Source organism: Lupinus angustifolius, chromosome LG11 (genome assembly GCF_001865875.1).
Source record: "Lupinus angustifolius cultivar Tanjil chromosome LG11, LupAngTanjil_v1.0, whole genome shotgun sequence".
In the NCBI taxonomy this organism is placed as follows: Eukaryota; Viridiplantae; Streptophyta; class Magnoliopsida; order Fabales; family Fabaceae; genus Lupinus; species Lupinus angustifolius.
In genome coordinates, this window is record NC_032019.1 from 35,246,301 (window position 1) to 35,308,392 (window position 62,092).

Genomic DNA, 62,092 nt, shown 5'->3' on the forward strand with positions numbered 1-62,092 from the left:
TTAAATAAAGTATTGAGTTCGAGTTTTGTGGATGAAAAAATACCTGCTGGGAGTGTTAGCCCCACATATCTATAGATGTTCCTAACTCGGACATGATTGACTCTAATGCGAGAATACCTGTGAGAAGCAAAAAAAAACTTTTGTATACCAACAATGTCTTAGTCCAATGGTATAGGACCATGCTAAATCTTCTGGATGACCAAACAGTTAAGAGTTCGATTCCTGGGAGCCACACTTGTTGAGAGGAGCAGTAATGAACCCCGAAAGGATTAGTTCTTTACCCAAAAAAAACTGAGGAATACCATTGGTAGTAAAAAAAAACTATTTTGCCTTGATCAATAATGTGTTATTATAATAGTATAAGATTCTTTTATATTCTCATAAAGATAAAAAATGAACAATTCGATTCCTAATAGCAACAATTGTTAGAATAAGTAGTCATATACTTTAAAATTGATTAATTCGATTAATCATCCCATCAAGAAATTAAGAACCTTCTTACACCTTTTTGTAATGCACTTTAAAGACTATTCTACACTTATATTAAATTTAATAATATTTTTGAAATTTGGAGATTGTATTTGAAGAAATCTATTTTTTAGATTTCCCCCTTAACCTTATTTTCCTCATTTTATGTTTTCTTGAAATCCTAAATTATTTTGTATATCAATATTATAAAAGAACTAATCCTTTTAGAATATATGGTTACTCATTTCAACAACTATTTATTATAAGAAATTAAACTTTTAATCTTACCCTAATATGATACATATGAATTATGTGAAACCTGACATCATTAAATCAACCCCTGTTTGATCACGATCCTCAAGATTTGGTTTTGAAAGGAAATAGATAGAAATCGAAGACCTAATAATGGTAGAGTTTTTTTATGATATGATTTAGCTTAAAACTCGACTATCGAAATTTTTTGTGTAAAAAAATATATGTATTAATATTATAAAAGTTTTTATACTAAATTATATAAAAAATAATACAAATAAATTGTGAACATCATAAATCTTTACGCTGGAATGTAGATATTACATTTTTTTTGTTTGCTAGATTGTTTTTTTCAGCACTAATTAAATTATCCTTTAATCCATTCTCTTCCCTTTTGCAAAAATCCAACAATTACAACTAATTCTCTTTCATTGAAGCTCTGATTCTTACTTAGTTATCAAATCTCTTTCCTTTTTCCCTATACAGCTTCATTCTTCTGCAAATGGATCCAGCAACATTGTTTAGCACCCTCAAGGTTCGTTATTCTTCACAGATCTAAGCTTCTAAACTAAATTTTTTTTGTGGGTCATTGTAAAAATGTGTTTTTTATATATAACTAATGATGGGTTGTGTTACTATGATTGTGATCAGGGTGCAGAACCGTTCTTCCTGTTAGCGGGTCCAAATGTGATTGAATCTGAGGAACACATTATGCGCATGGCTAAGCACATTAAGACTATTGCATCTAAGTAACTATTTATCTTTATTTTCTATTATTTTAAATTGCACTACACAATTGCAGCCGCAATATTACGGTTTTTGGAGTCTCCGTAATGGCATCGTGACCCCAAGATGCGGTCGCATTGGCCGCATTTTCGTGTCGTTGCGATAAAGGCAACTTAACAGCATCCGCAATTTAAAACACTGTATTATCTGATAATGCCATTTGTTGTTGTTAATGGGGAAATTAAGGTGGTTCAATGAATGAGCTTAATTTTGATGGTAAAGTTTTATACACTATCAAATATCACTTATACGCTCTCATATCATCGAAAAGTTACGATTTTTTTGAAGTAGTTGTCACCGGCGGACTAAATACTTCTTAATTGTCTTATAATAATGAACTTCGATGTAGATAAAAAATTGTCATATGATTTATAGGATCAAATCTTGAGATATAAACATCATCTAATTTGAATGGTGATTTTTTTTCTTCTCCTGTCAATAGAACCATGCCTATGTTATGGTTTTTGTGTTATATATAATCAGTCCTAAGCTTAAATAAAATGCGACGGTTGTGCTAGACAGTTGACAACTAGCGGAAAACTTTGTCGCATCTTAATGATATGGATCGATGTCCTAAGCCATATCTGCAGGAAATATGAAAATGGAGGTGGTTCAATGAGTGATTTAAGTTCTGATCGTGAAGTTTCGTACACTATCACTTTACCCTTCATTGTGAAATCATTGGAAGTTTTTGAAGTAGTTGTTGTGTGATGAAAACCTCCTATCTCGAAGTAGTTTTCAACAGAGGGGTTTAGGATAGAAATCTGCTACATGGCAGATTTGTAGGAGCAAATAGTAAGGTCAAATCAGTATGAAAAATTATTTAGGATCAGTTATGTGGCAGTTATTATATATTTTCATTTTTAATATATTGCGTGATTGTAGACATGTATTCGGCGTGTATTTGGTAGTTTTCTTTGCAGAGATGTTCTCTGTAGGAGTTCCTGGAACTCTGAGACCGCAAGCCATTGTTGTGTTGTGTTGTAGTAGGAGACTTTGGTCTTTAGGACATTAAGTTTATTGTCTGTAATTCCCGTGTTTATTAATAAAATTCTTCAGTTTATGTCTCCTTCTATCGTTGTGGCTGTCCAACTTTTTGACGACGTGACTACTTGTGATTGAGTGATAGTATAAAAACTTTTACATTGATGATCCATAAAAAATAAATCCGTAATGGAAATGCATTTGAAATCAACTTCTTTGTAGGCTTTATGTGAAGATGAATATTCCCCCTTCCTAATATGAAGTTAATAAAGGGATTGATTTTCATCCACTGTTAATGTAAAAGTTATTTTAAACACATCATTTTAAAAGTTTGGTTACCTTAACAACTACTTGGAAAGTCAAACTCTTTTATTGACATGACGAACAAACAATGGATCAAAATTAAACCTGTAATAGATACATTATTTGACTTTATCTTTATTGATAGTTAACATGGTTTTGAACGTGTATCTTTCAGAGTTGGAATACCATTGGTTTTCAAGTCAAGCTTTGATAAAGCTAACCGAACATCATCAAAATCATTCCGTGGCCCGGGGATGGCCGAGGGATTGAAGGTTCAGATTTCTAATACTTTGTTGTAATACTTCACTTTCATGGGTTGCATCTTGATATATGGCTATAATAGTTTTGTGTAGAATCTTCATGACTTCTTTTATATATGTTAAAATAATATCGTCCTTGATATTTATCCTGGTTCCATCGGTAATTGGAGGTTTTGGAGTCAAAATTTCCGTACATCCTTATGCTAGGTTATGCATTAGGAATGCTTCTATGGTTCAAATGTCGCCTCTTACTGTGTAACCAATATTCTAGCTAAATGAAAAATATACTACACTAACTGTAGTTAAACTTCAACTCATCTTTGCTGCATGTGGAAATTACAACAGAAGTCTTACATACAAAGCAACTATGACCTTAATAGTGGTTAGCACAAGTGTTGTTAGCAATCGTTTAGTATGTTTTTTTTGACACGTGGGTTGCATCATAATAATTTTTATGTGTGAATCACAGAATTTTGTATCGGATAAAGCTACTTTTTGTAGTTGAATGCTTTTCCTTCTTTAACCTTGCTATTTTTTATTATCAGATACTTGAGAAGGTTAAAATAGCTTACGACATCCCTATAGTGACCGATGTGCACGAGAGCATCCAGGTAAAATATTTTTATTTTGCCAAAACATAAGCTTGTTGGTTTCATATATATACATATACATACATATATATATATATATCTGTGGTTGTGTTGTATAGATTCATATTTTCAACGCCTTGTTGCTTGGGTCAGATTCATGTATAGCAGTAACCATTATTTGGAATACAACCCAAGTTTAATTCTGATTATATGTTCTGAAGGGATGTCATTACTTTTCTTCTGTGTTAAAGGAAAATAAATAGCACAAGGTTTTCTACATGTGATGCCCGAAACAGTGGAAGTGCTACTTTATATAACCAATATCATGAATTAGTTTTTACCCAGATGAAATTCAAATATGTCTCTTCGCTCCTCTCATCTAATAATACTTTTGTTAAAGGGTGACCGAATGCACGATGTTCCTGGGGAGGGTAAACGGAAAGATAATTTCTATATGTTCTCCTGTTGCATGTTTGTATAGATGACCAAAGGAATTGGCTATATAGGGACAGTAATTAAAAACACATATTGCTTGTAAATCCTAGTTGACTCTCCTATCTTCCTTCATATTTCGCTCAACAATTTCATGCTATATTATCATACAAACAATAATTGAATTGATCCTTCCGACATATGCTTGCAAGGGGAGCGTGATAATGATATTTTTAGATTTCTGACTCTATCTGGATTTAAGACATGGCTCTTTCTTTTGCAGTGTGAACCTGTCGGCAAGGTTGCAGATATTATTCAGATTCCAGCATTCTTGTGTCGCCAAGTAAATAATTTTCTATCAAATTTCAAAACCCATTATAATTAGCTTGATATTAAATTTAATAGTTCGGCCAACATCAATTGTTTCATTCATTTTGCCTCCGGTGACAGACAGATCTTCTAGTTGCAGCAGCCAAAACTGGGAAAATTATCAACATCAAGAAAGGCCAGTTCTGTGCTCCTTCTGTGAGTATATCATCCCACATTATAAGTTACATTTTTAATAGTTAACAGTGACTTAGGCTTCAGTGTGAAGAATGTTCCTGTTTGTAGTATTGTTCATATGTTTCATTACGTTATGGGTATAGGTCATGGCAAATTCAGCAGAAAAGGTTCGGTTGGCTGGAAATCCTAATGTCATGGTCTGTGAAAGAGGAACTATGTTTGGATACAGTGAGTTAATAACATCTATTTTGTGGTCTTCTATATGTTTTTTTATAATGTTATCTTATAATAATCATTCAATATCGGTAATTGCTTCTACGGATCAAGTGTGGCTGCACTTATTTCAACGTGCCCATCTTTCTAGTTTCATTGTAGCCCTGTGTTCTTTTTACCTATTTAAAGTTGAAATCTCATTTTTATTTTAAGTAATATGTTTCCCACTCTCTCCTTTAATAAAAAAACTTAGCGTGTATTTGATGTTTAAGTTTACCTTAAATAAGTGAGCAGTGAAATCAACTGTCCTTTATCTTTCTGTTTTTAAAACCCGTAACTAAGTCCTTTGCCTTTTTATGTAGATGACTTGATTGTTGATCCACGTAACCTGGAGTGGTTGAGAGAAGCGAATTGTCCGGTTGTAAGTAAATACTTTCTTCTTCTTCTTCTTCTTCTTCTTCCACAAAAGCTCACAATTCTTCCCGCTCTGTAACTTAGGAGAAGGCTGATTCAATAGTCCTATAAAATGTTTTTCTTCACCTCAATATATTATCTAATTGTTTGTTGCTGGTTTACCAATGACTCTTATCAATAGTCTTATGTAGTATTCTTCAGCAAGAGTATTTTACTTTGAGTTCAGTATACAAAGAATTGATTCTTATCGGTTCAGAGGGCCTATTTCATCATTTTCGTCTTTTGACCAAATAGTATATAACATTTTCTCTTCTCGTGATCCAAAATTAATATAATAGTTATTTGCTCAATTTACGAATTCAGTAAGAAGAGAACCAGAGTGCATTTAGTTGCCTATTTGTGTGAATGAGATTGAACTTCATCTTTCCTATGCCCTTATTGTAGAAAAGTCAAATATTTGATTATATCTTTACCTCAGGTAGCTGATATAACACACTCGCTACAACAGCCAGCTGGAAAGAAGGTGAGTTTAATGTTAATTCCGACATTTGTTTAATATAGTATGGTTTTGCAACCATTCCTGAACTATATATTTCATGTAAAATTATTTTAGACTATAATGCTTTTGAAAATCATGAAGGGAGGCATAAACCTATATTTCTTGAGTGTTGGTGATCTGTTAGAATATTTGGTTTTTGTGTTTTTTGGGTACTGCCAAAGGTATCCCCCCTCACCTTTTTGGGTAAGGAACTAATTCCTTACGGGGTGCATGACTGCTCCTCCCAGGAATCAAACCCTTAACTTTTTGGTCTTTTTGGAGATCGAGCGGGGCCTTATACCACTAGACCAACGCCTTATTATTATGTTACTCTTAGTCCCCTTGGACCATGCTTGTACTGTAGTTGGTACTTGGTAGAACTCGGCGTAGATTATTAGTATAGGTTGGAATTTTTAGTGGTTTGTATTTAACAACCACTAGTTTCCTCCTACTCTCCATAATTTCACTAGTTTCAAATTGTACATTTCCATTGGCCATGTATATATGTGAATACCTTATAGGCAAAAGTGTCTATTGTTTAATTTCAATAGGAGAATTAGAGTATAATTTTATTTTAGGATTCATGATTCCATAAGTTTGAGTTTAGCTTTTATTGTTTGATGATTCATGAGCATCATTCAGAATCTTCAAGTATTGTTTTTGTAAACATGCTTCTATGCTATGTTCCATTAATATTATTTCATTGTTTCTTTGCACATTGTAATATATCGAAATCTTTATGTATATTTACTTTGAAGTTTGAATCCAACCATCAGATAATTTTCTCGATCAAGCTTTTCAATTGGTCTGATTAATGTTTTACTTCCATGTAAAGTTGGATGGCGGCGGTGTTGCAAGTGGAGGTCTTCGAGAACTAATACCTTGTATTGCAAGGACAGCAGTAGCCGTTGGGGTAGACGGGATCTTCATGGAGGTAGCTGAAGCCATTTACATTTTATTAGTATTATTGAAAAAGAAAGTAATTTTGGTAAAGTTTCCGGTATATATATTTATAATACCCATGATTCCAAGATTTGAATCTTTATCTATTTAGTGTTCTATCAATGAGCTTCTAAAATACTTATTGGATATTCAGGTGCACGACGATCCACTGAATGCGCCGGTCGATGGTCCAACACAGTGGGTAAGTTGCCCCCTTATTATAACTATTCAGATTCATAAACATCATTCCTTGCAACATTTATTTTCCTTTGGTTGCTATGTATATTCTTTTGATCAAATAGAACAACATTTAATGAACTGCTTACAAAATCCCTTATTTTTGCAGCCTCTGCGCCATTTCGAGGAGCTACTTGAAGAGCTTGTAGCTATTTCTGTAAGTCTGTTGCTTGAAATTCATGATCCTAGAGTATTGATAACCCTGAATTAGCATCTGATTTTTATATTGTGTTTTGCTTTGTTTTTCACATCGTTGTCCTATATCGCAGAGATTCGATAAAGTTTTTTATTGGCCTTCGACTGCCTGATATAACCTTTACCTTTTATCCGACTTCGGACCCTCTATGTATATCATCAATCGCTTAGAGGCCTAGAAAAACTATTGGCGAAATGAGTATGAAAGATTTAGAAATCAATGCTTCGTTAACAAACATAGTTTATGATATAGCATGACCCCATTTAGTTGTATTAAGACTTGGTTGTTGTTGTTTTGCTTTGCTTTTTTGAACCAATGTATTTTATCGACATATTGTAGAGGGTAAGCAAAGGGAAGCAACAATTCAACATTGATCTCACACCATTTCGCGAATAGTAAGATCGGTAAGCAAAGCTTCTTATTGTCATTTTATTTTCATAAATATTTCATTTTCTCAATAGTCTTCTTCCTCGTGCACTAGGTCGCATTTTTTTTAATAAATTACAATCCTACTTCTTCGTCGATAATGGGCTAAAGTTGCAGACTATATGCTATAAAAAGCATTTCATTGTCTTTCAGAAACCCATAACAATGATTTAAAAGCAAAGATTTCACCTGCTATATATGAAATATCCTTCAAAAGATCATGTAAATCAATATACCATTGATTTATAAGACTTAAAAATCAAAACTTGGAACTGAAGTAATCTTAAAAGTCATATAACATAAGTATGACATTGACCAATCTATAAGTTATAAACAAACTTGATGTAAAGTTTTAAACTTGTAGCACAAGGCATGACCATTTGTTATTTGAGTGGAATCAGAAATGTTTTTTTTCTTCCTATTTTAAAGTGTAAATGCATACACATTTGGTTTAATGTAAATTTTGATGCAGGTGATGAATTTGAGCTATGTTGCATGTAATTCCAAGCATTGGTTTCATAGGATATGAAGGCAAAACATTCTTAAATTCTGTACTGCTTTATTAGTAGGATTTATACTGAAAACCATTATTCTATGATCCATGTTTTGGTGACTGATTTTGGTCCTAGATTCTTGTACCATTTAATCATGTCAGATACTAAAGTCATGCCATGTGGATGTAAGAACTGTTCAATGCATATTTTCCTAGTTTTAGGATATGCTTACCGCAAAGACTTGCGTGAAGACGAAACCATATAAAAACAACTAATAAGATCTTGACAACATATTAATATTTTAATTTTAATTAAACTTAATCTTAAATTATAGCATCAAACATCATAAAATGTATTTATCTTCAAATATGATGTGTTACATGCGTCTCTATACAAGTTTTTCTCCCACAAAGTTTATGATAAATAAGTAGAAATTTTGGTTCAAGATCAAGAAGTTTAATTTCAAGATGCCCAATCATATATGGTGTTAATGTTTGTGAACTCAAATGCACTTTAAATGTTACTCACTTAAATACAGGAGTATAAAATTTATGCACCGACAATATAAATATTTATACACAAAGTGTATTATCCATCTTTCATTTAGATTATTTTTTTAAAGAGTCAATAATGATTGAAAATGAATAAAGAATGATGCAGTGATAGTTTGAAAAACTATTACACTATTAGTATATATATCTTTTTCTATATATATATATATTGTAACTACAATCACCTCAACTAGTTAAGGTCAAAATATATGTAAAGTGTGATTTCTAAGATTGAAATCCCAAATTTTAAGGGTATGTTTATAAGATAAGATATCATATGAAATGCTTGAAAACTATAAATAATTTATGAAATGACTTTAATTATTACCTTACATTTTTTTTCTTCTCCAAAACAAACTCACAAACTTTATTAATAAAAAAACTAATGTTTTAATTCATTGTTTTCAAGCAAATGAGAAAATAAATTAGGATAATAATAAATGAGAGTTGAACTTAAAACCTTGATAGAATTTGATGGAGTGGCTTCATAATTTTTGATGGTGTTACATGAAAACTTATGGAAGATGAATAAGTTTCATAAGTAAAAGTTACCGAACAAAAATAGTCAACGTAAGAGGTGAAAATATCAAAAGATTGTTTTTACATTATGTATAAATATTTTAAACCCTTTACTTATGGATTCTCGTAAAGAATACACTAATTTGTAAGGTTATTAGGACCGGACCAAACTATCACTCGCTTAAATAGACCGTCACGTACACCATAAAAATTGGAAACCCTTTCCAAGCCATTTTGGGCCATCGGAAAACCGGTCCAACCGGGTTAGACCGGGTAAAATCGGAATAACCCCGTTGGTTAAACTGACTGACTATAAGAAATTAAAAAAAAAAAACACAATGCAGTAAAAAATGTAACTGTACAGTACACAATAATTCTTCTTGCATTATGCAAAACATGATATTGATAAGTATGTTATTCACGTATTTTAATTAATTATATAATATATGTATATATATGATATTATAATATTGCCCGGTCGGACCGGACGACCTAACCAGTTAGAACCTATACTTAACTTCTTCCAGTTTGATGTTCGGCTCTATGAATTTAAAGTTTAAATCAAAGGTCAAATTACCCGCTATCATAATTTTATATATAATGCTTATATTTTAACTAACTTTATGTTTTATTTTTTTAGTGCTCTTCCATTGATAAAGAAAATTAATGTCTTTCCAAATATATGACAAGCTTAAACAACACAATCAAATAGATGATATTTTATATTGTTTAAGATATACTCTATATCCATATAAAAGTTATATTAAATCTTAAATAATTATTGATCCAAGAAAAGTATATGTAACTTTCCTTCTTGCCAAATTTTATATTTCTAATTTTATTTTTATTTAACTCGATTAGTTTTTGTATGAGAGGCAAAAGTAGCCAAAAATGTATAAATATGATGATAAAGATACAAAATAACCCTAATAAAAATATCATAATTAATGGAGAGAATAGTGATAGGAAGAACAAAGTCGACTAATGAAGGATTAGTGTTAACATCTAAACATATGAGGAGAACTCAACCCAAAAGACCGATCTATTAGTTGAGAAAACTTCATGGCTTAAGTACCACATTGAGTTTATTACTCTACTCAATGTGAGACTCCTAACAATTAGTCTTCTACCTTATGATAATACGGTATGACGATATCTCGTTAAAAAGAGGAGAGACACTTACTCCAAGAATAAGTTTTTTAAACATGCTTCTCATCATAACTCGCAATTTTAGGTAAATCTAATTGATTTTTAAACTTAATTTTATAATAATTATAATTAACTTTTTGATATATTAATTATAATTTTATTCCATTTTTTTATTGCAAGAAATATGATAATTAATTAAACTTTTGATATCTTCTAAATATAATTCTCATCCTTTTCAAAAGGTTGGGCTTAATACCAACGGAAGTGGTACATGCTTGATTTCACAGTTCAGATACGATTGCATCGTGTGTGAGGATAAAGAAAAAAAAAGCTCCCCTTAATACTCTATACTAATACATAACCAAATTAAAATATGACATAGATTCCCCTATCGTATTCAAATTAGGGTTTAAGTTAGGGTTCTTTGATCTGCATAATCTTTTTGCGATTCATTGGGAATTTCATTTCTTCTGATTGCGTAGGTAAAGAAAGTTGCGAAGAATGCCTCCAAGAGTGGTGAAGAGAGGTGCCGCAAGGAGAATGTTAATAGCAGCGAAGGAATCTTCCAACGCTACAATTCAGAATCAGAAGAAGAATCATGAAGCAGATGAGGAGTTTTTGAATCATGAACAAAGCCCTGTTGTTGAGGAAGAGAAGGATAAGAATTCTGTTGTTGCTGTTGAAGATAAAATCATTGATGTGAAAAGTAAATCCCTTCTCTTTAATATAAATTATATATGAAATGCTTATTATGATAGTTATTTGATATGGGGTTTGTGAAAATATCAAATTTTTGGTTTTGTTGGCTTTAAATTTGGTCATCAATATTTTTTTGGTTTCTGTATTATTATGGAAGGTTTCTGTTGTTTTTGAATTTTTGGTTCTATTGTAATATCCTAATTTGATTGTTTTAGGATTTTTCTAGTGAAATTATAGTTTGATCATGTAGTGAGGGAAATCTGGAAATTGGGAATCTGATTATCATGTAAGTGTAATTTGAACCGAGAATGATGAAGATTGATTTATTGAGTATGGATTAGCATAATTTAATAAATAATATGATATTGGAAAGATTGTGTAGTTTTGACTGGGATGATTTTAAATATTTATTTTATGGCAGACGATGTAGAGAAAGTTAACGAGTCCATAGATGAATATGAAAAAGATGAGCAATTAGATTTGGAGGATAATTATCCTGAGTATGAAAACGAGGAGGATGGTGGAGTCGATTATGATGAGAAGGGAATTGAGGAAGATGATGGTCAGGAGGTGGGATATGAAGTAGAGGAAGACCCTGAAGAGGATGTGGGTGAAGGAGAGAGTGATACGGGTGACGAAGAAGTTGAATATGTTTATGAAGAAGTTGAAGAAGATGATGATGATGGTGAGCATGATGAGCATGCAGGTGAGGAGCATGAGCCTGAAAAGACGGCTGATGCGGATGAAGTGGTACACCATGAACTTGTGACTGAGAGGAGGAAGCAGAGGGAATTTGAAGTATTCGTCGGGGGCTTAGATAAGGATGCTACTGAGGATGATCTAAGGAAGGTTTTCAGTGAAGTTGGGGTGGTTATTGAAGTCAGGCTGGTGATGAACCCTCACACTAAAAAGAACAAGGGATTTGCATTCTTGCGTTTTGAAACTGTTGAACAAGCTAAAAGAGCAATAGCAGATCTGAAAAATCCAGTGGTAATCATTGATCTTCTCCGTGGTTAGAACAGATTTAAATTGTTAGCGTATTGAATCATGTTTTCATCACTGCAATTTCAGATTAATGGCAAACAATGTGGTGTTGCTCCATGTCAGGACAATGATACCCTCCATTTGGGTAATATATGCAAGAGATGGACAAAAGAAGCTGTAAGTTCCTTTCTTGGTCTATTTCTTGTCACATACAAGGCCTGAGTTATGCTTACCAGTGATCTATCAAGCATGGGCATGGCTGAAAGCCATCCATATCCCTACAGGATAAGTATATGGTACGGTTATGTGTACGATACGACATATTCTTGCCCAGTACACCTTTGTACTACTTCGAAGAAAAACAATAAGCTGAGTATGGTTTGGATATCACCCTGTTCAGTTTGCTTCAAACCTGTACTGCTTGGTTCAAAATCTTTAATTTCATAGTCGACAAATCTTCAGTTTCCTAATCTTGTTTGAAGATAAGTTCCCTACCATAATCCTATTTGAAGGATGGAACTCTAAACGAAATCTGTTTCTCATTCTCAGACCATGATGTGAGCATTCTCCCATTCCTTGTAAAATAACATAAAAAGTGACAAACCGCGTACCCGGTAACTACGGTTGTGCCGCTGAGAATTTATATTTTTTCTCTAAACGGAGGATTCTATCCTACTTCTATACAGAAGCATTTACAAAGTAATAGCACTAAAGATGTTTCTCTTGTCTCTTTTATATACTTCACTTTTTTCTTATATTTTTGAGTGAGTACTATTATTATGTGATTTAAGATTTGTATTACACTCTTCCGTACCTGTATACAAGCAACCTAGGTAGCAACTATGAAGTTTTTAACTTTTCATGCAACTTCTGGTTCCAGTTAAAGGAGAAGTTGAAACATTATGGAGTTGAGAATGTTGATGAATTGACTTTAGTAGAAGATAGTAACAATGAGGGAATGAACCGCGGATTTGCATTTTTGGACTTTTCATCTCATTCAGATGCTAAGGTAGCCTATAAGCGACTGCAGAAGAGAGATGTTATGTTTGGAGTTGATAAGCCTGCAAAGGTTTCCTTTGCAGACTCCTTTACTGAGCTGGGTGATGGAATTGTGAGAGAGGTATTTTTCTGAATCTGAATTCTATTTTAACAGCAAGGATAATAATATAGAACATGTGTAGTGCTTTGCTCAACCTTATTGAATCATTTGGACTTTCTATAATCATCTATTTTGGCTTGCGACACCTGTAGTGGTTATTTATTTCATAGATTGCTTTTGGATGTGTTAAGATTCCATCTCAAAACCAATTGGCAATGAGAGGAGTAGCCTAACATGTATTTAAACTATTCTAGGAGAAATAGGTAGACAATGTGGGACTAACTTCCCAACATGCCCCTCCATAGAAGTCTGATGAACCAGGTGAAGGGTTACCTTTGACCCATGATTAAAGGACATCTTTTGGCCCATGACAACCGGAAAGAAGTTGGGTTTTGGGTTTGATACCATGTTAATGTTCCATATCTCAAAACCAATTAGCAATGAGAGGAGTAGCCCAATAAGTATTTAAACCATGTCTCGGATAGGCGGTGTGGGACTTACTTCCCAACAAGATGTTGTAACTTTATTTTCTACTTATTATTTTTTAAAATACTGTGGGCTTATTTTTTAGGGTTGATTGTTAAATTTCTACAAATATAGCCTAGATTAATTTTGAGGGTGGACAGAATGAAGCCTTATTAGTTTTGTTGTGAGGACAAGCAAGCAATTTGATGTTTAATGTGTTGCTATTAGCGGAGCTGTAATTTTTTCTATGAAGCTGATCAAGTGCATTCAAATTGCAGGCTAAAACTGTGTTTATTGATCCACTGCCTCCTTCATGGGATGAAGAATATGTCCGCAATCATCTTAAGAAATATGGGGAGATTGAAAAGATTGAGCTTGCAAGGAACATGCCAGCTTCCCGCAGGAAGAACTATGGATATGTGACGTTTGGTACACATGCTGCTGCTGTGGAATGTGTTGATAGCATTGCCAGTGAAGGGTTAGGTGAAGGTGACAAGGTCTGTTTTGGCTTTAATACACTTTTTATGTTAAACAGCTAAATGTAGCATTTATAATACTTATAGCTTATTTCAGGTGAAAGTTAGGGCCAAATTGTCAAGACCACTTCGGAGACGCCGTGGAAAACATGTCAGTCATGGGCCCCACACTTCTGGTCGCAAACCTAAAAAAACGGCAAGGCCTTCATGGAGTCAACCTGCACCAATTAGTCGACCTGCACCACGTAGTCGACCACCACGTACCAAACCTGCTCGTGTGGTAAGAGGAATTGGAAGCCGTGTTTCGCCAGTTAGACCAGTTAGAGTGAGAGACAGACACCCGGTTATGTCCATGCCAGTTAGAGCTAGGCCAGTGGCTCCTCCAACTAGATCCTACAATAGGAGACCAGCTGGTATGGATTATAATTTTTGTCCTAACTTTTTTTCTATTGTTAAATTTCTTTTTGAATAATACACCCTATTGTCTTGTTAGCTCCTGCATATCCAAAACATAGCACGGAGGTAGATTATGGTCGACGTGAGGATCTGCCACCTCCAAGTAGAGCTTCTATGGATTACAACTATCGGGTGTCCTCCCAAAGACAGCCATCTTATAGGGATTATCCACCCCGCAGCCCTGGTTACTATGAGCTCCCTAGAAGCACATCTCATGCTGCACCAAGGAGAGGGTATGTGGATGACAGCTATGGACAAAGGTTTGAGAGGCCTTCTCCTCCTCCTCCCTCCCATCTAAGTTATCGTGAAGGGCACCACCATGATCATGACACATTACCTGAGTTGAAACGTCCTTACAGTGCCGTAGTAAGTACTATTTCTGCACATTTACTTCAATGGTACTGTTTTGAATCTCATTAAAGTCTTGTATTTAGTAAATCATTCTTTTATTAATTTCTCATCAGGGTGATGTTCCTCCACGGTATGTGGATACTGGTGTTCGCCACTCAAGAGCACGTTTGGACTATGACTATGCAGGTAGTGCTCCACAGTATGGCGATGCTTATGGGGACAGGTTAGTTTCCTCTAAATTCGGGGGATCTTGCTTTTATCCCACCTCAACGCTTTTTTTTCTTACTTGTAACTCGTTCTTACATTACGGTTGTTAGATTCGGAAGGTCTAGTCGGGGATATAATGGTAGCAGAGGTTCTATTTCTTCACAAGACACACATGGGATGTATAGCAGTCGGCAGGGCGTGAATAATGGTGAAGGTGGAGTCTGTTGCAAATAACCTGATATGTTATTTGGAACATCAAAATTTATTTATGTAGTCCTTATATCTTTATTGTGCGTTGCTTGTCAGGTTCTTTTGGTACTACGCACTCGTCAGGTTATGGCAATGATGATTATATGTCTCGCGAAAGTGATGTAATGTTACTGGCTTTTCTCAATTTGAACTATTGTTATACATGGTTGTCTGTTACTTGCGTTCTTATATTCTTTTGTTTTGGTCCTGTAGGTTGGTGGCAGTTCCTATTCATCGATTTATTCCCGTCGGGATCTGGGTGGTAGCAGCAGTTACATGAGTGGTGGTGGATCTCGGTCTTATTATTGAGGTATGTACATCTTACAACTCCTCATCATTGCATGTTGTGACTAACTGAGGAAGCACCTTATGCAAGTACATTTCTTAAGAGAGATTTATCCATCTTGGAGTGATGGTGAGTCTCGGTGCAATAGTAAGGTCTCTTCTACCTTGTGACCCGGAGGTTACGGTTCAAATCTTGGAAATAGTCTATTTTCTTATATAAGAATGTGTATATCTAACCTCCCTGGACATCACTAGGTGGCCTTGTACGTTGTGCTGCCGGTTATTTTTGCTTAAGGGATATGAGTGGTGAAGATTGCACACTGTGATAACTAATGAATTTGTTATGAACAGATCTAATGTGATAAAAGAAGCTGCTATATACAGTAAAAGCTATCTTGGGCATTCTGTGGATGGATGCATTTAAAGTTACTTGGTTTGTGCTGTAAATTGCTGAAGTGTAATTAAACCTTAGTTTTATAAGAATGGGTGGAAAATAGGAAAAACTATAGTAAACCTAAACCTCTTTTCATTAAGGGTGTTTGGAATTTTTTCCTGCTGAATTTGTCAATGTTTTTTCTTTTATAGTCCCAAAAGGAATGTATAGCCACTTTGAATTGCATATTTTTTATTTTTCAGTGCTGTGATATTGGACAGGAATAAACCACCCACAATTTGTTGCGCGATCATTCATAGTAGCCGTGTTATGAAACCCGAGTCGAATATCAAACCGGGAAAAGGCCCAGTTATCTGCTTAACTAAATACCCAGCCCAACATTTATTAAAAAACCTAAACCTAATGCTATAGTAATCAGCCGCAACAATAATTTTATTCTTCCTTGTTTGGGTAGTGACTCTTCTTCTTCTTCTTATGCTTCTTCTTCTATTCGGGCAGATCCAAATTCCTATACAACCTGTCTTACCGACCACCACATTCTTCTCCTTTTGGGAACTGTATTTTTATTTATTGAAATTGCCCGATTTAGTGATCCGAGTTATTTCGAGTTACCTCGGGTTAACTCAGTTGAGTCGGAATTTGAATGGTCTGAAATAGCTTAAAAGTCATTCGGTTAACTGTGTGAACCAGGGTTACTTCTAAGGTTGGTCAACGGTCGGATCAGCTGGTCCGGCTTGCATATCATTGCATAGTAGTAAAAATGAGCACTCGATAAAGATATTAGTTTCCAAATATTTATATGATATAGTGTGAAGCTAAAAAGCTTGATGCACTGATAATATTTGTTGGAGTGCTTTCATAATTAAAATATCTTCAAAGTTCTCCTTCATTAGTAGCCTCAGTTCTTTCCTTAACATGGTTACATAATTTTCTCATTTATCATATGTACTATGTACAGAATTTACTGTATCTTATACCACATGTCGATTAGGTTCACCATAAAAAATATCTTATAAAATTAGTGTAACAAAAATGATAGACAAGGTAATAAGTGAACCATGTAGCCATACCACATTTTAGTTAACTATGTTGCTTCAATTTCTGCATAGCTACAATCTGATCACACCAGAATTGATAATTGACATGTGACACGAAATTATAATGATGTAGCTGCATTGAGTTGTAATGCAATTATATTAAACCTCTTTGGATGGTACTAAATTACATCAAATTCAAAAATATTTTATATTCATAGAAAAATCAGACCACAACTGCAATAACCACAATTGCAACTGATAACACAATTTAAAACACTGAAAAATACCCTTTCACCATCATCATGCTTATTATTAAATTTCATATTAATAATAAACTTTGCTAGCCTTTATCATTTCATAAAATAATAACAAAAATAAGTAATTACAATTAAAGTTTGATATATGTATGTGATATTTATGTTGAATGCTTTATTGGGTTAACCAAACCATAGTCAATAGTGAAACCATTGCAGGAAAGAGTTTCAGTAGATTGAGCTAATAATAAGAGAAGTGGAAGGAAATAGAGATATTTGCTAACCGAAAAAGAGGAACAACGATCATCTCCATTAATGAAGAGACAAATACTTAATTTTATATGTGTTTTCAATAACAAAAGTATTATTATATTATTGTTTCCTTTGTTTTTTATAGTACCTGACTCTCCATCAATAAAGAAGAAACTTCTCGAAAAAGAGAGGTGAACATAACTTTTCCTTTTTACTATTAATGTTTGGGTCATAATTAAAGTCACCGAAATTCAATGCTTGAGAAATGAGAATCTTGCGTTGATGAATATTTTGCAATTTGCATATGTATATGTCTTAACGTGCACTCAACATACAATAAATGTGATTTTTTGTACAAACATTAAATAAGAATCATGAACTATTTTGTACGAACATTAAAGAGCATAATAATTCCTTCATGTTTATAATGAAAATATATGATATAATCAAACAGAGACATCGTTAAATAAGAATATGCATGTAACAAATTATGCTATAATAGTATTCATACGAGAGACCATAAACATTATTAATTAATAATTCACAAAAATCCTTTGTTGTGAATTTGACAACAATTTTTTATTGATCTATTGATAATTTAATATTCTCTTCATACATATAAAGGAATAAAGGATAACTTTACCAGCAACGGATGTTGATTCAACTGATATATATTTGATTCCTTTCAAGCAAAGTCTTAAATTTGAGTTTTGTGGATATAAAAATGTCTACTGGGAGAGTTAGTCCCACGTACATGTATGTTCCTAGTTCAGACAAAATTATTCCCAATGCAAAGATACATTTGAGAAACAAAAAAATGACAATTTTACCAACTCATAAGAAATTAGAGAGAAAAATAATTCTAAATTTGTATGTTTTTTTGCAACAATTGGCAGCAATTTATAAAACATAAATAATGTAGAAAATATGTAATACATCAAGATTCATATCGATCAATGAAGATACAAGTAATTGTTTTTACCCATGTTTTTAACGACAAAATTATAATTTCATAACAATAAAAAAATAAAAATATCATTACATATTATTTTTGATAGGTTATTGTGTGACACTTGTGGACTTTTCGTTATTCTTATTAAGGAAAACATAGCTATGGCCACCTTTGTCTTTGTTGCAACTTCATCATGAAAACCTTGAAACATTGTTTGTTGTTTATTTTGTACCAAAACTCACAGGAAGAAAAGGATCAAACCCACCCCATTTCATTACAACATTGGTCCATAATCTGAAATGGGTCGTCATCAAAATGACTCAGATTTCAAAAGTTATGCACTTTTCATCCTCTTCTTCATTGCTGCAATCTCATGTATCTTTTTCCTCACCACTACACCTGTGTCCCTTTCTTCTTATTCAAGGCAAGATTTTGAATATGAAAATGGTGTTGTTAGTGTTGAGGAAGAAGAAGGAGAACAATGTTGTAGAGGGGTTCAACATTTGGAGCTTTGGGGTGATGCTGTGAAATGGGGTGCTGAGTTTAAGGTTAATTCTTCTGAGGATTGTTGTATGGCTTGTAAGAGAATGTGTAGGGGTGATGGTGAACCTTGTTTGTGTAATTCTTGGGTGTTTTGTGGAGATAGAGATGCATGTGGTTCTAGATTTGGTGAGGTATTGTTATTTTTATTGCTCTTATATGCATTAATCACTTTTTTGGTTTTTTTATCATTATTTGGAATTTGATTTGGGATTCTGGGTTTTGAGTTACTTTTTGAGTCTTGTAATTACAATGTTGAACTTTTTCTTGGAGATCATCAATTGGGATGAAAAATGAGTTGTCTTGTCCTAGAAGGCAAGTGTTTTTGGATAAGGAACTAATCACTTTCGGGGTTTGTGGTTGTCGCTCCCAGGAATCGAATCTTTGACCTTTTAGTCATCCTGTGAATCTTGCGCGGCCTTACACCACTAGACCAACACCTTGTTGGTATCCTAGAAGGCAAGTGTACAATTGCATAAGGCTATAACAAGAATATTCTTGTGTTTTTTGGTAGCATTTGGTGCACATTACATGGTTCAGGTTCACCGTATCGTTACACCACTGCGCCGAACCTGGTTCCATGCGTTTGGTCATTTTTTATGTTATTATTACAAGACTTCTTTTATAAGGAATGTGTTAGTATGCTATGTAGGCTAAATGAGGGAACCGTATAATTACGGTTTGGTAGGCGGATAAAAGAAATATTGCAGTAGATCCTCTCAATTGCTTTTTATTGTGTAGTCTAGTGGAGGAATGAGATTAACATAAAGACTACAAAGAAATTTCAATATTCTTGACTAAACTCACTAAAAATGTCTTTGGATCGATCTTACTCCACTTGATCTCTTAGCATGAAAAAATATACAATTCAGAGGATCCTTCCTATACAATTTGAAATGCATTTCATCATCATGTTACATTATTAATATTACAAACTCTTGTTTCAGTGTTGGTTAAAAAGACAGAAGGATGCTTTAAATCCTGATCGACAAGACTCGGGAGATCATGTAATGTGGACTTCTGGATTTGTCTTTGATAAGGGAGAGGTAGGAATAATATATTAACGTTTTTGGTTTTCTCATTGATCATACAATGCACATACTAATTTGAGAGATGTATCTATATCTCTATATCAGACATTAGCATATCAGCTTCGATTTAGTTTTTGTTTCCCCGAAGAGCTAAAGTGATTTTTCATTGTTGATGTGCTTGATTTGGGGTACTACATTTGTTTATGATTCTAACTGTGTCTGCACTCATGATGTTTTATGCAAGCTGCAACACCAATCCTTAACACAACCTTCAAATCCTTAACTCATAGTGATGTGTCTGAATATGTATTTATTTTGTGTTCTTATGATCTTTATGTTCATTAAGATTTATGTCATATGCGTCCAACAATGTATTTAATGTGTAAACTATGTTCATGATAATGTGTTCAAGATATATTTTTAATATTTTGTTTTTTTGCCTCAACTTTAAGCTTTGTGATTGTTGTATATGTATTTTTTTATTTCAACTATATATATTTATGGTTTTCCTAAATATTTATAATTTTAGGGAATTGTTGGTATGGAAACTGACTACGGAATTCTTCGTATAAAAGTAAGTATTTCTCTTCGTGTAAACTATATTATATGTTTCGAAATTCACTCCTCTCTAGCACCTGTGATGAAATAAATCCGATGTGTTTGCAAAACTTGTTTAAAAAGCATACAATTATTAGTGTATTGCTTATTTTCCTCTCAATATATGTGTGCATATATGTTCAAAGGAAAAGGATAACTCCCAACATGCCTTGATAATGAGGAACTTCGATGCGGTTTGTTGAATACTTACGTTTGGTTGATAAGCTTTCTACTTTTGATGTGCTAGCATTAAGTCATTCTAGAAATGACCATAGAATTTTCATTCACAGTCCCTAGTAGGAATTTGTTGATACGATTGTCTGTGTGCAGCTGTGTCGAAGGGGGCGTTAGGATTTGAAATCCGCTTCTAGTTTTGCCCTTGTGAGATCTAGACTCCGTCTTCTCTAAGCTTTAATCATACTCAAGGCGATTTGCAATATTATGTTTTGAAGAGACAACGCTTTGGAGGTCAATACTTTGTTAATGAACATGATTTATGACAGAGTATTACGATGTCATTTGATCCATGTATCTGACCCCACCTAGTGAGATTAAGGTTTGTTTGCTATTGTTGTTGATGATGTTGTGAATGATCACAAGTTGTCTGTGATCAATATTTGGATATAATGTCTCGGATTCTTACTGATATATGATTTTGGATAGTCTAATGTTTTTCTAGCTTTCGATCTAGTTTTGCTCGAGTCAAACATGGATATTTACAAACCCTTTAATGAACCTCCAATTCTACAGCTTTTGCCAGGTTGTGCTCCACAATCTGTTTCATACATTCTTGAGCTACTGGCATTGCCTCATTGTATTGGTTGCCAGATTTATCGTGCTGAAAGCCGAGGAAGCTTTTGGAATTCTGAAGGAAACCACCTGAAAAAGGTAAGGTCTATTATGTCAATAATTTACAAACTTGGGCATGTATGTTGCAAATTTTAATTTTCTGTAATCATATTCTTTCAATTTCTTTGTGAGTGGATTAGTTTTGAATAATAGCTGATAGGAACTTCTGTGTCTGAAACACACTGAGTCACTAGCACAATGAGACACCGGGAGGGGACAGGGTGAGCCTTGAAACATGTACACATGCCGGGGTAAGGTCAATTAGGCCAACATTTAATGATATCCTGTGCATAGCACAAGATTGCCCCCACCGAGCCTTCCCGGCTTGGTACTACTAGTTTCATCCTCTACCAGCATTTGCTTCACCTCCATCCTGGCTTTCTTGTTGCGAAACTATCGCCTCTATGTTCACGGAGGAAACATATCCGGTGGTAGCTAAAACAGTTCGCAAATTGTGTAAATGCCATTTGTCAATGATATCAGTAATTACAGCTGTATATATACATACATACATCAATAATCATGAAGCAACTAGCTAGCTCGACTTCGTGCCAAAAATGACTAACTACCTAACTTTCAATGCTGACTTAACATCGAGAATTTCTCTAAAATACGATACAGCTGAGTAACTCTAATCCAATACCCTTCATTAGTAGCTTCCTTATTCTTATATTTAGCTTTTGTATAACTTACAACCAAAAGTATTGTAGGCTCCATTTGGTCCTCCTTTTGCACTAATTCAAGGAACATTGGCTTACCATGGGTCTACACTCACCGACATTCCGAAAGAACACTGTCCTACTATAAGAAGAGGATCTGTTGCATGGGTTGGTTCTGGTCCAGAATTCTTCATCAGCCTGGCTAATCACAAAGAATGGAGAAATGCATACACTGTTTTTGGCTATGTCATATCTGAAGATATGAAGATTTTAGAGAAAATTGCTCAGCTTCCGACAAAATCGGATATTTGGAATAACATTCATGTCTCTCTCTTGGAGAACCCGATTTTGTTACGATTCCGGAGAATGAACACAAAACTATAAACACTTGATTCTAACTCTCACTTTCTCTCTTTTTTGTATATTAAATGAAAATGGTTGATCTCTCTCAAGGTACTTTCCTACTCTACATGGTTGAAGAGATTCAAGTGAAGTAAATATTGATGCACCAAATTTATAGGTCATTCCGAATCAAATAGAAATGGAGTTGAGTATACTTCAACTAGTACTTACTCTTTCATTGATGTTAAATGTACAACTATATTCTACAACTTACCATCTCGAGAGAAAGAATAAAGTCTCGTCTCTTTTCTTTCTCATCTCTTTCACTCATTACCCGATATGGAAGTTGTCAAATAACCTAGTAAGTTTGAGTTTACTTGTAATAACTCTTCAATGTGAATATATTTTCTATCCCATAAAATATGTCATTATATGTGTCACTTGATATGTCTGGTTAATAAAACATTTAATTATTAAACTTTTAACTTAAATATTATTAGTTCATTCAGTCACATCAAATGATACATATAGTAATATACTTTATGTAACAGAATAATATTTACTATATAAAAAAAGAATGTTATTATTTTAATTAATCATTTCCAAATGGAGAAGGGGTTGTTAATTGAGTAAATTATAGGACAATATGGAGGGAAGGTTAATGTAATGTTTGGAAAAGTATAAGTAACGAGTGCATTCTTATAGTTAATCATTTTGTTTAAGGAGGATTAAACATCAATCAATATTTTTGTTTATATTTCTAAAATATGATATATCATGAAGTGACACATTTTGTTTTAGAAAATGGTAAATAAAATTAGTTACTGTGTAAGGTCTCACTGAACCCCAGGTCAATGATTCGATTCCTAGGAGCGGCACTTATTGGAAGAATCAATCACGAATCAGAAATGAATTAGTTCCTTACCAAAAAAGAGGAGGGAATATCATTAGTAGTACCAGAAAAAAAAATCTTTGTCAAGTTTTGACTATTAATGTTAATACAATGTATTATATATAACTTTACTGATTTGTGGTTTAATTAGTGAACGATTAGTTAAATCATTTTAATACCATATCATATATTGATCACAATCACTCTATTAATTTTTTTGGTTTCTCACACGTATCCTTGTATCGGAAGTAGACAATTTTTTCCAAATCGGGAACATTCACAAGTACCTGGGGCTAACTCTTCTAGCGGATATTTTTTCCATCCACAAGACCTGAATCCGAGACTTTACTTAAGGAAATGTACGATTTGAACCAACGCTAGTTGGTGATGGCTCTATTAATTAATAACACTAAAAAATACATAGAAACGTTTTAAATAAAAGCAAATACAGAATATAAACCCTTAATAAATTGAAATAGAAAATGGAAGTGAAGCCATAAAAGTGTGGAATAATTGAAAAAAGGGAAAAATCCAGCACCGTCTCCGCTCACAACATTTTCAACATGAGTGGTGGCCGATTCCGTGAACTCATCAAAAAATACGGCAAAGTTGCAATCGGTGTCCACGTCACCATCTCCGCCGCTTCCATCTCCGGCCTCTACGTCGCAATTCGCAACAACGTCGACGTTGAAGCTATCCTTCAGAAATTCCATATGGCCGCCGCCTCGGAAAAAGACACCGCCGCCGCTGATCCCGCCGCCGCGCCTGAGCCGGCTCCAAAGAACAGGACGGCTCAGCTCGCGGCTACTGCTGGCGGTGCTTTTACTCTCGCTTTGCTTTGCAACAAGGCATTGATTCCGGTTAGGGTTCCGATTACACTTGCGTTGACGCCACCGATCGCGAGGTTTTTGGCGAGGAGGAAGATTATCAAGAGTGGTGTATGAGTTAAATTTTTTTTGTACTGTATATTTGTGCTCCTTAGTTTTCCTTTGTTGATTTTGTGAAAAGTGAAAACATGGATATTGATTTCGTCATGCTATTTATATATTGGAAATTTAATAAGGAGAGAACTATGGATACTGAATTTTGATTTAATAGGAAAAAATAGATAATCCATCATAGTTTAAGGTAGGTGTATACCAGCGCAACGGAAATGTTATTTGTCGTGACCTAGAGTTCATGAATTTAAATCCTTAAAACAGTCTTTTCACTTGTGAGAGTAAGATTGCGTACACCTACTTTCTCGGGATCCTGCTAGGTGGCAGCATTGTGCACTCGGCCACCGCCCTTTTAGTTTTAAGGAAAATGTATCTTTATTTTTTATTTATGTGATAGTGGTTAGGATACCTGGTATAAGGAAGCATGAACACTTCATAATAGTCACTGTTTGTATTGTGTTGTTGGCTGACATGTATTTGTATTAGACACTTTTGTTGTATCTCCGCGTATCCGTGTCTTGTGCCTCGTATAGAAGCCTTATTTACAAGTGTGGGTGGGTATGGAGGAATCTCAAATTTCAAAGTAAAAGTGATAAATTGTATGCAAATATGAGAGAGGGTGTTATCTGGGTGTTGATGGTAGGTGTTTATATAACGGAAATGATATTATAAACTTTGTTGTACAAGAAGTTTTCCACTTAACAATGCCGTATATTAGCTTCTATATTTGCTTGTAAAAAGGGGTGGTGTTTCTTTGATTAACATAGAGAACTATTATCTGCACCATTCAGAATATGCCATCTTTTTTTAGTTGATAGTATCTTGACTTACATGGTTTAACCATGTGAGGAGAAGAATATTAGAACCCCCAATGAAATAATAGATTAGATGGGATAGCCCAATAATTAGAGATAGATGGTGGTGATAAAGAAAAACTATAAGTCGAAACATTACGAAGGACTTAGATGCAAATGGTCTTTCTTAAGATATGGTTGTTTATAGAACATAATAGTATTGTTTGATCCATGTAGTTTACCTCACGTAGTGAGAGAAGGTTTTTCTTGACGCTGTTGATCGGAAACATGGGGAGAGGATAGATAATTTGTTTCCTAGTCTGTCAACCTCGAAGTAATGTAGCAATTTTATTTTGAGTTTTATTTGTTGCAGTATAAGCTGATTCTTTCTCTCAAGCTATTAGGTTATCTCATCTAATGCTTTGGTTTGAACAGAGCTGGTTCAGATTCTTATATTAGATGATACAATAGGATTATAAATGCTGGAATCTTGCACTCTAAATATAAATGAGTTTGTGAGATGGATGAATAAGGGTAGGTTGACTAAAGTACCTGCCCCTAAACTTCCTTAGCACCTTTTGGATTTTTAGCAAGAGGCCCTTTGTCATAGGAGGAATCACTGAGACAGGGTATTCACCCTTGAATGCAACTATTTTGATTCTCATTTTGGAATCTGAAGGTGAGAGGAAAACTTGGTAGAGTAATTGACTGTGGAGAACCCTATGTTCCAATAGTAAGGGTATATGAGAGTTCTGTTTATTGATCCAACAAGTTCTGGAATTGGTTGTTGTTATCTCCTAACTCTTGTTTTAGTTGGTTCAAGAATGTGAAGTGATGCAAAATGAGAATGAAATGGTTAGGGAAACAATATTCTTGGGAACAATGTTGGCAGCAATGGGATTGCATTTGTTTTGTCAGCTTGGATAAATAATCATCTTGGGGAAATATTCATATTCAATCATCATTGACTCTTATATATAAACAAATGATAAATGATATATTGATTGTGTATAAATTTTCATACCGACAATACATAAATATTACTAATTAAAGACTCAGTAATAACTAAGTTTCTACATATTACCTTGTATACTGGCCCAAAAGTCAAACAATTGTCCTTTTTCTCTATGATCAAAAGTCAAACAATTGTCCTTTTTATTTATTTACAAACCACATCCCAGCTAGGCTGAAAAGAAAGGATTATTATTTTTAATTTTAAGTAAGGATGGTTAAATCATTTTCTTCAAGCCAATCACACTAATGAAGTTTTATTCTCTCAAGAATCGAATATTCGACTTTTAGTCTATCTGAGAATCTAGTGAAGTCTTACACTATTGGGCTAACACTTTATTGATTCTTCATTTAAATTTTAAAAAATAACATACTAAAATGATAACCTAAAATTAAGTTGGGAATATTAGATATCTAAAATCGTGCTATTATCATTATGAGTTGGGATGGAATAAAGTAAATATTTTATCACTCTTAATCATATATTTTTATCATTAATATGTTTCAATGAGCTGAGATTTAGGCATTGGTTTGAATAATTATTTTTTTTGTTTTTTAAAATAATTTCAAATGACAATTGGAATGCTCTATTTTTTTTCGTAATTAGTAAGAAAATTCGTGATTTAAGATAAATAACTCCTATTCATATATAGGGACCCAAAAATAATTATAAAAAATATAAAAATGAAAAAGATGAAATAAGAAAAATTGAAGAGTATGATGTGAACGTTTTATCATCTTCCACGTATATAGCATCCTTCACCCATTTTCAGTTAATTGAAGAGAAAAAAGCGAAGCACGGAACCCTAAAAATTTCTTCCATCTTCTGATTCTTCTATTGGGTGGGTTACCTTCTTTGATTCCCTTCCTTTTCTACAAATAAAGTTTCCATTTTTATCCTTTCCAGAATATTTCTACCATTAATGGTTTCCCTTTATAACCTTTTTGTATTTTAATGAAAAATGGTGTTTTTTTCTCGTTTTGATATGGTTTATAGCTACCCAATCTAATTTATTTGGTGAGGTTTAGATGGTTTAGTTTTGTAGCTTTGATATTGCGGATTTCGGAACGGGAAAAAATGAATGACATGTAAGAGTTTTTTACATTGTCATTGAACTTTTTTTTATATTTTGTTTTTTAAGAAAGAAAAGATTTGGTGGAAAATGGAATTGATATTTCCTTGAAGCATGTTTGAATGGTTATTTAGGTATTTGATAAGATATCAAATGATTTTTCCTATATTTTGCTTTCTCTGTTTTGTTCTCTCTTTTGTGTATGTGAAAATTCAGCTAGTTAGCTATTAATTTCTGATTCCAATATGGGTTTTGAAGAAGATTAAGAAATGAGGTGAAGAACATTTCTGGTTTTGGAGTTGTTTTATATTTACTTAGTGGTACTTTTGATTTTGCTTAATTTAGTAGTAATAGGCAGAGGGTGAGCCTCACAGGTTCAAATCCATGAAAACCTTGTTTGCTTGTAGGAGTAAGGCTATGTTATTTAAAATTAATAGGTACAAATTATTGCATAGCATGTTACATTTCAGAATTTAAAGGGAAATAGTGAAAGAATTCGATTAGATGGGAAAGGAAGGGAGATATGTTGTTTAGGGAGTGGCTAATAGAGGTTGCATTGACAGTGATTCAAATTGCGGACCACATCACGTGATACGGCTGCAATATTGCAGTTGTGGTGACGGCCGCAACTGTGTCACACCGCAATTGTGATGTGACACCGAATCACAATGATTCATTCACATTGCCAATGTAACCGCATCTGACCACATTTGGGCCATGTCAGGTTGCAACACAACCGCATCGATTTCAAATATATATTTTTAATCACAAAATAATTCACACCGCAATCTGCATCGCAACAAACGCAATGACTGCAACGGCAGTAACTGCAACTGCAATTTAAAACACTGAGAGGTTGTTTGAAATTGACTGTTGTTTTAGCAAAATTTCATATTTGCCTTTCTCACTTTTTTTGTTATAGTACTTCTAAACATACTATAAAAACTTTCCAAATTATAGTTATTTTGAAGTTAGTGCTCAAATAATTTATAGTCTTGTTAGACTTATATGTAGAGTGGAGATTTTCCTACCATATCATTTGATTTTATGAGGTGAGCATCAGCGTAACGATAAGGTTGGTTTCCTTGTCACCTGAAGGTAATGGGTTGAAATCTTGGAAATGGCATATCTGCTTGTGGAGGTAAGGCTGCATACATCTCCGTGATCTGCATGCATATTGAACCTGCACTGTCTTTTATTCAGAAATGTTGTACCTTATCTTACTCTCTAATCTTATTTGTTACAGTGAAACATTTAAATGAGTCGTCCACAGGATCCACCTCGATCATTCTTCCCTTTTGGAAGAAATCCATTCTGGATGAGATCACCCAAAGGAACTAACTTGTCCCCACAACTTCTGGCAATATTACATGTATTTGAAGCAACTTTGGAAGAGAGGTTGAGAAAGCTTATGCCGAAAAGCAAGGATGAAATCCTCTGCCTGTCTTGGATGACTTTGGCTATGCAGTCACTATGTGAGACTCATCATGACATCAAAAACCTCATAGCAAATCTCGAGCTGCCTGTTGGTGATTGGGATGAGAAATGGATAGATCTGTACTTGGACATTAGTGTGAAGCTTCTAGATATATGCATTGCATTTAGCTCTGAGCTATCGCGGCTGAACCAGGGCAATCTTTTACTTCAGTGTGCTTTGCACAGTTTAAACTCTGCCTCTCCGAAGCAGTTTGTTCGGGCCTCTTCTTCTCTTGATGGTTGGAGGCAGCATATTGGTTCCAAGAATCCTAGGATTGATAAATGTGGCGCCATTTTAGATGATCTCGTCGAGTCACTTGATCTTCCAAAGGTTAAAAAGTCAGCCAAAGGGAAGGTTTTGATGCAGGCTATGTATGGAGTGAAACTGGTGACTGTTTTTGTGTGCAATGTGTTCGCCGTGGCCTTTTCTTGCTCTGCAAAGTTGTCGGATTTGGATGTGGCTGACATGTATTCTTGGACTCCAGCTTTTAAACGTTTGCAGAATGTTGTAAATGAGGAAACTAGAGTTAGAATTTCGAGTGGGCGATTTCCTATACTTAAGGAGTTGGAAGCAGTTGATTCCTCTGTAAAGGAATTATATCCAACTGTAAAGGGTGTCGTAGATACCTTTGCAGTAGAATCTCTTACGAAAACCGTTGAGGAATTAGCTAGAGCTAACGAGAACCTTTCGCAAGGACTAGATCTTCTTGCAAAGGGAGTCGATGACTTTTTCCAAGTGGTCTTGACTGGTCGTGACGCCTTGCTATATAATCTGAGATCAGATGGAACTGTCAATGATTTCAGCATGGGCGGTAATATAGTTGCACAAGTAGTCGATTGAATATGTTGCAGCTTAACTTTGGTATATAATGATGAATCGAGGTATGGGGTTTTCTGTTTTATGATTTATGAAGCTATTCAATTTTGTTTCATTTATTGTATTCAAGTTAACATGAGTAACAAGTCTTGTGATTGTACTATTGTGCTGAAATGTATATGTGTGATGTTCTATGTAATTTCATTCGATAAAATATATAAAAGTTGTATTGTACTCTCAGAAGTTCGTTAACTTGTGATCTAGTAACTTATTGTATATTTAGTCGATCAATGAGAGTATAAGAATGCGGGAGTACATACTACATATGAAGAAATGTTTTAAAAACTGAACCGAACAGGTATCGGCTATGTCTGAAGTTCATACATTTTCCTGTATAAACACAAACTTAGCCGTTTGAACCAATCGAACCATGACATTTTTAAAACATCAATACGGAGAAGTATCATATGATGCTATTACATGTTACTTAGAATCTTGCATAATTTGTTTATCATCTGGTGCTATGAAACTCATTGAGCAGTTGCAACACATCTGTTTCCGAGTATCACGCCTCATCTCGCGAGATGCTCACAAAGTCACTCAATGAAGTGGTTTGATTATTGGAAACTAGAATAACCTCTTGTGCATAATAATTAGGGAGTTTGCATTTTGCACTTGTGCACTTCATGCTGTTGAGATCTGACAACTGTGAAGTGTTTTCTTGAAACATGTTTTCTGCAATCTTTATAATGTGGTTTGTGTTATTCAAAATTCATCTTTGAAAATTCTGATCTTGGACTATAAGTGGTAAACCTATTATAAAAAAAAAGACGACTCAGTTCACGAGACTCCCACTTAGTAGGTTAGATATAGTGTATGCAGTCTTACCCTGCAAACAGTTCTCTCTCTCTCAACCGCATACGATGTTATTATGAAGGGAGATATGATACTGAATCATAAGCATTTCCTATATATGCTGCATTAATGGAGAAAAAGTACTGCACAAAAGACACCAAAATGTGTATGTACATGTTCTGGTTGCTGCTGAAGTTTTTCTTAGACTTCTGCTTTAAATGACAAAATTTTGTTATATAAAAATTTGACCAATTTATACAAAATGTTTTCTTATGTGCATAAATTTGGAAGGACATATGGAGGATTAGGTGTTAAAGATTTATTTGTTTTCAATTCTTATATGGTTAACAAGGAAGAATCACTATGGTCCAAAGGTGTTGATATCTAAATATGTGAAATTTGAACCATGTGTGGTGTGGAGGGCTGGAGCCGAGTCGAGTCGAACCAAAGTTCAGCTCGATAAGAATTGGTTTGGCTCCAAACTCGAGTTCGATACGAATTATTTTTTTAGCTCGAGTTCGGCTCGGTTAAAGTTCGCGAACTGTTCGGTTCAATTCGAATTGGTTCATTTGGACAACTTAAATAGTTAATTAATTTAAAAAATACTCCAAAAAAATTTTATATATAAATATAACATTGTTTATATATATATATATATATATATCGAGTCAGCTCATGAATAAAACGAACTTATTTTCTAATTCAAGTTCTGCTCATTTGGTTCATGAGCCAAGTTTATAGAGTTAAATAACAAATCGAGTTTTAAACGAATATTGAGTTGATTCGGTTGTGTGAGAAATTTAGTGATGCTGATTTATTCAAAAGAAAAAGGGTGAATATGGTGGAATGATGTTGGATAATTATATACAAGGAATGATCTTGAAAATGATTGGTTGTTGGAAAATATTAAGAAGGAAGTCGGTAGTGAAATCATAACTAGCTTCTGGCATGATTTATGGATTTTAGATCAAACTCTTAAGTATCAGTTTCCAAGATTGTATTTGGTGATAGAAAATAAAGTGATTGTTTCCAAATTGGGTTTACAGTGAAATCAAGTATATACTTAACATAGAAAATTCAACCAATGGTAGCTTTCAGTAGTGTTTTGGTTTGTAATTGTAAGAGAAACTTTGAAATAAACAAGAAAAAAGTACTCAAGGTTTATGAAATGATATATATATATATATATTAAGCAGCAAACTCGATCTTAGGTGTATCATAAAGTGATATGTCATAAAATTAAAATGTTATTGAAGATTTTAAATATGGGTCTGTGACTAATATGTTAAGGTTTTGAGAGTTGTGGAAACTATATTACAACTACAATTGTGACTGATTGACATAGATGCTCGTAATTATCCAAAACATCAAAGTTTTAGTAGTTTCTAAAATTGTTATTTAAAAACCTTAATATTATACTTAAATGTCGATAATTAGTATAACTATAAATTAGAGCAATAGTGATCTATAAAGACTTGATCAATTTGGATACACTAATGAGTGTATCTTAGAGATCACTCACCAAGGTTTTGCAACGTACTCATTATAGTGTATTGGATCTATGCACCATGCAAACATGCTAATAAAACAATGGTAATAGTGCATATGATTCTCACATAAAACAATGATTCTCACATAAATGATTCTCACTTTATGTTGTGTGTATAGTCGCATGCATTAGTTGACGAGGAATGAAGTTACTTTCAAGAAGAAGAATATTTGTCATCTTAAGGTGATATATTTAATCTAAGTTCAAATTTAATTGGCTTCGGTACTCCTCTATTCGAGGATGTAATTTTTTTCGTTTTAACCACACAAAAAAAGAAATATTAAAGAGAAGCCATTATAGAGAAGCATACCACAACATAATGGAAGAAAGATAAAGAAAACATGAACATGAAAGGATATGTAAAGTGAAAAAGATGGTAATATATAATAGTAAAAGCAAGTTGATTTTCAAGTTTGAAAAGCATTGGTAAAATGACCAAGGAACTGAAGATGAGCATGTACATAGCAAAGGTTGAAAAACAACTAAACCAAGATTGTCATTGGAGTGAAGATGTAACACCGTTACCTCAGGAATAAATAGTCATTATATCACTGAATCGTTACCATTAAGTCACTGTATTCATGGGTCTGAGAGATCGCATGTCATAACTGAAGATCTAACAACTTTGGCCATATTTAAGGAGCTTAAAGAATAAAGATAAGCCTGCCGAGTAGCTCCAAAATGAAGATATGAAAAAATGGCTATAGGTATTCTAAATTGAGTAAGAATCATCACTAGTATAAGAGGAAAACGGTGTGAAAAATCAAAGAAAAAACAAAATATAATTACATTTGTATACTTTTTAGTTACACTTATATGAGAATTTCTATCTTAAAAAGTTTTGATGGTTTAGCTTTGTTCTAAATAGAGGTTCTCTATCTTAAAAAGATACTGTCTCTGTCCCTAACCAATAAAATTTTAGTGAATAATATAAAAATAATAATTTTTTATAACTTTTAAGTGATATTTTTTATTGGATAGAAATACAAATGAAGACATAAAAGGAATAGTGTGAGCTTCAAATTCTTAATGAAGGTGTTTATCCTTTACTTATTCAATGATTGAATACAAAAGATTTTCGGCCTATTACCCTTTTCAATGTTATTATGAAAATCCAAATTCCCTAACATGTTTCTTTTTACTTATAATTGAATCAAATATCATTTTATTTTTAATAAAAAACTATGTTTTTGAAATGACCTATTGTGTGACTATAAAAGAGCTTATTAAATAGGATATTGAAAAATGTTGCATCATAAAGTGAACAAATATGGTTAGTTATATGTTGATTCAAGTAATATATGTTTAATTTTTTTTAAGCAAAATCCTGGGTTCGAGTCTTGTGGATGAATATTTGTTTAGAGAATTGGCATCACATTCCTATAAATGTTCTCGTTTTGGACACAATTACTTCTAGTGCGAGAATATATGTGGATACCAAAAAAATACTTTTACCTCATGTTTAGTTTAGTTTCAATTGAATTGTTGCAATTTTGCTTTCATCTATCTAACAAGAAAAAAAGGATTCATAATTTTTTTATCTATAGGTCTATCTAATTTGAAATAGATCCATGGAATTAATTTTTTGTAAGCAAGTTTCCCCCTTCTTATTCAATGTCAAAACATGTGTTACTTTATTTAGATATTGGTTTAGTGGTGTAAATTTTGTTCCATCGAGATGATCAAATTATCAAAAGTTAAATTCATATAAGCAACTCTTGTTGGAAGAGACAATCGTACATCTCGAAATGACTTAGTTTCTTAAAAATTAACTCTTGTCTTGTTTTATTTTTCATTTTCTGAACCAATCATGTTGAGTCAAAGAAAGAAACTTGTACCTCTTTTTCTCCGAAGTCTAAGTCTTCATCTCTTTTAGCTGATTGTTTTGTTCCTTATTGTCTTCTCTCTCTTCCTTGTTAACACTAATTCATAATCATGTACACTCTCTCTTTTCTATTTTCTTACTTTTTTGCTTTGATTATTATTTATTCAACCTTAACTCTACTATGTTTTCCTTGTTCTTTCTCTCTCTTTTTAGTATAGTGATGTTTTCATGTTATATCCTTGATTGTTTTTTGCAATAGCCCTTTTGGGTATTTGAGTATTTGTGTGCATAATTCATGTGATTCTGAATCTGGGTTCCTTCAGTTTATGCTTTTTTTCTGTTTATTGATATCAAAGTCACCTTTAATGTGTTTCTTAGTGTTTTCACCTTCTCCATATCTTCAAACTAGTTGTTGAATTGTTGGCTTAGACTGTGAATTTTGGTAGAAAATGAAAATAATTATAAATCATCCTAATAAAGAAAGTATTGTAGTGCTTCTTTGTATTTCAAAGATATTAGAAGGGAAAAAAGGTGAATTTTTTGGGGTTTTGATTGGTATAATTATGAGACTAACCCTCGAATCGGAGTAGACATTAGGTAAATCTCTCTCCAAAGTAGAAACCCCGTGATTCGAGTATCCGAACTCATGGCTAAAGTTAAGCCAGGGGAATAACTGCAATCCACTTTCACTATGACCAACCAAAAGGGTAGATATTGGATGTAATTACATTTTGTGTGTAGTGTTAAGAGTATCGGTAAAGAGGGTCTTGTAGTTGTAGGAGAATATAGCTAAGCTTAGAAAATGATTGTTGTCCATTTCTATTCTGAGGTGTTAACAATTTTGGGATGTGATGTGTTTAGCTTCTCCGTAAAAGTTTACACTTTTGGGTTCCTTAAACACATGCTTTTTATTGCTTTCATTTATCGGTTGATTGTTTTGGATGGTGTGAAGTGCTGAAACTTTTAGTTAATGCTCCTCAATTTGTGGTATATGTTTCAGGTTTTGTTCTTAGGAGGATTGTAGTGCTATGGAACCTGTATTTTGTGCCGTGGCTCGCATTTTACACCAATCTTAGTGAGGTATCTGGGTTGCTTCTTCTTGGCTTTTGTTTGGTAACATGGTGAAGATGGTTCGAAGTAGCCGAATTTTCAGTGATTGTGTTATTGTTAGTTTCTTGATGCTGATTAGTTTTGGCATGACTTATGCGACTGAAAGTGATATCTTCTGCTTGAGAAATGTAAAAGATTCACTTAAGGACCCGTACAATTATCTGTGGTCCTGGGATTTCACCAACAAAACCGAAGGGTTTATCTGCAAATTTAATGGGGTTGAATGCTGGCATCCTGATGAGAATAGAGTCTTAAATCTTAAATTGTCGAACATGGGACTGAAGGGCCAGTTTCCTCGTGCCATTCAAAATTGCTCAAGCTTAACAGGATTGGATCTTTCAATTAACAAACTCTCTCTAACCATTCCGGGAGATATATCAACCCTTCTCGCTTTTGTGACATCTCTTGATCTATCTTCCAATGATTTTTCCGGGGAGATCCCTGTGTCCCTTGCAAACTGTACCTATCTCAATCATCTTACACTTGACAAAAACCAACTCACGGGTCAAATTCCTGCAGAATTTAGTCTGCTCCCACGGCTTAAATCCTTTAGTGTCGCTAATAATTTTTTGACAGGGCCAGTTCCAATCTTTAGACAAAACATAGTTACAGAAGAAAGTTATGCAAATAATTCAGGCCTCTGTGGACCTCCCTTGGATCCTTGTCAAGCCGAGTCTTCGAAGAGTAACACCGCAGTTATAGCTGGAGCAGCTGTTGGTGGTGTGACTGTTGCAATATTAGGAATTGGTATTGGATTGTTCTTCTATGTACGCCGATTTCCTTTCAAGAAAAAGGAAGAGGACCCTGAAGAAAACAAATGGGCAAGAAGTCTAAAGGGAACTAAAGCAGTAAAGGCAAGCTATATTGATGCATGGCTTATTACATATGTCATTATACATTGAGCATTTGTTCATTTTTCTTCTTATACCGATTTATGTTTTAGAAAATTATGTAATGTAGTTCTGAATTCTGATAAATTAATAAATTAATTGTCTATATGCAAGATATAATACAAATGATACCAATTCTACAGCAGACAGTAGTTCTGAATTCTGATAATGTAATTTCTCTAAATTTTACAACATTAGTTCCTCGATTTAAATTCATATGTATTGTGCCTAACTATGCTGAATTGGATGTCAGGTTTCTATGTTTGAGAATTCAGTTTCAAAAATGAAATTGAGTGACCTGATGAAGGCTACTAGTAACTTCAGTAAAAGCAATATTATTGGATCCGGGAGAACAGGAACTGTTTACAAAGCTGTCCTTGATGACGGCACAACACTCATGATTAAGAGATTGCAGCAATCTCAACACTCGGACAAAGAATTTATGTCAGAGATGGCTACACTCGGGACTGTCAAACATCGTAACTTGGTTCCTCTTTTAGGTTTTTGCCAGACCAAAAAGGAGAGGCTTTTGGTCTATAAAAATATGCCGATTGGCATCCTCCATGATCTACTACATCCTGCTGAAGGTGGAAGCACCATCGAATGGTCGTTTAGGCTCAAAATAGCTATTGGAGCAGCCAAAGGATTGGCATGGCTTCATCATAGTTGCAATCCCCGTATTATCCACCGAAACATAAGCTCTAAGTGCATTTTGTTGGACGAAGATTTCGAGCCCAAAATTTCTGATTTTGGCCTTGCTAGACTTATGAACCCAATTGATACACATTTAAGTACTTTTGTTAATGGGGAGTTTGGGGATATCGGTTACGTTGCTCCCGAGTATGCAAGAACTTTGGTGGCTACACCAAAAGGGGATGTTTATAGCTTTGGCACTGTGCTTCTTGAGTTGGTGACAGGTGAAAGGCCTAACCATGTGGCTAAAGCTCCAGAAACCTTTAAAGGAAATCTGGTAGAATGGGTTACAGAACTCTCAAGCAACGCAAAACTCCAAGACGCCATTGATGAATCACTAGTCGGGAAGGGTGTTGATGCCGAGATTTTCCAATGCTTAAAGGTTGCATGCAACTGTGTTAGAGCAACTCCAAAGGAGAGACCCAGCATGTTTGAAGTGTACCAGCTTCTAAGAGCCATCGGTAGTAAATATAATTTCACAATTGAGGATGAAATAATGGTACCTATAGATACTGGTGATGCTGGTAACTTAGAGGAACTTATCGTAGCACGAGAGGAAAAATGATCGAAAAGGTAAGTGCAATAGAGTTGGGTATGTGATCACTTTCGATATGTAAGTATACCTTACTTTGTTGTCCTAAAATAAATGTTAGTATTATATATAGGTTTTATTCTCTAGACCCAGTTATGTGCTACAAATATTGAAACATCAATATAAAGATAACACACTGTTATAATTCTTATATTGGTTTCTCCCCTACCCTATGTGTTCTGAATATTGCTGATATATATGGTGGATGTTTATTATCACCTTATGAACTTTTTTCCCTTAAGTAGTTTATGGATTCAATGATTTTGAGTTGCAAGTTAATTTCATTATTAACTATACCCTTCTGTGGTTTAGAAAGTGCAAACATGCTCGCATAGAGGGGCAAATTACGAAAGAAAATCATAAGAGGGTAACCATGCTAAATTTTATTTCCGTTTTATGCTATATTATATTTCCGCCATGATAGACAAAGTATCCCTTGAGTCTCTTATATTGCTTCTACAATCAATATTCATGTGTGGATGTTCATGTAGAGCGTGTACGAATATGCATTCGTGGCGACAGTTTTTGCAATTGAAGCATGGGTACATTTTTTGTGCAGAGAAGCATAGATACATAAATACGGCAATGCTTCGAAATGAAAACCTTAACGTTAACTGAGGCTCACCCTCTAAATTGTAGCTCATTGGCTTAAATGTCAAGATTTCTATTGATCTCACCTTGCTTCATTTCACTTTCTAAGTTTTGATACTTGAGCATTCAATGCATTCATTTATATATAGGCTTTCATGTTTTTTCTTATCCATGTATGCAGAAAACATGTTTTTGTAGTTAACAGTTACTTAAATGGCATTATGTTAATATCCAATTGCAAGTTATGGTTTTGAGTCCCATATCAGAACTATGGACCACAATGGCTAGTTTTTGTGGTGCAGTTCTCCCAAGGTTTGCATCAAAGCTTTCCACCATGTCTCTCAGCAATGCAAGTGGTGATGTCGGCGTTGTAATCTTTGCTCGGGACTAGTCAAAGGGTTAATTTAAAGGCGACCCGCCTGAGCACTGAGGCTGCGTAGCATGGTGGAATGTTACGATCCAATTGTGAGGTATGAAATTTAAGTTCCACACCAGAAGTATGAGATTCTGGTATGGGGTTTATATCGCCTTGAGCTCTCCAACCACAATGCCTAGCTTTTACGATGTAGTTCTCCCGATTTCTATATCGCACTCGTACGGTTGTTTACCACACCGGAATTGTGCCACAAACAAATATATGGTAGATATGTATCTTAGATCAGGTTTAGAATATAGAGTTCGGTTCACATGAGACCCTCTTTAGAAATTCATATTGACATTAATATAAATGGTAAATAATGGCACACTACTATGTATTTTTGGGAGCATTTTCAGATAATACAAATTAATTTTCCTTTGAAATTCTGATCGCATCATATTTTTGGTACATATGCTAGAAGGATATAACAAAGATTTAGCACATTCACTTCCACATAAGGACTTATATACATTCTTTTTAGTGCAAAAAATGGACAACACTGTTTTCTTTTCAGCTCCAGCAATCCAAGTTGAAGTTCAGAAAATTAGTAATTATGTTAAGAAATTCTAAAATGGGATTCCATATAACAAAATATTGATAAGAATGTTTCAACCAGTGTTATTAATACCGTACCGATCATCAAACCGATTAAGATATTGGTATAATAGTATAGTGGTTCAACCGGTGGTTCACTAATTAAACCACATACAAGTGAAATTATATATATATATATATATTAATATTAATGTTGAAACATCAATAAAAAACAAATAATTTTTTATTTTCAATAAAAATTAATTTAAATAAAAACTAGTCGGTATAACCTGTACGGTTCAATTGGAAACCGACCAGTATGACCGATTTTGACTAGTATGATTATATGATTGGTATAATTATTGTACTATACTAATATTGGGACCGGTTCATCGGCCGGCACGAACCAGTTTTTACAACACTGGTTTCAACTGTGAGAAAGCTAATTTGATTGAGCATCATTCCAGCCAAAATATATGACAATCTCTTGAGAAGCAATACAAAATTTACAAAGTAGTATTGCAGACAATTGAAGTCTACTTTATTTGCCAAGTTATAGATAGTACTTGCTACACCACAGAATTAAATGTCTGAAAATTAAATCTCCATAACTTCAAAAGCACACAGTAAAACTTAACATATGAAAATTTAATCACTTTGAAGTGGATTCTTTCAAATATGCAATAAGATCAGCACGATCCTGTGGTTTCTTAAGACCAGGAAACACCATCTTAGTCCCTGGAATGTACTGCACAATAGGATAAAACAAAACACATCAGTGACATGTTGAGGTGCAAATAGATTTTCAATTTCACAGTTACAATATCTAAAATATATCTCGGAATATCTTAAGTGTATCTTAAAAAAATTAGATTTTATGAGATCTTTCTCAAATCATTATGCTTGCTAGTTAAATTTATTATTTAATTAGAGTTATTAGTTTTATTAAATTATTGGACTTGGACCAGTCTAATACTGTAAGGTCCCGCTAGATCTTCAGTATAACCAAAAGGTCAAGGGTTAAATTCCTGAGAGTGATACTTGTTGAGAAGAGAAGTCACACACCATGAAAAAGATTAGTTCTTTACCCATAAAGTGAGGGGATACTCTTAGTAATACCAAAAAATTAGTAGACTTGGCTTGTACTAGTAGAACTACACTGTACTTGACCTAATTATATGTATAAAGTGTTTCCATCTCAAAATCATTTTTGATAATGAGAGGAGTAGTCTAACAGATATTTAAACCAAGCTAGAGAATGAGGTTGACATTGTGAGATTTACTTCCTAACATGCCCCCTCTACAGAAGTCTGTCAAACCAGGCGAAGGGTTACCTTTGATGCATGACTAAATGACATCTTTTGACCCGTGACTAAATGATATCCTTTGACCCATGACAACTGGAGAGAAGTTAGGCTCTGACTCTAATATCATGTTAAAGTTTCATCTCAAAATCAATTGACAATGAAAAAGTAGCCAACAGGACCATGACTAGGAGAATGGGACAGGTGATGTGAGACTTACTTTCCAATATAAATCAGGTTTCAAATTGCAGTTGCAATAAATGCAATTTACAACATTAGTATAAAGAAGTAAATAAATATGACTTGACCATAGTGTTTTGCAACAATTGAGGCACACCATATCAGTCTAATAACTATATATAGAGTCTCTATTCTTTCTTTTCCTCCCTTTAAATATAACAGCACCGATTAAACATAGAATAATATAGTGTTGTGCGAATGATTATTACTTTACACAGGTTTTTGAAATAAAATTAATAGTTGGAATTTTGGCCCCTATTTATAATTTTTTTTTTTTGTATAACCAAGGTATCCATCCCTTTACCTTATAGATAAAGAATTAATTCATTTTAGGATACGTGACTACTCTCTCAACAAATGTAGCTTCCAGGAATTAAACCATTGGCCTTTTGGTCTAACTGGAGATACAATGAAGTTTTACACTACTAGATTAACAAGACTTTCGGTCTAACTGGAGGGACAAAGATCTGCTATTCCAAAACATGTCCAAAAGTCTGTCCCAAACCAATTATATTAAACCATTCAGTTAAAAAAAATTAAATATTCATGACTTTATCAATTTTTGTTTCACTGTGATTGGTTAGGGACAGGTTTCGGGACAGCAGATCCTCATCCCTAACTGGAGATCCAATAACGCCTTACACCACTAGACCAACACATTCTTGGTAGCTGCTATTAATAATTGATTTAACACATATAAGTACTTTTTCTTTGCAATGAATGAATACAAAAATAGTAGTAATTTATATGGTACCTTTTTGGGGTTAAGCAAGTAATCATATAAAGTCTTTTCTTCCCAATTCACAGCCATATTCTTGTTAGCAGCAGAATAGGAATATCCAGGAGTAGTTCCAGACTGCCTTCCAAACAAACCATTCAGATTGGGTCCTGAGATTGTCCACAATTAAGAAGCTATAAATTAGATCAATACAACAAAGAATATATAATTTTTTCCTAATCATTTTGTCTCTCTCCTATGAATTGGACTAATCTTCATTTAATCTAATTTCGACTCCTTGCAAGCTAAGGCCGTGATTCTATCATCTTTCTTTTAGATAACTATTTAGTTCTCTGATGCATTCATTTCTAATTTTATCGTGTTCGGTCGACGAATACAAATACAAAAATGTCCATGGTTGTTGTATATGAGAAAAAGAGAAAGTAAAAAGATTTTAAAATTAAGAAGTGACGAACCTTGTTTATGGCCAGCACCTTTATCAACGGTGTGACACTGAGCGCACTTAATTCTGAAGATTTTCTCGCCATTTTTGGAATCTCCAGGAGGTGCTTCATTGAAAGACGCCATTAGATCTCAAATGAATTCAAATGAAATGAAACTTCCACACACATGAAATGTGCTTTCTACAAACTACTAATAATAAAATATTTGCCAAAAGCCAATTCTTTTTTTCGGTTTCTCACTCATATCCTCGAACTGGAGACAATCTTATTCGAACCGGTAACAACTACAAATATGTGAAGCTAACTCTTCTAACAGTATTTTTTTCATCCACAGGACTGAAAACCACTTGCTGAAAGGAATCAAACATCACTTGAACCAACACTTGTTGCTAAGTTAACTCTTTCTTTGATAAAAGGGAAAATTATTATTTTATTTCAGGCTTGATTCATACCGGTAATTTCAAGTATTAATTAAGAACTGTGATTTGATATTTTATATGTTTATTAATAACAAAATTATGTATATAAATTTGTTGCTATTAAAGAAATTTAATAGATTATTCGATGAATTAGTAATATTTATTAAATGCTATTATATTTATGAGTGAATTGGAAACTTCTTATCAAAACTACATTAAAAAAATCATTCTCTTACATCATCTAAAAAAATTATATGAATAAGGAGTTAGTCTAATTGTGTCAAAATTTATTAAATCCTAAGAATGACTAAAAATGTAAAGGTTTATTTGTTAGGAGCAATAGTTATTAGAAAAGAAGAGACAATTATACATTTCGAAAGAGATTAGTTTTCTCCAAAAAATTAGGAGATATCATTGATAATATAAAAGAAATTTAAAAAATATTAGTAGGTTTATGAAAGAAAGATAAAAGGAGAAGAGATATAATATAAAGAAATACGAGAAAACCTTGTATAAAGACGTATGTAACACGTTATATTTAGATATAAGTACATTTTATAGTTTTTGGTGCTATTATTTAAGATTAAATTTAATTAGAATTAAAATATTAAAACATTGTCAATATCTTATTGATTGTTTCTATATAGTTTCATCTTCATACAAGTCTTTCTCGATAAATAGATATGAAAAAAGGTATAAGGGATTATATAAGAGGGAAAAAAGTAGAAATATAAAGGTTTAGATTAAAAAATCATATTATATGTAGTCAATGTAAAAACATAACATACAATGTTATACGTTAGTAATATTGTAATAATAACAATCATATTTGATTAAGCATAATAAATCCTTTGAGTGTTAATACGTAATGTTAAACTATAATGTATATATAAATAATTAAAGAGTTTCTATATGTGCATCAATTATGTAATTTTTTTTATACTATTGATACATAATTTAACATTTATATGGAATATATTTATTTAAGAGTTCATAATCATTAATATAGATGATGTACTTGAAATGTAAAAAAAACTTCTCTAGCAAAATAGTAAATATTACATTTTAAACATGGTAAGTTTATTTAAATGATTACGTCATAATTATATATTTCACATATATAAAAATAATTGTAAGTAATCTAATAATTTGAATATTCAATTTTAAAAAATAAAATTGGATAATTATCTCATTCCAATAATTGAACTGCAAATTATAATATCTAACACAACTTATTATATTTGATATTTATAGTATGTATATTACACATTATAAACAATAGCAAAGTAGCTTGACAAATACAAAAGTGCATGTCCACATGATAGTGTACATAAAGTAAAACTAAGTTTTGTGATTTTACAATCGAACACAAATCCTTTATGACAATGTAAGTGTTTTTTACACTTCGTCATTATTTATATGTTAGTTATCATTGACTTTCAAATAAAAGTATTACAAATCTATGATGAATGATGTGCTGACAGTGTAAAAAATTTTATACTAACATTATAGAGATTTTAAACTCGTGTGGGAAAATGGAATGTTTATTGAAACATGTAAGAAGTAATAAATGTAAAATATTGTTATTAAGAAAATGAATATTTTAAAATTAAATATAAAATAAATATTTTAAAATTAACTTATCAATCTATACTATATATAAAGCCAAAACTTGAAATAACTTCTCTCATGGTGTAATTTTCATTTCCTATTTTGCCCTTCACATTATTTAATTTTTACAAAAAACTTTATAATTCTAAGCAACCACCAGAAATATATTAATTAACCACATATCTCACCTTAAATTAAACATTATCATAAACACAAAAAATATAATATAAAGTACACCGAACACAACAAATACATTCTAATTAAAAAAAATGAAATATATAAAAATTGAATATGTAGTATCACACAATATTCGTCGGCAGGCACGAAGTGCCTGTACACATTAGTAGGGATAAAGCCGATAATCATAAGAAAATGAATCAAATTTAGCCGGTATTTAACGGTAAAAAGGATAGTTATATAAGCTAAAGACAATTACTTGATTTATTCAACAACAAAAAACACCAAAAATAATTAACAAATTTCTGGCTCGATCAAATTATATTGAGTGTATTCAAGTGTGAAGTCCCACATTGGATATATGGGGAGGAATGAAATAGTTTATAAGAAGGAAAGGACCCATAGAACTAATGCCTTAAAGTTTTAGTTCAAGACGTGGTGTCTCATTTGTGACTTTTCACTCTTCTCATATCCATGTAACAATATTTTATATCTTCAACTAATATCAATCATGAAGAAGTTTGTTTTCTATGATCCACAAAATGGTATTAACTTATTCAAAGATGACACATGCTACAAATAAGAGCCACGAAAATGAGAAAGAAATGGGGAAAATGTGAACCTATAATTGTGTATATATATAGCATTTTATATCTAAGTCATTTTGAAATAGAAAGGTAAATAAAACTTAGTGAAAATGCAGGCTGTGAAGGATAAGTTACAAGATATGACTGCCTTAAGAAAGGCAAAGGCCGAAGCAAAGGCTCAAGAAAGGGTAAGGTTATAATGTTTTTTCGGCAATGTTAGCATGTTAGTATTTATCGTGAGTGAGACTCGAATCATCAACTTCCTTCACACCACTTTTTCTTCCTGACTATCAAACCACTTTGTAACATGTTTTTTTTTTAATTTTTTAATTTGCTATGAGACTCAAACCCACGACATCCTTCATTTCATTCCTTAAATTTCTCTGCCTTAACCATTTGAAAGGATTTATTTGAAAGTTGAATTTTAGAATGAGAGGAAAGGAAAATGAAAATCTTGAGGGTCATTTCACAAATATATTCTATGGCTCTCAAATCTTCAACTTCCTTTCATTCTCCTCCAAAATCGAACTCGTAAAGATATACAAATGTTCACCAAATAGTGTAAAGGTAAGAGTTTTTAATAGTTTTATTTGCTCAAATTTTCAAACACTAATACAGATATTTGTTATGTTTGTTGCAGGCTGAGAAGGAAAATGCCAAAGAAATGATGAATAATAATCCGGTCCGTAAATATTAAAGCAAGTGTTTTTAGTAGGAACTAACATGTGCATGGAATTAATTTATAAAATAAATAAATATTATTTAGAGTGTTATTACATTATCTATTATTTATATTTAATCAACCATTATTTTTAAAATAAAAGTAATACAAATGAATAATAAATGATGTATCAATTATATAAAATCTTATATTGATAATATATAAATATTATATTATTTGATCAATACTCTATAGATTAAGTTGAGAAATAAAACTTATATAGGTATGATGAATATCTAAAAATGTGTTTTTTGTTTTACTTTTAAATTATTATTTTAATTTATGATCAACATTTGATTGATCATCAAAGCAATGATCTAGTGATTAGACAACACTAAATTATCATATATTCATACAAGGTTAATAACTAAAGTTTGATTCATGCAAGCAAAATTTATCTGAAGAAAATGTCATTGTAAAAGGGAATTAGTCTTTATAAGATACGAGAAACCCTGTGAAAATTTGTCATCATAGAGACTAATGCTTATACCCTCTTAGTTAAATTAAGAGGTGATATATATAAATACATAAAGTTGAATATTTATTGGAATTTTGAGGGGTATTGAGTTATGAAGTAACAACACTTTAATAATCTTCAAGTATATACGTATGGTATTCTTAAAATGTTTATAAATATGAAAAATAAATAATTTATAAATTTAATATTCTTTTAATACTCTCCAATATTTTTAAAATGTTTTCTAATACCTCATAGACTCTTAAAATACTACACTAGTATTTTAAAAGAGAGAATGACATAACCATAATAATTAAGTATAAGATAGAGACATAATACACAAACTATTAAGTGAACTTGTAGCAAGAGAAATAAAACAAAACACGCATATTGCGTAGAAAATTAATAGAAAATGCATATGTATAATGTTGATCATCGATTAAATAAAATTGATAATCTTATGATAATACGAATTTTATTTTGTATTTAGTGGTGTTTACAAAATATGTCTTTATTTAGAAATTCATAATAATAATTATATGTTTATTATGTTTTATGGATTTTATGTATATATCTTATGTGTACCCCAAATTTATCATATCCTACATTTTTAAGAAAATAATGCATATCAACATATCAGATATATATCGTATCCAACTCACATCGGTATCGGTGCTTCGTATCGAGTATGTTTGTTGCAGGCTGATAAGGATATTGCAAAAGCAAGAATGGATATAGCCCATGAGGTTAGGAGGGCAAAAGAAGCTGAAGCTGCAATGGCACTCCATGTGGCCAAGGCAGGGGAAAGAGCTGAGAGAGAAATTGCTAAACATTCTCCATATCCTGATGCTGGAGGTATGAACATGCATGGCTCAAACATGCATGGTTCAAACATGCATGGCTCCAACATGCATGGAACAAACATGGATGGCACAAACATGCATGACACAAACATGCATGACACCAACATGCATGGAACAAACATGGATGGGTCAAACATGCATGGAACAAACATGGATGGCACAAACATGCATGGAACAAACATGGATGCATCAAACATGGATGGCACAAACATGCATGGGGTGAACATGCATGGAGCACCACATGGTTCACACACTAGGAAATAGAACTCATGAAAGTGGAAAGTGTGATTTGTGAGAACTTTATGAGTTAAAAAATAACCTTCCCCTTTATGATTTTTTTATAGGGAATATAGTATCTCCTAGCTAGTATAAAGAGATAAGTTATCTCCTCCTGCCAGTGAAATCATTGACATGTGTCATGTTTCATCATTTTCTATAAAAATATTTTTAAAAATAAACAAAATAGCACACATATCACGTTTTTACTGGCTAAAGGAGATAAGTTATCTCCTGGTATGAGGAGATATATTATTCTCTTTTTTTATATTATGTTGTACATTTTATTTCTTCCAGCATCTCAATTGTATTATTGTCTTGTATAAACTATTGATTCATGTTGTTGAGAAGCTAATAAACTCAAAATAAACATCATCATTTTTTTGTATCATTGGTCCCCTTTATGTTTGTAATCTTTTATTTACATAGTTTTAATAGCAATATGTACATAACGCCATATATCGTAACAACGATCATTCAACAGTGCAATTTTAAATGACACTGTTGAAAATGAGGCGGAAGAAACTTTTATATGGCCAAGCAATCATTTTAATGATGAAATGAAACTCAAAAGCTGGTTTATTGTGTAGAGAATGCATATATTAGAAAGCAATAAAAACCTTACCATAACATTAGAGTCAAACAAACCAAAGATTCAAATATGAATTCAAGTATAGTCTTCAATACAATTGCCAGAAATATGATCATAAAAATGAATTCACTTCCTTTGTCTCATAAGCCAAATCCTTATTCAACCACAGCTAATAAGTCACTTGCTTTAAGGAAGCAGTGCTTTGAATCAGTTCCCAAATCCACCTAACAAATAATCACACCAATTTATATATATATCAATGGTCACATAAGATAAGAACTTGGGTAACACTTAATAGGAAGATTCAATTCAATATAAACATATAGATACACTACCATAATAGAAATAAATAGCCATGATGGATACTAGTTATTTATAACTCCTAAAAAGATGTACTATTAGCAGGGGTGGTGTATTGATACAATAGCTTTAGGTGGTGTTTGATATAAGGAATGTTAAAACACATTTCGACATTTCCCGGAATCCGACTTGGGAATGTGAGGTTCCCATATTTGGTAGAAGATTTAGAAAGAAAGAAAAGTTTAGTGAAGTAACATTCATGCATGGGAATCTTAAATTGTGGAGACAAGGAATGTTGAATTACAAACTTTTTAGATGGGAATGTTAATTGTGTAAAATGACTTATCGTTCTCCTTACACTCGTGTTTTTAGAGGGTAAGCTTGGCGCAACTCTTGAAAGCTTCTTAGTGGTCATGTGATTACGGATTCAAATCCTGAAAATAACCTCTCGGCTTGTGGGGTAAGGCTGCATAAGTGGGACTGTGGGAGCCTAATGCATCGGGCTACCCTTGTTTTAGGATTTTTTAACAAACAATCACATGCCTATGAATATTATGTATAAACCAAACATAGACCGAATATGGGAATGTAACTTACCCGAGCAGCACATTCTCAAGAATGTGCTAAACATCACCTAATGGCTATCTCAAAATTCAAGTCAAGTTTTTTAGTAATTTTTGTAGGAAAAGTATAAATTCTTTAATAAAAAATTCTAGCTCTGCCCCTAAGTAATAGGTTGAAAATCAAAAACCGAGAGAATAAGATGCCAGAATAAAAGAAAATAGTAAAACAAGAGAACAAACAACACCAAATAGAGAAGCAAAAAAGGTCACAATAGCCTTTCTCAATAGACCCATCAAAGGTGTGAAACAGGATCTAAACTTGTTAAAATACATTTTTGAGCAGTTAGTGTTATAATATAGAATAGTATTATATTTCATCACATTATCCAAATATATATTGCAAGCAGGTTTTGTATGCCACTCACCTCATACGCATTTATATCCGAGAACAGGACCTGCAAAAGGCTAAATATTAGCAACATTCATATTATATTCCAACAAAGGATGATACGAATAATACAAGTTACCAGAAAGCTAGTTACAAGAAAACAAAAAATACCCTTTTCTCACTAGATAGGGTCGCATACATGATAACCAGAGTTCTATCATAAACCATGTCTTCAAAAAGGCCATTTATATCTGTTATTTTTAGCAATTTCACTCACAATTTTTCTTGGTTTTCCTCTACACTGGGGCTTGGGCTATCATTCTCCTCCTAATATACTCGGCTTTTAATAGTCTTCTCACATGGCCAAACTACCTAAGGCCGGATTCTACAATCTCTTTCTCAAATCAATAGGTGCTACGCCTACTACTTTATCTCTAATGCACTCATTCTCGACCCTAAGGCTACCATGTATTACTAGAAAGCAAAATAGAAGATAATTCCCAAAATGAAATCCTTGACACCTACTAACCCGAGCCCATTAGGAGTCCTTGAGACTTACATAATTAATTAGAAATCTTAAATAACTTATTGTTGCCCTGAATCATCTATAACGTTACTGCAAAATTTATTAAAACACTCGGAAAACACAAAGATACGGTTACTCTATATTTCATTTTCAAGAGCTCATGCATCACACTCCAGTAACACAATCATGGTTTAGCATTTCCTCTGCAGTTAATGTCTCCTCCATTTCTCCGTGTCCTCATTTCTCCTTTCATACACCCATAGCCCATTATTGCTCAACCCTTTTTTGTTTTTATGGAGTAAATGTGTTCTAAGTGTATATGGCGAACCAAGAAATAAAACAAGGATCAAGGCATAAATTTGGTGAAACAAATACAGGAAAATTGAGAGTATAAGTGATATTGATGACTTGAAACCATACACTCTTCCCAATCAAAGAGAGCTCGTGTTCTCAACCACCACACATATGGCCCATTTTTTGTATGTGGTCATTCATACACTTCTATCCTTTGGTTTAACAAATGATCAAAATAATTCACCAAGAATATGGTAATTATCGTACTACCTCGGAGCTAAACTCTTTTAATGTAATTCAACTCTTACCTTTTTTCCAACCTCTACTTCTCCAACTTCAGCACCAACAGAAAGGATCTAAAATAAAATTGAGGAAAACGATTAAATTTGATGAAATTGAAAGAAAGAAAGAAAGAAAGAAAGAAAGTAACAAATGAGAACAAGCTTCTAGCACTAGAACACCAAAGGCATTGATTTATACTTACTTCTCCCACTAGATATCGCTCAAATTTAACAGCCGACTTGGGCAACAAAACTCCACCAGCTGTTTTCTGCACCAAAATATAGTCAGATCAATTAACCAACATGGAAAATCTCCAATTCTATACCAGTTAAATGCAAGAAATACCTTATTCTTTATACCATATAACTATATAACAAACTACTAGTGAATCAATATACAGCAGTAGCAATCAAAATGTTCGCAAGTCGTAATCATACAACAAACTTCACGGTATGTTACTTTCAATTGTAATTTTCCCTATTGAAATAAAAACAACTGCAAACCTCATACATTATTTCTAATAACTTTAGCAACCGTGGGATGGCTCGTATCATTGTGAAAAGTAGTACTTGGTTTCCGAGATATTAATATGTTTCTAATACGTTTCTCTTTTCCAGTCCTACATCATGAATAGAACTATCTTTGCCCATTTTATCACTTCTAATAAGCAACATTCTCGTCACACTTCTTCAGGGTCCTTTCAGAAAGGCAAGAGATGCTAACAGTAATCTACGAAAAATAAAATAGTTTCACTCATTTTCCTACCTCACTTTTAATTTCTCAAACTATTTATCTTATCTTAATTTGTTTTTCAAATAAGGATAATATTTACTTAAAATCAAAAGTTTTCCCCTTCCCTTTTCCTTCAAACTCAATCATCTAAAGCATAAAAAAGCTGAAGAATTCGGTTAATCGAGAAATTCATAGCATACATCTGGTAGGTCTTGAAGAGCAATAAGCACTCTATCACCCTGAGGAACCACCTGCAACCAAAACATATGAACAAAAAAATCAGCAAAACATAAATTAAGAAAATGAGAACCACCCATTTGTCTAGGATTCTCAAAAAAGTGATTCCCTAAAACCACTTTTATCAAAAACAAAAAAAAAACATTCTTTTCAGAATTCAGCTTTTCCTAAAAAGCTAAAATTAAGCTCTCTCTATTTTTAATATAAAGGTTTTTAGAAAAGCTAAATCAAAACCTTAGTGGGTTCCAATGGCTTGGAAATTGCATTAATCTTCAAAGAGTTTCTCTGTAAAACTACACAATACCCAGATAAGTAAATAAATTAACAAAATAATGAAAAAAAATAAGATAAAAAATGATGAGTTTGAAATAAGAACTAGTACCTGTGAATCTCTGGTTAGAGGGTGAAAAGGAAGTGCTTTTTGGTAGAAATGGCTTTGATAATGGAAAGGGTAAGGTGAGAAATGTTGATGTTGTTGAAGCCATGGATAAGAAGAAGAAGAAGAATGAAAGAGAGAGAAAAAGGTTAAACCTTTTTAGTTTGTGAGAAAGAAAGTGTGGATAATGAAAGAGGCGTTAATGTTAAACCCTTCAAAAACAGTTTAACTAAAAACTGATGGAATTCTAGAGGGTTCCAGAACTGTCTTGGGCAGGTCCAGTAGTTCAGACCCACAACTTCATACCAACCCGTAAGCACAAATCCGAGTATTTATTGTCATCTCTATTCTCGTATCAATAAACATTTTTATGATTAAGATATTCCTTCGTAATTCTTATATGTCTAAGGAATTAATGGTTTTAGTATGTGACTGTACCTCATAACAAATGTTTTTCAGAAATCGAAAATTTTAACAGTTGGCTTAATAAGATAATTGGAAATGAGTAGGGAGAATGAAGTATTTTTACAGTTAATTTAAATGATAAAAATGTTATTACAAATGCAAATAAAATGATATAATTGTTTTTTCATTTTTTTGGGTTGTTTTACATTTTACTTTCAAATCTAACGATCTAGTGGCTATTACATAAACTATTAATACAGTTTTGCAAATTTAATTATGTATTTATGTATTTATCACCTTACTTTATTCTTAACCTTTTCGCCCTTTTCATATTTATGTACATGTTTTTCTATTAAGTTGTAAAACTCGTTTTTGCTTATAATTTCAATGTGTGAAATAATCATTTTTTTCCCTCGTATACTTTTGTGTAATCATTATTTCTGATTATTAAAATCTAAGTTAATCTGTATCAATTGTTTAAATTGTTTTTGTAAGATTGAAGTGCTTAATTGTGTTTAGATTAGTTTAAGCCAACTACTTGGGTGTTATTTGTGATTTTAAATCATCCATTTATTGATTAGTAAATTATTTCCGAATTAAAAAAAAATCACTTATTACCTTCACCAACAGACGTTGGTTTAAGTGGTACATGCTTGATTTCCCTTGAGCAAGAACTCGGGTTCGAGTCTTGTGGATGAAAAAAATGTTCGTTGGGAGAGTTAGCCTCACATACCTGTGGATATCCCGGCTCGAACATGATCATCTCCAGTGCGAGATACCTGTGGGAAACAAAAAAAAATCCCTTTACCTTCATTATTATTTTATTTTTTAAGTTTTCACTTGGACAATGCTCAACAAACTATGGTATTAATTTTAGTGAATGTTTGAGAAGCAAGTGATCAAATGCATAACTAACCTATAGGATCAATTGGTCACCCATTTATTGGTAAGCAAGAAATTCAACAATGGATTATGTCATTCTTATAGTCGATTATCGAAATATCAATTTCATTAAATGTTTAATTTTTTTAACTACTTATTACTTACCTTAATCAATCAATATCTACATATACTTAAATCCCATCAATGCTCAATTTGGAAAAAAAGTAAGGAACAAAATAGCATGTATTTTACAACTACATTTGGTAGGGTTTTACTACCCACAATAGTACTATCCAACTCAAATAGCTTTGTCTATGATCTATGAAGAATATTTGCAATATAGACAAAAAAAAATATTATACATTCACATTTCAAGACAAAAAATATCACTCCATAATATAAATCTCACATAGTCAAACATAAAAAACAAAACAAAAATACACAAGCATTTTTTACACCAATGCACACACTCCATATAATATTAGAAATATCTCAGGGTCACATTTCTCATTGAGTTTAAAATATGCGCACACATAGTATAAAGTTTTTTACACTGTCAGCACGTCATCTACCATTGATTTGTATTACTTTTGTTTAACAGTCAATGATGATAAATAAATCAATAGTGAATAATATGCTGATAATGTAAAAAACACTTATATTATCGGTGTATACATGTTAAATCCTTTCTCATTTGCGCCTAGCTACAATAGGACTTCTAACAACATGATTTACATTATTAGTCCATTTCAACTCACCAAAACTATAATCTCCATGCTTAATCACCTTTGTTGCTTGAACAGTAACTTGAAACTTCTTCTTTTCTCCAACCTTCTTAAAAGTTAAGGAATTTGGAACAACAACAATCTTAAACCCATGTAACTTAACATTTGCAATGTATGTACTAGGTGGTCCAACATTTGTAACTATACGTGTAACATTTATTGCACTTAACCCAAGATTTGGCAATGTGATTGAAGGGTAGTTCAAGTCTTTTGTGGTGTGAGAATTGGAGCAGGTAAAAGGGTTGTGGGAATTGAGTGCTGTAATGAGTTTTTGGTTATATCCAGAAGCACATAAGAAGTTGAAGTAATCAACAATAGTTATATCATAAACAAGTCCAGGGTCCATTGCAATGTCTGGTTGAACATGTCCTGAACCATAAGCAAAAGGGGTAGCTAGTGTTTTATCAAATGCATCTTGAATAGGCTTCTTTGTGTTGTCTCTTGTGGATGCTGAAAACAAATATATTTGTATGATTTAGAATAATGTAAAGAAAATTGTATGTGTATTGCGGAGACTCTGCAAGTTCGGTTTTGGAGGGAAGGGAAATAGAAAGCTCCAGATTCCTCTCATAAGTGTATTTCAAGCATACGAAGTCTTCTATTTTCTTTCATTCTCTTCCAAAACTCAATTCGTAAATGGATATTTAGGGTCGGTTTGTGAGTTAGATTTTAAAGGTGAAAGAATGGAAAGGGAAGGCTTCAGAGCCATGAAATACACTTGCCTGATGGATCTGAACTCTTTCATTTCCCTTCAAAATCTTCCAACTGACAAACTAAGCCTTAGGGTCATTTTGCGAGTTAGACTTTGGAGGGGAATGAAGAGAAAGGGAAGGCTTCAGAGCGATGAAATATACTTGTGACTCCAAAACTAACCTTAGGATCATTTTGCGAGTTAGATTTTGGAGAGGAAGGAAGAGAAAGGAGGACTTAAGAGCTATGAAACACACTTGTGACATGACTCTGAAGACTTCTTTTTCCCTTCATTCTACTTCAAAATTCAGCTCGTAAACAAACCCGAAAGAACTAATAATCAAACTTTACACATGTAAGTATATATCTGTGCATGTATTATGTGTACCAGTGGTCATGATTGCTGATTTAATAGCAGCTGGGCTCCAACTAGGATGAAGAGTTTTGAGAAGTCCTACAATGCCAGCAATATGAGGGCAAGACATAGAAGTTCCTTGCAATACATTGAAAGGGAACCCTCTACGTGTATCTGATGCTAGGTTAGATGCACTTGCTGCTAATGAATATGAAGAAAGTATGTTCACTCCTGGTGCTGTTATATCAGGCTGAAACATAAAACCTCACTTTTTTGTCACTAAAATATGATGAAAACATGAATCACAGTGTAGTTATTCATATGATTATGAGCATTCATAGTTCATATTCAATGAAGGTATCAACCTTGAGTATTGATGGCACAATTGGATTTGGTCCTCTTGAAGAAAATGAAGCCATAACTGGAGCTGGTTTTCTTCCTATCAGTGTTTTTGCTGTAGACATGCTTATAGTAGGGTTCCTGCAATGTAACCATGTGTACATACATGAAGTTTTTCCTTTGCAAATAGCAAGTAGTATTTTCGACATGTGACGGAGAAATTAGCATAAGGGTCTGTTTGCGAGTTGGGTATTGGAGGATAAAGAATGTGAACAGAAGACTTGAGAGACATCAAATATACTTGTTGGATGACTCTGAAGCCTTCTTTTCCATGTCTTTCACTCTACAATCTAACTCGCAAACGGATTCTAAGAATAATAAAAGTCATGTTTTAGGCTGTAAAAACTATTGTACAAATTACCGATATTGGTTATTTCAATTTGTTTAAAAACTCCTAATGTTATAGTTCACTCTGTCAAGTATTTTAAATTACAATTGCAGGTATTGGAAAATGTGATCAATGCGGCCGCAATTACAGTCATGATGTATTATGGAGACTCTCGAAACCACAATTTTGCAGCCACAACTGTGATCATGGAATGCAATTTAAAACACTAATTTTATCTTTAAATATACATTGAACTACCTCAAAATTCCCACAATCATAGAAGTTAGAGTTTGTGTATAATTACTTGGTAGTGTTGTAATAGACATGAATGTTTGGCTTAAACTTCTGATTCACTGTATTTGTAGTAGACAAAACATGAGGCTCAGCTAGAATTGTATTTCCACTTTGATCACCATTGCTCATTACAACTCCAACTGCACCAGCAGATAAAGCTTCTTGACCCTCAGCAACAGATTTTATTTTCCCACCTCTAACACATATCACTACTTTACCATTCACTTTTGAACTATCAAGTGTTCTAGGCTTACAAACTTCACTGCAAAAAACAAATGTATGTGTTAATAAGATAAAGTGATGTTATCATCATTAACCATATAAGATTCAATTCTATAAAGATTTCAAACACATTTATATTATACATACTTGAGATCAGCCTCACTCATCTACGGGTTAAGTAAGGCTGCGTACATCAACCGTATGTCGCAGTTTGAAAACCATGGCGTAAACCGTGGTCTAAACTTTATGCCACGGTTTTAATGTTTGTGACCATTGTTTTTTGTCGAAAAATATTGTAGTGTTTTCCTAAGCCCCGCTAGACGGAAGTCTTATAAATATTGTTTTCGATTGAATAACAGTTTTGTACTTACGCGTCTTGAAATGTGGCATTTGGAAGTTTAGCATCGGTAGAGAGGATCAAAGGAAAGGATTTGTTAGTTGGCAAGTTCACAAAAAGACTAGCTCCCTGTTCATCCAAGTTAATTAACATAATAGCAATTAATTCAACAAGTTATAAAAGTGGGAAATTCTCAAAAAGTTATTATTACACTGTACCATTCAAAGTTCATCACTTCTGTTATTGGCATAAAAACCATAATTACATGGAAAGATAACAGGATCATATAAAGTTTCTCAGTTGTGAATTGCATCATATGAATATGATGTGGTCACAGCCAATCAATTATGGTGGCTGCAACCACTTCAGGTTATGATAGCTAAACTCTAATGGTCACAAATGGCCATAACACAATCAAAAGCATGATTATATACAATCACTTAGTTACATGGTTCACAATACTAATTCTCGTGGGCAGTGTCTGGTTCTATGCAGTTCATCACTTCTTACATTATTATTACAACGACGACATCTTTTATATAGAATCCACTACGTAGTACACAGTATAACAAACCCGATACGAGCTAAATTAGAGAACCATATAACTACAGTCGATCTTTGATTTTAGAAAGCAAAAGATATAATTTTGAAAAACACATAATTAGTAGAAGAAGGAGAAGAAAGATGGTACCTTGTATTGGTCATTGTTACCAAGAGTTAAAGTACTAGTGAACTCTCTGTCTATAGTACTAGCAGCAACAGTGAACACCCAAGGAGCCACATTCTCAACAGTTTCGGGTTTTGGTCCATCATTCCCAGCAGAAGCAACTAAAACTATATCATTAGCAAGTGCATGAAATGCCCCTATAGATACCTCATCTGTTAAAATTTCATTAGGACTAACATTGTTTCTGCCTCCAACAGAAACACTAATAACATCAACACCATCACTTATGGCTTGGTCAATAGCAGATAACAAATCTGCACCATAACACTTAGTTTCATCTGTTTGTGACCAACATACTTTATAGGCTGCAACTCTAGCTTTAGGTGACCCACCCTTAGAAGTGCCATTGCCATTGCCAAATACTTGTGCACCAGGGACAAAGTTTCCACCTGCAGTTGATAGAGTATGGGTACCATGGCCTATAAAATCTCGTGCTGTGTGTTTTGATGATGGAAGTTTGCCATTTGCTGCCTCAAATGCTTTGTTGAAGAATCTTGCTCCAATTAATTTCCTAGTTTGCATAGAACAAAAGTGTTAAATTGTATTACACAATCCCAATTGCGGCGGATTATGCACCGCAATGGCATCACACAACAATTATTGGTACTATTAATGGTATTCCCTCGTCCTATGGCTAAGAAATTAATCTCTTTCGAGGTGCGCGTGACTGCCCTCCAACAAGTGTCTCGTTCTTAGGAATCGTACGTTTGACCTTTTGGTGATTCTGGGGATCTAGCGAGCCTTACAACACTAGACTAACACTTTGTTGGTAGCATTGCACCGCAATTGCAATCGCATTGGTTGCATTTCGTAATGGAAAGTAAGTCTCACATCGCCTACCTCATTGTCTCGGGAATCGTTTAAATATCTGTTGGCTACTTCACTCATTGCCAATTGGTTTACTTCGATCGAAGGTAACCCTTCGCCTAATCCGACAGGCTTATATGGAAGGGGCATGTTAAAAAGTAAGTCTCATATCGCCTACCTCATAATTGTCGGTAAATGCAACATAACCATAACAACATTTTAAGACAAAAGAACCTGTTGCATGGAATTTTCTTTGAACCATGGAGTTTGTTAATTTGACATACTTTTCCCCCACGCCATTTTGCTGGAATAGGACCTATTCCTTTCTCACTAAAACTCTTCGATTCAGGCCAAACACCTATAAAAAGGTGAAATCAGAAGAGTGAGCATATAAAGAATTTAGAGCTTTTATTTTATATTTTTATAACAGTAATCAAGAACATGATTTATATATTTGGCATAGACGATTATGGCGTCGTTCAATCCATATACTCGACTCCAATTAGTGACATAAAAGACTTAATTATTGTTGTATAACATAATCAAAAAACAAACATTTTAGTTTAGACTTTAGCATACTCTATTAACAAAGTATTCGTCTAATAGTGGTATGCTCCACTATATTTTAGAATGACTAAAAAGTCAAAAATTCGATTTAGGAGGAAAGTTATGTAACCGAAAAGAATTAATTACTTATTACAAAATAGTGATGGAATGTCTTTGGTTAATACAAAAAACGACTGTAACATGAACTGTAGATCTCATATATACAAGAAATTTATGGCCACTTGTCTTCAACCATTGTAATAAAATAATAAATAAAAAAGAGAAAGCATATTTTCTTTGTAAAATATACTAATTATATATTGATAAAGAGTTAAAGTTATGAAATCATTCAATTTAGAAATACATTTATTAATTGAGGAAAAGATAGATGCACTGACATGACATTGTATGACTTTTATATATTATCATTGTATCATCCATAATTGATATTTAATCATTGTTGATTTTTCGAAAAAATGTAATCCAAATAAATAATGGATGACAGAATGCATGTGTATAAATTTTTACATTGTCAGTGTATAGATTTTATAGTCTTATTAATTGGACTTAAAGTCTAAAGTCATGAAACATTCACCAAAAAAAACAGTGAAGCAAAAGAAATAAAATATACAGCAAGATACAACTAGAATAGAGAAAGATACACATCATTGAGAACTTTAGCAAATATTATACTCCTAATTGAATAGTAGAGAATTAAGTTTTATTAACTAGAAATTAGTGTGCACCCAACCCTTTATTCTAGATTTGGTTAAAATCATTGTGGCTCTAATTTGTCTAATTCTCACATATTTTAAAACAATCATAATTTTATTTAATTTTTTGTGAGATTATAATTGGTTGATAAAGAACGTAAATAGATAAATTAGAATATTAGAAGTCTCACCCTCTCAATTTTAGTTGTCTTAGTTTTATAAAATGCCTTAAGTATATTTGGAGTATGTATAGAGAAGTTATTAAAATATCTCGGGATGTGTGGTTATCACTCAAACAAGTGTCGCTTTCTAAAATTGAATATTTAACCTTTAACTTGGTTTGATACTTGAGGATCTAGTGAGACATTAAATAATTGTCATGAAGTTCAATAACTCACCCTCTTGTTTGGGTTTTAAGATCTCAAAATAAAAAAGCATCTTTGCCAACTCAAAATAGTTGTAGTGCTTGTCTTTTTGTTAAAATAAAATAAAAAATTGTCCTATCCAAATTGAAAGAAAAAAAAGATGCCAATACTTTTTATAAATCATTTATTATATTTTGAATATAATAATAGTAAAAAAAATAGTTCAAACTTTAGAGCGCTTTGAAATTCAAATTTTATAAATTAATATGTTGTTAAAATTTTACATAGTGTCCAAAAAAAATTAATTTTATGAGCAAAGTGGTGCATATAAAATGGAGCACCATACAATTTCTGAAATCACCAAACAAAACTTTGTCATGAATAAATGTTTATAATAATAGGACACATATTTTTAGGGAATCCTCTTTGTTATAGAGACAAATATTGAACAAAAATTTAAAAAAATGTAATATGACATTTATAACATTTTATATATAATAGAGTAATATTTTTGTCGCCGAAAACAAAAATAAAAAAGAATTTCTCTCTATAGTGCCGGAGAGGATCCTAGTTCATGAATTACCTGTGTCAATGTTAGCAATGATTGTATTGACCCCAAATCTTCCCTTTTGCCATGCCGAGTTCATACCATTTCTATGTAAACCAAGAAACTCCCACGATCGAGTTGTGTGTAATTTATGCTCTTTGCTCAAGAACACAGATACTACATTTCCCTTTTCTGCATCAACATAATCATTATATATGTTAAATGAATCCCTTAAGCTCAAATATTAAAACGATATTGATTTTCTCACTTGCAAGATCCTTTGCTTCTTCCTCTTCAAGTAGTGCAGCAAATCCATTAATGTGTCTATTATATGAGTAAATAATTGCTTCTTTAGCCTTGTCATGGCTATCAATGAATACATAGTGTTAGACTTATTCATACAAAAAAATCGGCGCAATACACGAAACTTATATTTAGTGAAATATGATAAGATTAGATGTACACAGTCTTGTCCTACATGCGGAGAGGCTATTTCGATGATTCGAAATCGTTACCTCACTAAAAAGCAACTTTATCGTTGCGCCAAACTCACTCTTCTATTCGTAAAATAAGAGATCTCGAAGTTTTTTCAGATAGGATTTGATGATTTTATACCTTCCTAAGATTGAAGCTAGTAAATCATAATGAGAATATGTGGCAGTTTCAAGATCAATTGAGGAAGGGGTTGAACCATGAGAATGTGCTCCTAAGTATGCAATATAACACTGAAAACAAAGAATCACGAAACACAAATCAACAAATTATATCATCACATTGAAAACTTTAGGGGAAAAATACAAATTAATAAACTACTAAGAATTATAGAGCATACCTTTTTGCTGTTTACATGAACTGCATTTAGAAACAAAGTGAAAAGAAGAAAAGTTTGAACAAGAAAGTGAAGAGAAAAATTGGATCCACCCATTTGTTTTTAATTGATCTTTGAGAATATTGCTTACACATCATAATCTAATATATATATGTACTTAAAAGCATAATAAGATAGTATATAATTAGTGGTGAAGAGAATGTTTTTTTTTTGGTTTAAAAGTGTAATTATTAAATATATTTCTGACAAATCATATATCTCTTGACACATAGAGTGTCACAAAGTACTGTGACAATATATGTGCTTCCAATAATGAATTAATCATTTTTAGGGTGTATGATTATTTATTCTAACAAATGTCGTTTTCGATAATCGAATATTGGTATAATACATAAGGATCATATAATTATTATATATATGAGAACCACTTCCTGAGAGTACGTTTAAAAAACTTACTTCACAGAATATTATCAATTCTAAGAAAATCTAATAATTTAGATGTATTCACTAATTCATATAATTGAATTTTCATAAAACTAATGACTAAAATGTGAAATAAGTTTAAATAAACTTACTCTTATAGTAAATGGATCATACACTATATATAGTATACTTTTGAACGTAGGGTAGTGGAATAAAATATGAGATAAGCTTAAATAATGTTTTTTCTGACATTTTTTTTACAAATTAGAATAATGCATGTATACACCTCGTGCTTCTCATTCAATATAAATATATAAATTGCATTAGTATCAACTTCAATATTGTCTCTACATGTATGGGGAAAATAAAGGGCATAAAAACCATTCATCTTTTTTGTCTTTTTTTATTAAATTGTATCTTAACTATGTTTTTTCAATTAGCCCTTAAACTATACTCCATTTCCTTATGATGCTCTAATGTTTAAGGTCATATTCATAAATTAAGAAATGGTTAAATTATGTTTGATATATTGACTAAAATATTCATGCTTAATATTTATCTACTTCTCATAATTAAGAGTTGAGAATAAAAATGAGGTAAAAGAATAATGTAATAAATAATAATATAATTGTAAATAAAAATATAATAAGTTCGGGTTTCTAAAAATGAAGAAATTTGGAACAAAATTAAAAAAATCATCAAAAAAATAACTAGGGTGAGAGTAATAAATACAAAGTCTAAGACTTTATTTTAGAAACATGTTGAAAATAGGAAACATAAGGTGCATTTCTAATTTTGCATTTTCCCCATGCAATTTTTTGTGAATGCATGATATGTTGGTTTTAGAAAGTAATCCCTTGGTATTTTAAGTATGAATGAAGAAGTTTCACATTAAGTAAAGATTGATGAGTTAAAAAACATATAAGTGAGTGGACCCATAGACCTAATGCCTTAAAGTTTTGGGTCAAGATGTGGTGTCAAACTCATTTATATGCTTCTTTCACTTACCCATAGAGAAATGTTATAACTCATTGATGGAGATCTCCCAACATGTTGTAACCCATGGATGAAAATCTCCCAATATAGTTAACTTTCCTCCGATCATTATTTCAAGTTTCTTCTCGAAACACTATTAGGAAGAAGATATTAAAAGTGTGCGATTTTGAGAGAGAATATGCAATGAAGACGTTGGATAATCATGAATTAAGAGTGTCTATTAATATATATATACAGTCACAACTCATGATTGTTCTTTCCCTTTACAAAGTCAAAATCTTGAGTCAAAATATTCTAATGTTTTACTTTTACTGTGTACTAAAACTTCTAGATTGATATAACAAATATGTGTTGTACAATTTTAATATAGACATGTTCTATATTTCTAGATTGGTTTTACATTTTAAAAAAATCTGTGTTGTATAATTTGCAAATATTGTAAATATTGTGTATAATTATTACTTCATATTGGAAAAAATAAGCAATAACAAAACAACCCACCATAAAAGAGAAATCATATTTTTCATAAATAAAAAATTTAATTTATAATACAAGTAAGTTGTCAAACATATTTGTGTTGCAATTTTAAAATAATTTTTTAAAATAAGGAAAAGTTATATACTTTCATCTATATCAAACAAACACATAGTAAGAATTTTAATGTTTGTGCTAAAAATCAAAGAAAGAAATGGAAGAAATAAGGATATAATATAATATAATTAATATCATATGACAAGCCTTGTTGTGGGCTAAAACTAGCTGATTAGAAGTTAATATAAACTTTTCAATAAAAAAATCACAATAATTGGTCTAAATCTTTT

General features: G+C 32.7%; 10 protein-coding genes across 25 annotated transcripts; 7 read left to right on the forward strand and 3 right to left on the reverse strand.

Moving 5' to 3' along the window:
* LOC109359119 (2-dehydro-3-deoxyphosphooctonate aldolase) lies at positions 1,116 to 8,314 on the forward strand. Of its 2 annotated transcripts, none has more exons than XM_019603657.1 (14): positions 1,116 to 1,255; positions 1,372 to 1,469; positions 2,969 to 3,065; positions 3,599 to 3,664; positions 4,359 to 4,418; positions 4,526 to 4,600; positions 4,723 to 4,807; positions 5,155 to 5,213; positions 5,685 to 5,729; positions 6,580 to 6,678; positions 6,841 to 6,888; positions 7,033 to 7,080; positions 7,459 to 7,514; positions 8,018 to 8,314. In XM_019603657.1, coding segments are annotated over exons 1-14 (870 nt in total). In that variant the 5' UTR covers positions 1,116 to 1,222; the 3' UTR covers positions 8,019 to 8,314. The 2 variants fall into 2 exon arrangements, with proteins under 2 accessions (XP_019459202.1, XP_019459201.1); XM_019603656.1 differs by having other exon boundaries at positions 7,459 to 7,523; positions 8,018 to 8,313.
* Positions 10,631 to 16,148, forward strand: LOC109359981. Of its 3 annotated transcripts, none has more exons than XM_019604695.1 (12): positions 10,631 to 10,964; positions 11,379 to 11,947; positions 12,029 to 12,118; positions 12,822 to 13,061; positions 13,784 to 14,002; positions 14,079 to 14,394; positions 14,475 to 14,803; positions 14,902 to 15,011; positions 15,115 to 15,209; positions 15,302 to 15,366; positions 15,458 to 15,554; positions 15,881 to 15,891. In XM_019604695.1, the coding sequence occupies exons 1-11, from the start codon at positions 10,760 to 10,762 to the stop codon at positions 15,551 to 15,553; spliced, it is 2,334 nt and encodes a 777-aa protein (XP_019460240.1). In that variant the 5' UTR covers positions 10,631 to 10,759; the 3' UTR covers position 15,554; positions 15,881 to 15,891. The 3 variants fall into 3 exon arrangements, with proteins under 3 accessions (XP_019460240.1, XP_019460239.1, XP_019460238.1); XM_019604694.1 differs by having other exon boundaries at positions 10,632 to 10,964; positions 15,106 to 15,209; positions 15,458 to 15,556; positions 15,877 to 16,148; XM_019604693.1 differs by having other exon boundaries at positions 10,632 to 10,964; positions 15,106 to 15,209.
* Positions 18,557 to 22,660, forward strand: LOC109359986. Its single transcript, XM_019604704.1, has 5 exons — positions 18,557 to 19,092; positions 19,906 to 20,004; positions 20,519 to 20,563; positions 21,337 to 21,474; positions 22,146 to 22,660. Exons 1-5 carry the CDS (start codon positions 18,718 to 18,720, stop codon positions 22,476 to 22,478), a joined length of 990 nt encoding a protein of 329 aa, XP_019460249.1. The 5' UTR covers positions 18,557 to 18,717; the 3' UTR covers positions 22,479 to 22,660.
* On the forward strand, positions 19,859 to 37,100 carry LOC109359982 (probably inactive leucine-rich repeat receptor-like protein kinase At5g48380). 3 transcript variants are annotated; one of them, XM_019604698.1, is made up of 3 exons: positions 19,859 to 19,871; positions 34,667 to 35,630; positions 35,920 to 37,100. In XM_019604698.1, the coding sequence occupies exons 2-3, from the start codon at positions 34,785 to 34,787 to the stop codon at positions 36,922 to 36,924; spliced, it is 1,851 nt and encodes a 616-aa protein (XP_019460243.1). In that variant the 5' UTR covers positions 19,859 to 19,871; positions 34,667 to 34,784; the 3' UTR covers positions 36,925 to 37,100. The 3 variants fall into 3 exon arrangements, with proteins under 3 accessions (XP_019460243.1, XP_019460242.1, XP_019460241.1); XM_019604697.1 differs by lacking the exon at positions 19,859 to 19,871 and adding an exon at positions 33,700 to 33,778; XM_019604696.1 differs by lacking the exon at positions 19,859 to 19,871 and having other exon boundaries at positions 33,816 to 35,630.
* On the forward strand, positions 23,827 to 24,423 carry LOC109359990 (uncharacterized protein C106.07c-like). Its single transcript, XM_019604712.1, has one exon. The coding sequence runs from the start codon at positions 23,892 to 23,894 to the stop codon at positions 24,270 to 24,272; it is 381 nt and encodes a 126-aa protein (XP_019460257.1). The 5' UTR covers positions 23,827 to 23,891; the 3' UTR covers positions 24,273 to 24,423.
* On the forward strand, positions 26,821 to 29,715 carry LOC109359984 (protein BPS1, chloroplastic-like). 4 transcript variants are annotated; one of them, XM_019604702.1, is made up of 3 exons: positions 26,843 to 26,913; positions 28,243 to 28,285; positions 28,391 to 29,674. In XM_019604702.1, exon 3 carries the CDS (start codon positions 28,403 to 28,405, stop codon positions 29,459 to 29,461), a length of 1,059 nt encoding a protein of 352 aa, XP_019460247.1. In that variant the 5' UTR covers positions 26,843 to 26,913; positions 28,243 to 28,285; positions 28,391 to 28,402; the 3' UTR covers positions 29,462 to 29,674. The 4 variants fall into 4 exon arrangements, with proteins under 4 accessions (XP_019460245.1, XP_019460247.1, XP_019460248.1 ...); XM_019604701.1 differs by lacking the exon at positions 26,843 to 26,913 and adding an exon at positions 27,294 to 27,694 and having other exon boundaries at positions 28,000 to 28,285; positions 28,391 to 29,715; XM_019604700.1 differs by lacking the exon at positions 28,243 to 28,285 and having other exon boundaries at positions 26,821 to 26,913.
* On the reverse strand, positions 30,915 to 59,977 carry LOC109359979 (subtilisin-like protease Glyma18g48580). 5 transcript variants are annotated; one of them, XM_019604687.1, is made up of 12 exons: positions 59,856 to 59,977; positions 59,639 to 59,748; positions 59,292 to 59,389; positions 59,060 to 59,215; positions 57,087 to 57,210; positions 56,010 to 56,556; positions 55,353 to 55,447; positions 54,770 to 55,021; positions 54,104 to 54,218; positions 53,772 to 53,988; positions 52,596 to 53,143; positions 30,915 to 30,938 (listed from the first exon to the last, which is right to left on the reverse strand). In XM_019604687.1, the coding sequence occupies exons 1-11, from the start codon at positions 59,946 to 59,948 to the stop codon at positions 52,599 to 52,601; spliced, it is 2,352 nt and encodes a 783-aa protein (XP_019460232.1). In that variant the 5' UTR covers positions 59,949 to 59,977; the 3' UTR covers positions 30,915 to 30,938; positions 52,596 to 52,598. The 5 variants fall into 5 exon arrangements, with proteins under 5 accessions (XP_019460232.1, XP_019460235.1, XP_019460234.1 ...); XM_019604689.1 differs by lacking the exon at positions 30,915 to 30,938 and adding an exon at positions 52,286 to 52,420 and having other exon boundaries at positions 52,604 to 53,143; XM_019604688.1 differs by lacking the exon at positions 30,915 to 30,938 and adding an exon at positions 52,308 to 52,326 and having other exon boundaries at positions 52,595 to 53,143.
* LOC109359991 (cytochrome c-like) lies at positions 38,929 to 41,404 on the reverse strand. Its single transcript, XM_019604713.1, has 3 exons — positions 41,233 to 41,404; positions 40,793 to 40,926; positions 38,929 to 39,242 (listed from the first exon to the last, which is right to left on the reverse strand). The coding sequence occupies exons 1-3, from the start codon at positions 41,342 to 41,344 to the stop codon at positions 39,147 to 39,149; spliced, it is 342 nt and encodes a 113-aa protein (XP_019460258.1). The 5' UTR covers positions 41,345 to 41,404; the 3' UTR covers positions 38,929 to 39,146.
* On the forward strand, positions 44,067 to 46,409 carry LOC109359988 (late embryogenesis abundant protein 6-like). 4 transcript variants are annotated; one of them, XM_019604710.1, is made up of 4 exons: positions 44,067 to 44,202; positions 44,655 to 44,696; positions 45,894 to 46,130; positions 46,281 to 46,409. In XM_019604710.1, exons 1-4 carry the CDS (start codon positions 44,125 to 44,127, stop codon positions 46,317 to 46,319), a joined length of 396 nt encoding a protein of 131 aa, XP_019460255.1. In that variant the 5' UTR covers positions 44,067 to 44,124; the 3' UTR covers positions 46,320 to 46,409. The 4 variants fall into 4 exon arrangements, with proteins under 4 accessions (XP_019460255.1, XP_019460253.1, XP_019460252.1 ...); XM_019604708.1 differs by having other exon boundaries at positions 45,894 to 46,250; positions 46,281 to 46,408; XM_019604707.1 differs by having other exon boundaries at positions 45,894 to 46,406.
* On the reverse strand, positions 46,915 to 50,818 carry LOC109359989 (10 kDa chaperonin 1, chloroplastic-like). The gene is made up of 7 exons (XM_019604711.1): positions 50,628 to 50,818; positions 50,480 to 50,538; positions 50,209 to 50,259; positions 49,479 to 49,544; positions 49,303 to 49,350; positions 48,212 to 48,241; positions 46,915 to 47,147 (listed from the first exon to the last, which is right to left on the reverse strand). Exons 1-7 carry the CDS (start codon positions 50,728 to 50,730, stop codon positions 47,079 to 47,081), a joined length of 426 nt encoding a protein of 141 aa, XP_019460256.1. The 5' UTR covers positions 50,731 to 50,818; the 3' UTR covers positions 46,915 to 47,078.

Excerpts from the sequence above, each read along its gene's own strand:
- LOC109359119 (XM_019603657.1), top strand. The coding sequence starts at position 1,223 with ATGGATCCAGCAACATTGTTTAGCACCCTCAAG. Across the intron at positions 4,419-4,525 it reads CAGCATTCTTGTGTCGCCAA|ACAGATCTTCTAGTTGCAGC; the intron begins GTAAATAATTTT and ends CTCCGGTGACAG. Across the intron at positions 7,081-7,458 it reads AAGAGCTTGTAGCTATTTCT|AGGGTAAGCAAAGGGAAGCA; the intron begins GTAAGTCTGTTG and ends GACATATTGTAG.
- LOC109359990 (XM_019604712.1), top strand. The coding sequence starts at position 23,892 with ATGAGTGGTGGCCGATTCCGTGAACTCATCAAAAAATACGGCAAAGTT.
- LOC109359989 (XM_019604711.1), bottom strand. The coding sequence starts at position 50,730 with ATGGCTTCAACAACATCAACATTTCTCACCTTACCCTTTCCATTATCA. Across the intron at positions 50,260-50,479 it reads AGCCATTGGAACCCACTAAG|GTGGTTCCTCAGGGTGATAG; the intron begins GTTTTGATTTAG and ends TTTTGGTTGCAG. Across the intron at positions 47,148-48,211 it reads CGGATATAAATGCGTATGAG|GTGGATTTGGGAACTGATTC; the intron begins GTGAGTGGCATA and ends ATTATTTGTTAG.
- LOC109359986 (XM_019604704.1), top strand. The coding sequence starts at position 18,718 with ATGGGTCGTCATCAAAATGACTCAGATTTCAAAAGTTATGCACTTTTC. Across the intron at positions 20,564-21,336 it reads ACGGAATTCTTCGTATAAAA|CTTTTGCCAGGTTGTGCTCC; the intron begins GTAAGTATTTCT and ends CCAATTCTACAG. Across the intron at positions 21,475-22,145 it reads AAGGAAACCACCTGAAAAAG|GCTCCATTTGGTCCTCCTTT; the intron begins GTAAGGTCTATT and ends AAAGTATTGTAG.
- LOC109359984 (XM_019604700.1), top strand. The coding sequence starts at position 28,403 with ATGAGTCGTCCACAGGATCCACCTCGATCATTCTTCCCTTTTGGAAGA.
- LOC109359988 (XM_019604707.1), top strand. The coding sequence starts at position 44,125 with ATGCAGGCTGTGAAGGATAAGTTACAAGATATGACTGCCTTAAGAAAG. Across the intron at positions 44,203-44,654 it reads AAGCAAAGGCTCAAGAAAGG|GCTGAGAAGGAAAATGCCAA; the intron begins GTAAGGTTATAA and ends TGTTTGTTGCAG. Across the intron at positions 44,697-45,893 it reads AAATGATGAATAATAATCCG|GCTGATAAGGATATTGCAAA; the intron begins GTCCGTAAATAT and ends TGTTTGTTGCAG.
- LOC109359982 (XM_019604698.1), top strand. The coding sequence starts at position 34,785 with ATGGTGAAGATGGTTCGAAGTAGCCGAATTTTCAGTGATTGTGTTATT. Across the intron at positions 35,631-35,919 it reads AGGGAACTAAAGCAGTAAAG|GTTTCTATGTTTGAGAATTC; the intron begins GCAAGCTATATT and ends ATTGGATGTCAG.
- LOC109359979 (XM_019604687.1), bottom strand. The coding sequence starts at position 59,948 with ATGGGTGGATCCAATTTTTCTCTTCACTTTCTTGTTCAAACTTTTCTT. Across the intron at positions 59,749-59,855 it reads TTCATGTAAACAGCAAAAAG|TGTTATATTGCATACTTAGG; the intron begins GTATGCTCTATA and ends CTTTGTTTTCAG. Across the intron at positions 54,219-54,769 it reads GTCTATTACAACACTACCAA|GAACCCTACTATAAGCATGT; the intron begins GTAATTATACAC and ends GTTACATTGCAG.
- LOC109359981 (XM_019604694.1), top strand. The coding sequence starts at position 10,760 with ATGCCTCCAAGAGTGGTGAAGAGAGGTGCCGCAAGGAGAATGTTAATA. Across the intron at positions 11,948-12,028 it reads CAGATCTGAAAAATCCAGTG|ATTAATGGCAAACAATGTGG; the intron begins GTAATCATTGAT and ends CTGCAATTTCAG. Across the intron at positions 14,003-14,078 it reads GGTTAGGTGAAGGTGACAAG|GTGAAAGTTAGGGCCAAATT; the intron begins GTCTGTTTTGGC and ends AGCTTATTTCAG.
- LOC109359991 (XM_019604713.1), bottom strand. The coding sequence starts at position 41,344 with ATGGCGTCTTTCAATGAAGCACCTCCTGGAGATTCCAAAAATGGCGAG. Across the intron at positions 40,927-41,232 it reads AGGTGCTGGCCATAAACAAG|GACCCAATCTGAATGGTTTG; the intron begins GTTCGTCACTTC and ends GGACAATCTCAG. Across the intron at positions 39,243-40,792 it reads ACTTGCTTAACCCCAAAAAG|TACATTCCAGGGACTAAGAT; the intron begins GTACCATATAAA and ends CCTATTGTGCAG.